At 34.8% G+C, this 72,089-nt stretch overlaps 2 protein-coding genes across 2 annotated transcripts; both read left to right on the forward strand.

Annotated features, from left to right (window-relative positions):
- The first annotated feature begins 9,355 nt into the window (after nt 1-9,355).
- LOC141541565 (cytochrome P450 2J4-like) lies at nt 9,356-34,664 on the forward strand. The gene is made up of 9 exons (XM_074265794.1): nt 9,356-9,649; nt 12,461-12,623; nt 17,257-17,406; nt 19,405-19,565; nt 21,325-21,501; nt 24,521-24,656; nt 25,960-26,147; nt 31,947-32,085; nt 33,378-34,664. The coding sequence occupies exons 1-9, from the start codon at nt 9,437-9,439 to the stop codon at nt 33,557-33,559; spliced, it is 1,509 nt and encodes a 502-aa protein (XP_074121895.1). The 5' UTR covers nt 9,356-9,436; the 3' UTR covers nt 33,560-34,664.
- An 8,514-nt stretch (nt 34,665-43,178) lies between these two features.
- On the forward strand, nt 43,179-62,545 carry LOC141541566 (cytochrome P450 2J4-like). The gene is made up of 9 exons (XM_074265795.1): nt 43,179-43,484; nt 46,316-46,478; nt 50,750-50,899; nt 51,173-51,333; nt 53,152-53,328; nt 58,451-58,586; nt 59,835-60,022; nt 61,144-61,282; nt 62,171-62,545. The coding sequence occupies exons 1-9, from the start codon at nt 43,293-43,295 to the stop codon at nt 62,350-62,352; spliced, it is 1,488 nt and encodes a 495-aa protein (XP_074121896.1). The 5' UTR covers nt 43,179-43,292; the 3' UTR covers nt 62,353-62,545.
- The last annotated feature ends 9,544 nt before the right edge of the window (nt 62,546-72,089 follow it).

The raw sequence follows: 72,089 nt of genomic DNA on the forward strand, positions 1-72,089 counted from the left end.
TAATACAACAAGACTTAAGATCCTTCGAGTTTATTAAGATTATTAGAAATATGGATTTTCAAATATTATTTATCTGTTCTTTTTCTGGATGCAGATGGTTTCTTTGTGTGCCCTTTAAAGTTAATTTGTTTTTATAGTAGTCAAAATAATTCATTTGCTCAAAGTCATTCTTTAAAAAAATGTATTGGAGACACCAAGAATCAGTCAAGCAAAACCAAAAAATGAAACAATGGGAAAAAAAGTCAAATACCTTCTTGGGAAAACAACAGACCTGGAAAAGAGATCTAGGAGAGACAATCTGATAATTATTGGACTCCCTGAAAAATATGATAAAAAGAGCCTGGACGCTGTATCCAGGAAATTATCAAAGAGAACTTCCTAGAAGTTATAGAAACAGAGGATAAAATAGACATTGAAAGAATTCATTGTTCACCTACTGAAAGGGACCCAAAATTAAAATTCTAAGAAATACAGTGGCTAATTCCAGAACTATCAAACCAAAGAAGAAATATTACAAACTGCCAGAAAAAAATCAATTCAAATATAGAGGAGACACAATAAGGATTACACAGGATCTAGCAGTGTCCACATTAAAGGATCAAAGGGCCTGGAATCTGATATTCCAAAAAGCTAAAGAACTTGGTATGCAGCTAAAAATAACTTACCCAGCCAAAATGAGCATTTTTTTCCAGGGAAGAAGATGGACATTCAATGAAATAAGTGAATTTCATTCTATTTCTGATGAAAAACATGGAACTAAACACAAAGTTTGATCTCCAAATATAGAACTCAAGAGGTTCCTAAAAAGGTAAAAAGAAATCTTGGGAACTACATTTCTGCTTATAAAGATATATAAAGAACAAAATACACATGCATAATTTGTTCTAGAAACTAGAAGAGGAAAGTAAATTGTACCAGAAAAAGGGTAAAGTGGGGGTATTACATCTCATGAAGAGGCAAAAGTAACCTATTATATCTGAGAGAAAGAATGGAGGGGATGAACATAGTGTGTATCATATTCTCGTCAGAATTGGCTTAAAGAGAAAAAATATTAGACATATTTGATTTATGGTGAAACTCCTTCCATTTCATTGAAAAGTAGGAGGGGAAAAGTGAAAAGGGAAGGTATAAGCTAAGTGGAAGGGGATACAGAAATTGTGAGGAAAGGGGTAAAATGGGGGGAGGAACTCTAAGATGGGGGGAGGATACTAAAAAGGAAGAGCTGTGAGAAGCAAGTGGTGCTCACAAGTTTAATATTGGGGAGGGAATTAAGGGGGAAGGAAAGGATAAAAGCATAAGCAGGGGTTAACAAGATGTCAAGTAATACAGAATTAGTCATTTAACAGAATTAGTCAATTATAAAAGTGAATGGGGTAAACTCCCCTATATAGAGGAAGCAGTTAGCAGATTGGATTAAAAGCCAGAATCCTACAATATGTTGTTTACAGAAAACATACCTGAAACAGGGTGATACATACAGAATAAATATTACAAGCTGCTAGAAAAAATCAATTCAAATATAGAGGAGACAGGATAAGCATTACCCAGGATCTAGCAGTGTCCACATTAAAGGATTGAAAGGTTGGAGCAGTATCTACTATGCTTCAGGTAAAGCCAGAAAAGCAGGGGTAGCTATCCTCATCTCAGATCAAGCAAAAGCAAAAATTTATCTAATTAAAAGAGATAAGGAAGGGCACTATATCTTGCTAAAGGGTAGCATAGATAATGAAGCAATATCGATATTAAACATATATGCACAAAGTCTAAATTCTTAAAAGAGAAATTAAGAGAGCAGCAAGAAGAAATAGACAGCAACACTATAATAGTGGGAGATCTCAACCTTGCATTCTCAGAATTAAATAAATCAAACCACAACATAAATAAGAAAGAAGTCAAAGAGGTAAATAGAATACTAGAAAAGTTAGATATGATAGATCTTTGGAGAAAACTAAATGGAGACAGAAAGGAGTATACTTTCTTCTCAGCAGTTCATGAAACCTATACAAAGATTGACTATGTATTAGGACATAAAAACCTCAAACTCAAATGCAGTAAGGCAAAAATAGTAGATGGATCCTTTTCAGACCATGATGCAATGAAAATTACATTCAATAAAAAGCCAGGGGGAAAATAGACCAAAAAATAATTGGAAACAAAATAATCTCATACTAAATAATGATTGGGTAAAACAGCAAATCATAGACATAATTAATAACTTCACCCTAGAACATGACAACAATGAGACATCATACCAAAATGTGTGGGATGCAACCAAAGTGGTAATAAGGGGAAATTTTATATCTCTAGAGGCCTACTTGCATAAAATAGAGAAAGAGAAGGTAAATGAATTGGGCTTGCAACGAAAAATCCTAGAAAAGGAACAAATTAAAAACTCCCAGACAAACACTAAACTTGAAATTCTAAAAATAAAAGGAGAGATTAAATTTGAAATTAAAAAAAAAACTATTGAATTAATTAATAAAATGAAGAGTTGGTTTTATTTTTTAAAAAAAATAGACAAACCCTTAGTAAATCTGATTTTAAAAAGGAAAGAGGAAAATCATATTGTTAGTCTTAAAAATGAAAGTGAGACTAGATGGATTTACATGTGAATTCTACCAAACCTTTAAAGAACAATTAACTCCAATACTATATAAACTATTGGGAAAAAATAGGGAATGAAGGATTCCTGCCAAATTCCTTTTATGATACAGACATGGTCAGATTTATAAAAATAAAGTCATAGATGGTGGGGAGAAGCCAGAAAGTGGCCTGAGCTGTCTCCAGTTTCCCTCAGCAACAACTTTAAATCAAGCCTCTAAGCAGATTCTTCAGTGATAGAATCCACAAAGTGACAGAATGAAACATTTTCCACCTTAAGTTAGGTTGTAAGGACTTCAGAACAGAACTTATTTGAGAAAAAGGGGAGCATAACCCAGAAAAAACAATGTCTGAGCAAAGCAGCAGGAGGGTGTTAGCCACAGCACAGACCACCAACTGAGTCTGTCTCAACAGGACAGTAGCACAGCACTCTGGTGGTGGAGTCTCCAGTCCTAGCCTAGGCCTAAAATTGACAACCCCGGAAAACAAAGAACAAGTAGTGTGTTTGGTTGAGCTACTTCACTGTAGTGAGCAAATGACCAAACACCTAAGGCCCCGGGGCAGTGTTCAAGTGATCCCCCACAAGAAGTCTAGGATAGTGATCCCTCCATGCCAGGAACACCAGCTGATCTGAGAAGATGAAAAATATGTAACAACAACAACAATAAGCAAGAAACAACAAAAATAATAATAACCTTGACAGCAGGAAGCTACTATGGGGACAGGGAAGGTCAAAGCACCAATTCAGAAAAGGACAAAATACCCTTATGAGTAACTTCAGAGGGGATATAAATTGGTCCCAAAGGAAAAAAAATGCTTCTTGGAAAAGCTCAAAAATGATTTTAAAATTCAAATAAAAAAGGAGAAGAAAAATCAGGGGGATGAGAGGTATAAAAAAGAGATTAAATACATTGGAAAGAAAGGACAAAAAATGAGAGATGAAAACAATTCCTTAAAAAAATAATAAAGCAAATGTAAAAATAAGTCACTGAAGAAAACAACTTCTTCAAAATTTAAAATGGAAAAAGGAAAAGATGGCACAAAATTTAACTGAAGAAAATCATACATTAAAAACTTAAACTAGGCAAATGGAAAATAATGACTCCATGAGATATTGAGAATAAACCAAACAAAAAAGAGATCTGAAAATGAAAACTCCAAGGAATATTTTAGCTTACTCTCAGAATTATCAGGTGAAGTAGAAATTGCAGTACTAGTCAAAAAGAAACAATTAAAAGAAAAAGGAATCATCCTATCCAGGATTTATTCTATTTTAAAGGATCAAAGGGCTTAGAATATACTGTTCTAGCACACAAAGAGATCATATATTACAACCAAGAATCAATTACCCAGAAAAACTGAGCATAAACTTCAGGAGGGATGGACATTCAATAAAAAAGGGACTTTCAATCATTTTTGTTGAAAAGAACAGAAACAAAGAGAACATTTGATATTCAAATCCAAGACTCAAGAGAGGCATAAAAAGATAAATAGGAAAGAAAATTGCATTATTTAAAGGTTAAACTCTTTGCATCTCTACTTGGGGAAATACTATTTATAACTCTTCAGAAGTATGTTTTATTAGGGAAGTTAGAAGAAATATACATAGACAGAGGGTGTGAGTATAAGTTGATTTGATGTGATGATATAAAAAAAGAAATTAAGGAGTGGAAAAGGAATGTATTGGGAGAAGCAGAAAGAGAAGCTAAAATAGGGGACGAGAAAGGAATGGGATGAGCATTGTTTGAAACTTACTGTATTTGGCTCAAAGAGGGAATAACATATATACTCAGGCATAGAAATGTATCTAACCTTATAGAAAAGGAGAGGAAAGTGGAATGAAAAGAAAGAAAGTGGATAGAAGGGAATAAAAAAATAGTGGGGAAAAGGGGAAAAAGAAAGAGGATTAATGATACAAGAGAGCTTAAAATTAGGGAATCTGTGGTCAGATGCAAAACACTGAAAAGTAGGGACATGATGAAATAGAGGAAAAAATACAAATGGGGGAGAAAATCAGATTAGGGATATACATAATAATAATAATTTTAATGGGAAGAGGATAAATTCTCCCATAAAATGGAAATTCTGCAACACATTGTTTATAAGCAACCCATATGAAACCCAGAGCTTCACAAAGAGTAAAGGTAAAAGCCTGGAGAAAAATATATATTTGTTTCAGGTGAAGCAATAAAAATCAGAGGTAACAATCCTAATCTCAGAAAAAGAAAAAGAAAAAGAAAAAAGTAGACCTCATTAAAAGAGTTTGGGAAGAAAACTACATCTTGCTAGTAGAAGATGTCACTGATAATGAAGTAATTTCAGTATTAAACATACATGCACCAACTGGTATAACATCCAAATTCTCAGATGAAAAGTTAAGTCAATTGCAAGAAGAAATAAAAAAATATATATTATAGTGGGAAACTCAACCTCCCTCTCTCAGAATTAGATAAATCAAAGCATAAAATGTACAAAAAATAACTAAAGCAGGAGAATAGAATTTTAGAAAAATTAGATACAACAGACTTCTGGAGAAAATTGTAAGAGGATAAAAAGAAATATAGCATTTCCTCATAAGTACATGGAATGTCCACAAAAACTGACCATGTATTAGGTCATAAAAACCTTTCAATAAAATGCACAAATAGGGAACTAGTCAATGCATCAATTTCACATCAAGATGCAATAAAAATTGCATGTATTAAAGAACCATGGAAAAATAGACTAAAAGCTAGTTGAAAATCAAACAATCTAATCCTAAAGAATGGGTCAAACAGTAACTCCTAGAAAGAAAATATAATTTCTTTAAAGAGAATGAAAATAATGAGATAATGTGCCAAAACTTATGCCAAAGCAGTTCTTAATGGAAATGATCTCTCAATTCCTATATGAATAAAATAGAAATAGGGAGATCATTGACTTGGGTAAGGTACGCAAAAAGCTAAAAAAAGAACAAGTTTTAAATCCCAATTAAATATAAATCTAGAAATTCTGAAAATCATAAGCAAGATTAATAAAATTAAAAATAAGAAAATTATGGAATGAATGACAAAAAGATGGGCATTCAATGAAACTGGGGGATTCCATATATTTCTGATGAAAAGACCAGAGCTAAACAAAATTTGACCTCCAAATATGGGACTCAAGAGAAGCATGAAAAGGTAAAAAGAACTTTTGAGAACTGTAATTCTTTTATGAGTATACATAGAGAGTGTATGGAGTGTACGTATAATTTGATTTTACTGTCATATAATAAAAAAGGAATTATACCAGAAAAAGGGGAAACTGGAGGCAAAACAAAAGAAACTACATCTCACAAAGAGGCAAAGGAAAATTATTACATTTGAGGGAAAGAAAGGAGGGGAAGAAAATTGTGTGAATATTATTCTCATCAGATTTGGCTCAAAATGAAAATGTTAGACATTTTTGGTTTACAGATAAACTTGTCTTACCTTATTGGAAACTGGAAGGGGAAAGGTGAAAAGGGAAGGAGTAGGCTAAATAGAAGGGAAAACAGAAATTGTAGGGAAGAGGTATAAGAAAGAGGAAGGGACTCTAAAAGGGGAGGGCTTCTAAAGGGGGAGGGCTGCTTGAGACAATTAGTGCTCATATGTTAAATACTGGGGAGGATGGAAAGCTGAAAAAAGAAGAGAAAAGAATAATCTAGGGATAATAAGATGGCAAGAAATATAGAATAACTAGGTTAATAATAGGGTGAACTTTCCCATAAAATAGAAACAGATAGCAGACAGGAATACAAGCCAGAATCCTACAATATGTATTTTACAAGAACCACATTTAAAGCGTAGTGATACATACAGAGTAAAAGTAAAAGGCTGGAGCAGAATCTATTATGCTTAAAGTGAAGTTAAAAAAACAAGATAGATAAACCTTTAGTAAATTTGATTTAAAAAAGGAAAGAGGAAAATCAAATTGTTAGTCTTAAGAATGAAAAGGGAGACCTTTCCACCAATGAAGAGTAAATTAGAGCAATAATTAGGAGTTACTTTGTCCAACTTTATGCCAATTAATTTGATAACCTAAGTTTAATGGAGGAATACCTACAAAAATATAGATTGCCCAGATTAATAGATAAAGTAAATTAAAGTAAATAGATGAAGTAAAGTAAAATAAAAAAGAAGTAGAACAAGTTATTAATCAACTCCCTAAGAAATAAATCCCCAGATGGATTTACATGTGAATTCAACCAAACATTTAAAGAACAATTAAATTCAATACTATATAAACTATTTGAAAAAATAGGGAATGAAGGATTCCTATCAAATTCCTTTTATGACACAGACATGATACTGATACTTTAACTAGATAGGATGAAAACAGAGAAAAATATTATAGACCAATCTCCCTAATGAATATTGATGCAAACATTTGAAATAAAATATTAGCAAAGAGATTACAGAAAATCATACCCAGAATAATACACTATGATTAAGTGGGATTTATACCAGGAATGCAGGGCTGGTTCAATATTAGGAAAACTATTACCATAATTGACTATATCAATAACCAAATTAACAAAAAGCATATGATCATCTCAATAGATGCAGAAAATGCATTTCATAAAATCTAATATCCAGTCCTATTAAAAACACTAGAGAGGATAGGAATAAATGGACTTTTACTTAAAATAGTTAGGAGCATCTATTTAAAACCATCAGCAAGCATCATATGTAATAAGGATAAATTGGAACCATTCACAATAAAATCAGGAGAAAACCAAGGTCACCCATTATCCCCATTACTATTCAATACTGTATTAGAAATGCTAATTTTACTGGGCTTATATCCCAAAGACATATTAAAGAAGGGAAATGTATGTGCAAAAATTTTTGTGGCAGCCCTTTTCATAGTGGCTGGAAACTGGAAACTGAGTGGATGCCCATCAATTGGAGAATGGCTGAGTAAATTGTGTTATATGAATGTTATATAATATTATTGTTCTGTAAGAAATGACCAGCAGAATAAATTCAGAGAGGCCTGGAGAGACTTATAGGAACTGATGCTGAGTGAAGTGAGCAGAACCAGGAGATCATTACACACTTCTACAACAGTGTTATATGAGGATCAGTTCTGATGGAAGTGGCTACCTTCAACAAAGAAAGGATCCAAATTAGTTCCAATTGATCTGTAATGAACAGAACCAGCTATACCCAGCAAAAAAAACACTGGGAAATGAGTGTGGACCATAACATAACATTTACATTCTTTCTGTTGTTTGCTTGAATTTTTGTTTTTCTTCCCAGGTTATTTTTACCTTCTTTCTAAATCCAATTTTTCTTGTGCAGCAAGACAACTGTATAAATATGTATACATATACAAATATATAGAAATGTGTATACATATATTGTATTTAACATGTATGGGACTACCTGTCATCTAGGGGAGGGAGTGGAGAGAAGGAGGGGAAAAGTTGGGACAGAAGTTTTTGCAAGAGTCAATATTGAAAAAATTACCTATGCATATGTTTTTGGATATGGATTTCCCTTTCTAATGTAAATTTTCACTCTGAAACTTCCCAAATATTAGATTTTGAGGCCAGGACCAGGCCATTCCCTGCCTCATTTCTTGCCTGGCCTTAATCACTGATTGGGAACTGAGACTTTATAGAGGCTTTAGATTAAAAAGGTCAAGGTCTCTCATGCATGATCTATATCTTGCCACTGAATCCAGATGACTAAGGAGGAGAAAGTGAGAACAATAACTTTGGATCACACTCTTAAATCCAATGCACTTAGATGTCATGGCATTATGTGATCTCATGGTCCTCTTAGAGAACAAACAGCAAAGCAGGAGAAAGAAGAGGAAAAGGAGAGGAAGTGGAGGAAAAGAAGGAATACAAAGAGGAGTAGGAAAAGAAAGAGGAGGATAAGGAGGAGGAGAATACTGAATTTTTCAGTTAATTGAATTGATGTTTTAATCTAATTATTATCCATTATTCTACATATATTAGAATTTTATTTTAATTATTTTTGTTTATTCCACATACATTAGAATTTTATTCAATTTATTACACTTATATTGACATTTTAATCTATCCCTTCCAATCTGTTGGAATTTCAATCTAATTTATTCTAATGCTATCCAATTTTTATCATTATTATCTATTATCTATAATTATCTCAATTTATTCCAAATCTATTGGAATTTTATTCTAATTATTCCAATAAAGTTGAAAATATTTTCTCTAAATCAACTTCACAGAACCATTTAAATTTAATCCCATACCACTCAGGGTGCCTGAATCCTAGGTTTAGACACCCCGAAATTAGTTCCCAAGCCCATTTGAAGGCAGCTTGCAATAGGAAATAGAGTGCTGACTGGATCACCTGAGCAAGGTTCCACTGAAGGCTCTGAACCTCAGAAGGAGCAATGGGGCTTTGTCAGTTTCCTGTCCTCTCTGGCTCTCAGCTTGCAGCTTTCCACAATGAAGGCTGAGGTTCTGGGTCCCTTCTTGCCTCAAAGCTCTGGCTCTGTGATTTGGGGCTCACTGGGTGCATTTGTCTGTGTATGGAACCTCCTCAATCCTCTCTGACCAGATTGTCTCTCTGGTTCCCAGCTGACAAGCTGGTATTTTCTTCCTGTAGAGTGGGTGGTGTTTGTTCTCAGGGGCAGGACCTGGGAGAGGGCAGAGGGCTGGGGCACAGAGCAGAGGCTGGGGCTCTCCCTAGCTGGCCAATAAAATTAGCCCTGGCAACAGCTCCACAGAGATAAATACAACTTGAGTTAGGAAAACTACTTCCAGTGGCCCCATATCAGGAAGAGAAGAGGGAGGAGGAGTTTGGCTCCTCTGACTTTCTTGCCAGAGCTAGGAAAAATGCAGCTCTCTGTGAGAAACATGATCCTTTCTCTTTGGGAAGGAGCCCCCATACAGAACCTACTTCTTCTCTCTGCCATCATCCTGACCCTGACACACTATCTGCAGAGAAGAAGAAAGCATCTAAACTACCCCCCTGGCCCTCCAGGGCTGCCCATATTGGGCAACTTCCTCCAGATGGACTTCCAAAAACCCCAAGTCACCATGCAAAAGGTAAAGAACGAGATGGGAGTGGAGAATCCACTGGGTGTGAGGGGATCACATGAACTGGGATATATGTTGCATAATATGCTGGAGTGAGCAGCAACAAGCCTGGGTATTCATTTCTACTCTGACTTTCCCTGGGAAGAATTCTTTTACAATGGAAATAATGTCTGGTTTGGGGCTTAGAGGGTAAGGTTCTCAGCCTCCTTCTGACCTGTGAGACCTGAAGAAACTTCTTACATGTGGAGTGTGTCCTTGTGGAGCTCCCTTTTGTACGTTGTCAGGTTTACATGCTTTCTGAGATAACTCTGACTCAATTTCTGTGAATCTAAGTCAATGAGATAATGATTCTAAAGTCCTTTGTACACTGATGGACACCCATTAAGCATTAGATAAATGTCAGCTGTTATTATTACTATTACATATAAAGGGATAAGTGAACTCCTTGAGAGACTGTTACTTTTTGTTTGTTTTTGTTTTTGTTTTGCATCTCAGAATTTAGCACAGTACCTGTTACATAGTAAGCATGTAATAAATGTTCATTATTAGACAGACTGGCAGAAATTGCACAGGCAGCCTCTGAAGTCTCTTTAGATTATAGAATCAGAGGTACTTAATCTGGGACCATTGAATTTAAGTTAGAAATAAGTTTTGATCCCTGTACTTTAATATAATGATTTCCTTTATAATCCTACACCTTTTATTAATACACATTTAAAAACTTCCTTCTGAGGAAGACCATATTATTCAATATACTAATGAAGGGACAATAACATTAATAACAAGAAGAAGAAGAACAATACACGCACACGCACACACACACACACACACACACACACACACACACACACACACACATTTATAAGTTAAGAATCTGGAGTCACAATTCTTATCTTCAGACTTTGTACCAGTCTTTGTTGTTCACTTGACTTGTTGGTCAATTATGGCTATTAACATTATGCTGCCGACATGTTTCAATTAATTTGACCAAACACTAGCAATGATTTTCTAGACCTGCCATCACAATGCTGAGTAGAATTATGTACACTCTTCTCATCTTCTATATAAAAAATTGTTTCACTTTTTTTGTATCCTGGACCCCTCTGGCAGTCAATCTGGGGAAACCCATGGACACTCCCTCAAAGTCATGGTTTTAAATGCATAAAATTGGAGTATATAGGAAAGTAATTATAATGAAATTTAAAGAAAATAAACCAAGTTGCTAAGACTCAAATATTTTTAGAGAAAATTTACTTGTAAAACTGGGTTTTTTTATATTTAGTTTGATTAAAGCACACTTATTTACATTTATTCCTTTGAATTCCACCTTAATGTATTGAGCCAACCATAGCCCATTGAAATTATTTTGGTCAACTACATCTCCCAACTACCCTTCCAAATTTAGGGTTTGACTGCAAATTAGATGAGCACTCCATCTCTGCTTTTATTAGAGTAATTAATAAAATTTTAGACAGCCAGGACCAAGAACAGATCCAGGTATAACACAACAGAGATCTCCTAACTGAACTTTTATGATTCCCATGTTGATACTTGGTCTCAATGTAGTATCTCCTGCTGCCTCCCAGGTGAAATTGAAGTTTGCACATTTATAGAGAATATTCTGTGCATTATCTCATATGATACTCAATATACACCTCAGAGATAGATACTAGATAAGTAGAAACAATATCTTGGAAAAGATTCACTAACTGGTTCCGGGTAGGGGTCAAATGGAGAATCTATACTCAGATCTTACTAGATTTCAGGTCCTATACCCTTATCACATCCCATCACTCACCTCATTTTCTTTTTTTTTTTTCTTTTTTGAATTCTAAATATCCCTGACTCCTGAAAATAGTCATCATATGCTATAAAATTAAGGACTTTCACTGACTAAGGTCCTTGAAGTAGAAGAGAATTATTTTGGGCACTATCAAGAAATAATACCTTCGGATTAGGGGGTGACAGCCTCTGAGTGTCTGTTACCTGAGTCCCATCTTACTAAGTTCAAAGAAGCTCATGGCCATGTTGGCAGCAGAATTGATTGGTTTTTATCTCTCTCAGAGATCATTTATTGAATTTTGAGTGGGCTTTGTTTGATGTCAGGGAAGTAAAGATCTAATCAGTCAATTAGCAATCATTTCATAAATACCTGATATGTATCAGGTACTATCCTAGGTGCTGGAGATTAAGAAAACAAAAATGAAACTGTCTCTGTCTTCTGGGACTTGACATTCTACCCATTGCAATGAACATACAAAGGGTTCAATTGTTGACCTTGAAGATTTTCCTGTGTACTAAACTCTGAATTTTTCTGTGTCATATATTCTAAGTCCACCATGCTTCTTTAAATATAATAGTGAATGGAATGTGTCCTTTTTTGCCCTGAATCTTTTGGAATTCAATGGTCCCATCAAAGCTCAGCTTCAGCAGGCCATCTTCTGCTGAAAGCCTTCCTGCTACCAACCTAGCTGCTAGTCTCCCCAAAATCACTTAGAATTTCCTTTTTTATATTTAGTATTGACTTAAATATATACAGATCATTTTCTTCCAATATAAATTTTTCAAGGCAAGTGACTTTCTATCTTTGTGACTATCTTATCAGCTTATCAGGACCTAGCATAGCAATTGAGATACAGTTGGATGATTCGGTGTTTGTTAGGGTGAGCTGAACTTAATTGAGTAAAACTGGATCAGACTGAATTGAGTAGACACCAATGGAATTGTTTCACACATGTTAGAATATCATCTAATAACAATATTTTTAAAAATTAACCTGAAAGGCAATGGAAGTTTTCACCCAAAATAATACTGTTTCAGTTTGTCAAGAAATACGGAAATATTTTGTACATGAATGTGGTCAGAGAAAGCTTTATAATAGTAACTGGATTGCCAATGATCAAGGAGGTCCTGGTCAACCAAGGCGATGTGTTTATTGCTCGATCCCAAATCCCTATCCACCTTCAAATCTTCAAGTCATTTGGTGAGTGCTCTGAATTAGTTGGTAAGCTGTTTCAATCGGCATTTCTTAATCAATAATGATATAGATCATGTTTTCATATAAGTTGTGATGTCTTCAATGGAAAACTGCCTACTTACTTTTTTTGACCATGACATTGGTGAAATCAACAAGGGCCATTTGAGATGCCTTGGGCCATTCCAAATAGATCTAATCATTCAGATTAGAATTTGGGCTCCTCAAAAAAGCAGGGGTTGCCATCCTGATCTCAGATCAAGCAAAAGCAGAAATTGTTCTAATTAAAAGAGATAAGGAAGGAAACTATATCCTACTAAAAGGTAGCATAGACAATGAAGCCATATAAATACTAAACATATATGCACCAAGTGGTATAGCATTAACTTCCTAAAGGAAAAGTTAAGAGAGTTGCAAGAAGAAACAGACAGCAAAACTATAATAGTGGGAGATCTCAACCTAGCACTCTCAGAATTAGACAAATCAAACCACAAAACAAATAAGAAAAAAAATTAAAAAGGTAAATAGAACATTAGACAAATTAGGGATGATAGACCTTTGGAGAAAACTGAATGGTGACAGAAAGGAGTATACTTTCTTCTCAGCAGTTCATGGAACGTATACAAAAATTGACCATATATTAGAACATAAAGATCTCAAAATTAAATGTAAGAAGGCAGAAACAGTAAATGCCTTCTTCTCAGATCACAATGCAATAAAAAACTACATTCAATAGGAAGTTAGGGGTAAATAGATCAAAAAGTAATTGGAAATTGAACAATATCATCTTAAAGAATGACTGGGTGAAACAGCAAATTACAGAAACAATTAATAATTTCACCCAAGATAATGACAACAATGAGACATCATACCAAAATTTGTGGGATGCAGCTAAAGCAGTAATAAGGGGAAATTTTATATCTTTAGAGGTTTATTTGAGCAAAATAGAGAAAGAGAAGATTAATGAATTGGAACTGCAACTTAAAAAGCTAGAAAAAGACCAAATTAAAAACCCCCAACCAAAAGATAAACTTGAAATACTAAAATTAAAAGGAGAAATCAATAACATTGAAAGTAAAAAAAAAACTATTGAATTAATAAATAAAACCAAGAGTTGGTTTTATGAAAAAGCCAATAAAATAGATAAACCATTGGTAAATCTGATCAGAAAAAGGAAAGAGGAAAATCAAATTGTTAGTCTTACAAATGAAAAGAGGGATCTTTCTCCCAATGAAGAGGAAATTAGAGAAATAATAAGGAGTTACTTTGCCCAACTTTATGCCAATAAATTTGATAACTTAAGTAAATGGATGACTACCTCCAAAAATATAGGCTTCCTAGATTAACAGAGGAGGAGATAAATTGCTTAACTAGTCCCATTTCAGAAAAAGAAATAGAACAAGCTATTAATCAACTCCCCAGGAAAAAATCCCCAGTACTAGATGGATTTATATGTGAATTCTACCAAACATTTAAAGAACAACTAGCCCCAATGTTATACAAACTATTTGAAAAAATAGGGGATGAAGGAGTCCTGCCAAACTCTTTTTATGACACAGACATGGTACTGATAGATAAACCAGGTAGATTAAAAACTGAGAAAAACTATAGACCAATTTCCTTAATGAATATTGATGCTAAAATCTTAAATAAGATATTAGCAAAATAGACTTCAGAAAATTATCCCCAGGATAATACACTATGATCAAATAGGATTTATACCAGGAATGCAGGGCTGGTTTAATATTAGGAAAACTATTAGTATATTTGACCATATAAATAATCAAATTAATAAAAAACATATGATCATCTCAATAGATGCAGAAAAAGCATTTGATAAAATCCAACATCCATTCCTACTAAAAATGCTTGAGAGTATAGGAATAAATGGACTATTCCTTAGAATAATCAGGAGCATATATTTTCGACCATTAGTAAGCATAATATGCAATAGAGATAAACTGGAACCTTTCCCAGTAAGATCAGGAGTGAAACAAGGTTTCCCACTATCACTATTACTATTCAATATTGTATTAGAAATGCTAGCCTCGGCAATAAGAGTCGAGAAAGAGATTAAAGGAATAATAAATAGTAGGTAATGAGGAAATCAAACTGTCACTCTTTGCAGATGATATGATGGTATACTGAGAAAACCCCAGAGATTCTAATAAAAAGTTATTAGAAATAATTCACAACGTTAGAAAAGTTGCTGGGTACAAAATAAATCCACATAAATCCTCAGCATTTTTATACATCATCAATAAATTGCAACAGCAAGAGATACAAAGAGAAATTCCATTCCAAACAAATGTCAAAAGCATAAAATATTTGGGAATCCATCTACCAAAGAAAAGTCAGGAATTATATGAACAAAATTACAGGGCACTTACCACAAAAATAAAGTCAGATTTAAATAATTGGAAAGACACCCAGTGCTTGTGGACAGGCCAAGCGAATATAATAAAGATGACAATACTCCCCAAACTAATCTATTTATTTAGTGCTATACCAATCAGACTCCCAAGAAACTATTTTAGTGACCTAGAAAAAATAACAACAAAGTTCATATGGAAGAATAAAAGGTCGAGAATTTCAAGGGAATTAATGAAAAAAAAAAGTCAGATGAAGGTGGTCTAGGTATACCTGATCTAAAGCTATATCATATAGCAGCAGTCACCCAAACCATTTGGTATTGGCTAAGAAACAGACCGGTCGATCAGTAGAACAGATTAGGTACAAAGGACAAAAAAGGGTACAACTATAGCAATCTAGTGTAATACCAACATTAGGGTTAATAATTCATTATTTGGAAAAAAAACTGTTGGGAAAACTGGAAATTAGTATGCCAGAAATATGGATCCACACTTAACACCATATACCAAGATAAGATCAAAATGGGTCCATGATTTAGGCATAAAGAATGAGATCATAAATAGATTAAAGGAACAGAGTCTAGTCTACCTCTCAGACCTGTGGACAAGGAAGGAATTTATGACTAGAGAAGAACTAGAGATCATTATTGATCACAAAATAGAAGATTTTGATTATATCAAACTAAAAAGTTTCTGTACAAACAATACTAATGCAAACAAGATTAGAAGGGAAGTAATAAATTGGGAAAATATTTTTATAGTTAAAGGTTCTGATAAAGGTCTCATTTCCAAAATATATAGAGAATTGATCCTAATTTATAAGAAATCAAACCATTCTCCAATTGATAAATGATCAAAGGATATGAACAGACAATTTCAGATAATGAAATTGAAACTATATCTACTCATATGAAAGAGTGTTCCAAATCTCTACTGATCAGAGAAATGCAAATTAAGACAACTCTGAGATACCACTACACACCTGTCAGATTGGCTAAGATGACAGGAACAAATAATGATGAATGTTGGAGGGGATGTGGGAAAACTGGGACACTGATACATTGTTGGTGGAGTTGTGAAAGAATCCGTCCATTCTGGAGAGCAATCTGGAACTATGCCCAAAAGGTTATCAAACTGTGCATACCCTTTGATCCAGCAGTGCTGTTATTGGGCTTATATCCCAAAGAAATACTAAAGAGGGGAAAGGGACCTGTATGTGCCAAAATGGTTGTGTCAGCTCTTTTCATTGTGACTAGAAACTGGAAGATGAATGGATGTCCATTAATTGGAGAATGGTTGGGTAATTTATGGTATATGAAGGTTATGGAATATTATTGCTCTGTAAGAAATGACCAGTAGGATGAATTCAGAAAGGCTTGGAAAGGCTTGCATGAACTGATGCTGAGTTAAATGAGCAGAACCAGAAGATCACAATACACTTCAACAACAATATTGTATGAAGATGTATTCTGATGGAAGTGGTTATCTTCAACATAAAGAAGATCTAACTCACTTCCAGCTGATCAATGATGGACAGAAACAACTATACCCAGAGAAGGAACACTGGGAATTGAATGTAAAATATTAGCACTACTGTCTATCTACCCAGGTTACTTATACCTTTGGAATCCAATACTTAATGTACAGCAAGAAAATTGGATTTACACACATATATTGTATCTAGGTTATACTGTAATACATGTAAAATTTATGGGATTGCCTGCCATCGGGGGGAGGAAGTGGAGGGAGGGAGGGGAAAATTTGGAAAATGAATACAAGGGAAAATGTTATAAAAAAAATTACTCATGCATATATACTGTCAAAAAAAATTATCATTATACAATTAATTAAAAAAAAAAAAAGGATTTGAGCTCCTTCCACTGTGCACATCTGTCCAAAGCAAAAAATCATCCAGTAGCCAATCATCTCTGAGGACATAAGAAGCTTATGTTTATGTCTCCAAGGCTACATACAGACTGTTGGACCTCAGAGGCATAGCTCCTCTGTTTTGTCTTTAGAAATTTCAGGTATTTCCAAGTACTCCACAGTAAAAGTTTAAGTGGCATTTTCCTAATTAGCCTAAACTCTTTAGGAACAGGAACTAACTTATCATTATTTTATATATCAAGGAGAGTGTTTGGCATATAATAGGTGTCTGTTCAGTTTTTTAAGTGTTTGTTCAGTTGAATTTCATAGTGGGGAAAATAACATCAGTAAAATTACAGATCTTTTTAAATAGTGATATAAATTATTATTAAAATTATTTTTAGGCTTAATCATGTCTAATGGCCAACTATGGAAACAGCAACGAAGATTTGCCTTAATGACTCTAAGGAACTTTGGTTTGGGAAAGAAGACCCTGGAAGATCGGATACGAATGGAGGCCAAGTGTCTCATTGAGGCTATCAGGGAAGAAAAAGGTGAGCGCTGGTTAGACAGAGATGTTTTCAATTTCTTGTGATTTCCATTTGGCCAGATGAACATTAAAGATAATATGTACTTATGGATGGGAGAAGCAGGGGAGGAAAGGTCATCCCTAGAGTAGAGACAGGCAAAATATTACCCTCAATTTCCCAAGGAATGTTTTCAAAGATCCAAAATTGTTCTTTAGGGAAAAATAAGTCCATAAGCCAAGAAAACAAGCCTTGATGGTTCATTCTCTTGAATTCCATTATAATAATTTTCTTCCATTAAAACTAAGACTCTACATGTTTCAGTTTTTCAAATATCACACATGGAGTTGTCTTGGTTGGCCCCTACACAAACATGGACACACAATCCTGCCTCTATTTTCTCCTGCTGTCCTCTAACTCTGTTTCTTCCAAATCATTCTTCTACCTATGTACTTATTGAATCAACTATTTTCATTTCTTGGTATGTCCTCTTGCATTCTCTTTTTTCTTTTCTCTTTTGCTTTTCTCTCTTCTTCCTTGCTCTTTAGAATATATAAATATACATTCTCAAATACATATTGCTGTCTTCATTTTCAAAAATTTTGATTATATTTAATCATTATTTTCTTCTTTTTTCTTCTTTGACTAAGAAAAAAACAAAATGCTAGTAACAAAAACTATCCAAACAAAATAAATTCTTACATTGGTCATGCTCAGAAACATGTCTTATCATGTAATCTAAACCTATCAGGAGGTGGGTAGCTGGAGCATCATTGATCTTCTTGAGTTTTGGTTGGTATTTCATTGATGCAAGGTTTTAAATCTATCCATGTTATCTTTCTTTGCACAAGATTCTTAGTGTAGACATTCATTCTCCTATTCTCTCTCCTCTTTCTATGCTTCTTTTTTTCTTTTCTGCCTCCTCCCATTCTCATCTATTTCCCCTTTCTCCTCATCTTCTACATACTCTTATTATCATAGATTAAGAGTAACTACTTAAGCTTGGAGACCATAAATCCAAATATCTTCCCCTTTCTTCATACCAATAAACTGAGGAGTGTAACAATTAAGTGACTTTCCCAAGATAAATCAATTAATAAATATTTATTGAGGGCCTACTACTGTATTCTAGACATTATGCTAAATCCTGAGGATATAATGAAAGGAATAAGAGAGTACTTGTTCTCATTGATTTCCTAGTCTAGGAGGACAACAACATGCAAACAACTATGTACAGACATAATAAAGACAGGAGAAACTGGAAAGAATCAATAATAGGAAGGCACCAGAATCACAATAAAGTTACCCAATTAACAAATATCAAGCTAGGGTTAGAGTTAGGACTAGAATTTGAACAAATGTTTGAGGTTGGCCAGGTCTTCCTGTATCCAGGTCCACTTACACATTACTTTATATTGCCTCCCTTCCTTATTTTCATTCTTTTCACTTTTCTTTTAATTTCAGTATCTCTGGGTATAACTCTACTACTCCTATACATACAAATAGCCCACAAGGATATATATAATCATGGGTATTGATATATCTACACATATTTATGGACACAGATGCATGTGTGTTCTCCTAATCATTACTCAGAATAACACAACTTTTTGGATTTATACACCACATATCAGCTATATAGTTCTATTTCTGATATATAGAACACAGAGAACAGAAATGCTCTCAGGAGTCACCTAGTCCAAGCTCTTCATTTTACTTAATTACAAATGGAGACAAAGACAATAAAGTATCTTGTTCAAAGACAAATAGGTAACCCAATGTGAAACAAAATATGCCAATCAAATTTCAAGTCTTGACAGAAACATTAATAAGTGGACATATTTTTCACCCTCTCACATCAATTTAAGCAGTAGCTAGTTATGGACTAACATACTAAAGTAGATGTGTACTGGGAAGTGGACAGTGAAGGTGAAAAAAGTATTGAAAAGAAAAAAGTTAAGAATTCTGCTGGATTCCTTTAAAGGTCAAGGATGAAATCTTTCTCCATTCTATTCTGGTCAACAGCACAGCCTTTTGACCCCCACTATGTGATCAACAATGCTGTTTCTAACATCATCTGCTCTGTAACTTTTGGGAATCGTTTTGAGTACCACGATTCACAATTTCGGGAGCTCCTGAAGACTGTGGATGATGTCATGAAGCTTTTGGTCAGGTGGGAGTGCCAGGTAATAGAGCATCTCCTTCTGGGAATGGATGAATCAATTTCAACTGTCTCCATGGCAAAAAGAAACCAGAATGACTATGTGATTTTGGCAGGAGCTGAGTCAGTTTATATGACTTTCTCTAAACAGTAAAAGGGCTTGAGAGTGGGAGAGGAAAGAAACAAGATCTTTATAAGCAGTGACATGAAAGAACATGCCTGGGGAACCTGTGCTTTTCCAGAACACTGTGATCTCCAGATAATAAGAAACCAATTTCTGAATAGTTTTATATATTTTCTAAATATAGATATTTACCAAGATTATCAATTTACAAACATTTACTAAGCATTTATTGTGATCCAAGTATTGTGCTAGGTGATGAGATTGCACTAATTAAAAATGAAACAGCCCCTGACTTCAGGTGCTTGGCATTCTGTTAGAAGAGGCAATATGCCCTCAAATGGGTATGTATGTAACCAAATAAATATAATGGTAAGTGCAGTATTAGAAGCCAGGATGACTAGTAAAGACTTAATGGAAAAGTTGTCTCTTGAGCAAAGTTTGAGAGAAATTACTTTTTACAAAAGAGAAAGAGAAAAAGATAGATATAGAAACAGAAACAGAGAGAGATAGCAAAGATGGAGGGAGGGAGATTTAGAGATGGAGACAAGATACAGAAATAGCTAGAGAAAGAAAATGAGAAACGGAGAAGGGACAGAAGAAAGACAGATAATTTAACTGTTTTCTGTTATGGTTTGTAAATAACATTAAAAATAGTAGTTCTTACCTCAATGCCTTTGCACTAACTGGCCTTGTTGTCTGGTATGCTCTCCCTTCTAATCTGTAATTGCTGACTTTCTTCAAGAATGAGCTCCAGTTTCACCTGCTACTGCAGGATGGCTTTCCCAGTGCATCTAGCTGTTAGTGCCTTTCCCTCACAAAATACTTTTCAACAACTCTGCATACATCTTAGATGTCCCTAATTATTTCCATAGTGTCTATCCCATTGCAAGGGGAACTACATGGAGAACTAGAACTGGAATTTCTTCCTCTTCCTTTGGATGCTCAGGACTCTATTTTATTGGCATATAGTTAATGCTTAATAAATGCTTGTTGATTAATTGATTTCTTTAGATCTTCTTCTCAACAATCCTTTGAGATAGTTGCTATTAGTATCCCCATTTTAGAGATAAGATAACTGAGACTAAGGTAAGTTAATGTTTTGCCCACCACTAATAAATGTCTGAGACAGAATTCTAACTCAGGTGTTTCTGATTCTTATTCCAGAATTACATCTACTCTTCCTCCTAGTTGGTCAGTGACTCATGTGTCACTAGTTCATGATTTCCCTTAACTACTCAAATGTTGGATTATGAAAGAAAATGAAGGAAAAGTATAAATGCCATTGGCTCTCATCTGCCTAAGTGAAACAAAATGTAATTTAGGAGAAGCGAATTATGTGGGGCTAACTGGGAATGATGGGCTCAAGTGATGGCAATTTCTCTAGAATGCATGTCTCCACTCCTTTGCAGCTGTGGAGCCTGCTTAGATTGGTGTCATCTCAAAAGTTATTTTGATGAGTCAAAACATGGTCAAGGGCTTGGTGCTTCCCAGTTGCACAGCAGCTTGAGTGTTAAAATTAACTACAGTATGACATGAGAGATAGTAGTTACAGGGAGGGTGAATTCAGAAGCACACATTTCATGACCCAACAAAAGGTAAAATCTATGGACTGACCTAAGATCATTCAGCCATCTTACCCTGTTCTTTTTATATTATTTAGCTCTTCAATATATTTCCTTCTGTAATAAAATTCCTGCCAGGACTTCATCAGAAGCTCTTCAGAAAATTTAAAAAGCTAGAATCTTTTGTAGAAGATGTGATCAAACAACACAAGGAAAACTTGAATCCAGAGGAGCCTCAGGATTTCATTGATGCTTACCTGAAGGAGCTGTCCAAGGTAATGTAGACATCATAGAAAGTGGGCATTTTGTATAGAAAACAAAAAAATGTGCAGAATTGGGAAAGGGGAGTTGTTAAATTTTTCAAAATCTTGTATTTCTCTCATAATATAAATTTCTTTCCTCACAGACAATCCTAGGAGGTAGAGTATAAGTGATGGAGCTTACTAGTAAGAGCTCTTCATTTCTATTTAGGATTGGAAGAGACAATAATGCTCACTGAGTTACATACCCTAATTTAAGATAGGGGGAAACCAAGGGATAGAGATGTTAATTGACTTGGTCCAGTTACAAAGTTGTTGGGAATTGGAAACTGTATTTGAACCAGATTTTTCTGTTTCCAAGTCCAGTGTCCTTTTCATTAAAAGCTATTCTGATTGCAATTAAGTTTTATTCCTTATATTTCATCCCCAAGATTTTATTTCTCTGTACCTCACTTTTTTTCACTTATAAATTAAAATAAAATTCCCCTATCCTAATCCTATCCAGAATTATTGTGTGCACATACTTTGTAAATTTTGTGAACTATAAAAATAAATTTAATTATCAACCTTATGTAGACAACCAAAAATATATTCACTTTTGAGAATGTGTTTAACAGTCAAACATATGGTCAATATTACAACCCATATCACTCCTGATTACTGTAGAATAAAATTTAAAATGTAATTTAGAAATGTTTAACCAAATAAATAAAAATGCATTAGAACATAGATAATTTAAGTCAATATGGAACTCCAGGGATCTTTATGAATGGTCTGATGACCCTATTTCTTTTTGAGTTTGATACCAGAGGGGTTCCTTCCTAATTTAAAAATTTTTGTGATTATGTCATCTTTATCAAAAAGTACTGGACCTCTACATGAATTATAGATCCTTTATTCATCATCCAAGTTTTATTAGGAAAAAAATTATTTTTCTAAGTTTCAGTATCTCCATTTGAAAAATTGGTCAATATTATTGGCATATCTGCTTCACAAGATAATGGAGAAACAAGCCAACAAATTGTAAAGCATTTTATACTATTTTTACTCAATAAAATAATTACCAGAAGGTAAACTATATATCTATAATAATAATAATAATAATAATAATAATAATAATAATAATAATACAAAGAAATGGCAACAATTCTGCTACTTAGATACATATGGTATGTAGCAACATTTGCAAAATGTTGTTTTTTTTTTCCCTCTCCCAGGCAGTGCCATGAGATAGCTAGCACAGGTATTATCTCCATTGCACAGATGGAGAAACTAAAAACAAAAGAGACTAAAGGATTTGTCCAATAATTATGCAGAGTGGACATATGAAACCTGTTCTTTTGACATGCTCTAACTGCAGAGCATGAAATATGTATATATGAACATAGAATGAAAAAAAGAGATTGTCACGTCAATTACTTTGAAAATGGTTAAAGCATTGGATTTGGAATCAGGAACACCAGAGCTCAAATCTGATCTCAAAATACTAGCCTTGTGATACAGGAAAAGTTACTCAATCTGAGTTTGCCTCAATTTCCTCAAAAGTAAAATGAGTATAATAACTCCTGTCTCACAGGGTTATTGTGAAACTGAAGATAAAAATACATTTTTCTTTAAATTTACTTATTTTTTTAAAAAATTCTCCTCCAGTTAAATTCTAAAAAAATTTGTTTTACATTTTTAAAAAGATTTTTGAGCTCATTTATCCCCTTTATCCCCTTCCACATTAAGAAACCACATATGAAGTTATGTAAAACATTTCCATAAAAGTCAAATTGTGAAAAAAAAAACATAGATCTCTCACCCTAATGAAATTTTAAAATAAGTTAAAAATTAAATTAAAAAAAAGAGAGAAATATAGAATTCTTCAATCTGTTTTCAAAACAAATCATTTCCTTCTTGGATAAGGATATAATTTTTCAACATAAGTCCATCAAAATAGTTGTGGATTATTGTATTACTGAGAAATATAAAGTCAATTATAGCTGGTCATCCCTGAACATTGCTATTACTCTTTATATAGCATATTTCACTTTGTTCATCAAGGACTTTCTAGTTTGATTGTTTTTCCTGAGTTCATCATGCTCATTATTTCCCAGAAAATAAAATTATTCCATCACAAATGCATGCCACAATTTATTTATTCATTCCATAATTGATGGGCATCCCCTCAACTTTTTATTGTTTTTTGTCCTGAGAAGAAAGCTGCTATGATTTTTTTTCTTTATATAGCTCATTTTCCTTCCTCACCCCGTTTTTTTCTAAATCTCCTTTAGTACTCATTGTATCAGCAAAACTGTGAGATGATCTACTATGATTGACTTAGCTCTTCAAAGCAATACAATGATTATAGATAAGTTAAAAAGACTCATAATGAAAAATGCTATTCACATTCATAAAAAAAATCTGACAAAATCAGAATGTAGATAGAAGCATTCAATTTTCCCTTTAGGTTTTTTTTTTCACTTTCCCCTTTCATTCTGTTCCTTCTTTCACAACATGATTAACATAGAAATATGTTTAACATGAATGCAAAAAAAAAAAAAAAAAAACATGAATGCAGAACCTATATCAAATTGTGCAACATCTTAACAAAAATAGAAGGATGGAGAAAATTTGGAACACACAAATTTATATTTTAAAAGTGTTAACTTTTTGGATTTTTTTTTTGCCTAGGAGAGTATGGAGAAAGAGAAGAACAGAGGAAAAAAAAAAGGTTTTGCAAGGGTGAACATTGAAAACTATCTTTGCATGCATTTTGAAAAATAAAAAGCTATTATTAAAAATTTAAAATTCACATTTAAAATGTTAAAATTGTTTGTAGCTATAATTGTAAAAATATTATTTTTTAAAAAGCTAAGACCTCTCATTCTCAGAAACAGGGATTGTATTCTTGGGGGTAAAAGGAAAGCCCAAAATCTTTCACCTTGACTTTGACCCATGGTTCCATTGATCCTGACAGCTCTCCATGCTTGGTGAAAGCCATGATTATTTTGTGAATTAACCAACTACTCCATATCTTTTTTAATTTAAGGATAGCATCCATTCTAGTTTTAATGAAAAAAATTTAGTCTACTGCACCCTGGACCTCTTCTTTGCTGGAACAGAGACAACTTCGACCACACTAAGGTGGGCACTGCTGTACATGGCCCTTTATCCAGAGATCCAAGGTACAGTGATGGCACCAAGCTATGCAACCCTGTAAAATTCTGTTCAAAAGAGTTCCCATTTACAGAAAGCTTCAAAATTTGCCAAGCATGTTACCTCATCTTCCTTCAATTCTCATTGGAATAAAGCAGTGATTGCCAATTTCCTCTTTATATAGAACCCTTTCGAATTCAATTTTTTTTTTCAAGTTGCTATATGATATGATATGCTAGCTGTAGCCTAGGATAATAGAAAGTATAGAATTTGGAGTCAGGATGATATAAATTTAAATATTGTCTCAAAAATGTCCCTACCATGTGACTGAACAAATTACATATCTTCTCTCAATCTCTGTGTTTTCATCTATAAACTAGGGACAATAATAGTTCCTGTCTTATATGGTTGTTCCCAGAATAAAAGAAGTTGATAAACATTAAAAGTTTTGTAAACCTAAAAGTGTTACATAAATACCAGATATTATTTTATTACTTTTCTTATAGTGTATAATAACTACTTTTTTTAATGAAACAGTAAGTGATAACAAAAAGTAACAGTATGTGATAACAAAAAGTAACATTTTAAAATTTATTTTTATTCTATTAAATATGATGAATTATCATAAATTTCAAATTAGAAATACTTAATTGAAGGATATATTATTGATTCAATCTACAGAAGGTGATAAGGTCTTTAGATTAAGTGTTGGAAGGCATCTTAGAGCCCATAAAGTCCAATCCCTCATTTTAAAGAATTGAAAAACAAGACTGAGAGAAATTAAGTGATTTAAAGACTTTAAAGGAAGTCTAGGGAGATCTGATCATTTTAGACTTAGAGCAAATGAGACCTCAAATGGTTCTTATTCATGGATCTCCAATGGTCCCTGATAAAGCCAAAATTTGAATCCAGGTCTCCTGTTTCCAACTCCAGAATATTTTCCATGACGTCACATTCCTATATATCTTCTGACCCTGCAAATGTTTTTATTTATCTTTAATCAATGGAGTCTTCAAGCTACAATGATTGGCAAGTTCAGTGAAGGGTCAAGTCAAACTTTTACAAAACCAAGCATATGATCAGGAAAAAAAAATGAATGAAAAGGGAAAGAAAGTCTTGAATTCACATCTACCTAGATATGAGAGATTGAGCAAGTCCCTCGATTTCTGCCTTAGTTTTATCTTAAAAAAGGGGATAATTATATCAGGATCCTTCTGGCATATTTGTGATGATCAAATAAGATAATTATTTGTCAATATTTTGCAAACATTAAAGCACTCTATGAATGGGAAATAATCTTTGGATCTCAAAAATCCTGCCTCTACTTTCCAGGCAAAATACAAGAAGAGATTGACAGGGTGATTGGTCAATCTCGACAGCCCACAATGGCTGATAAGGAGAATATGCCCTACACTAATGCAGCTGTTCATGAAGTTCAAAGAATGGGAGATATTATTCCTTTCAATGTACCCAGGATGGCTGCAGTTGATACCACAGTGGCAGGATACCATGTGCCTAAGGTAAATGGCTTTTTGGTTTTCCCCTCATGAACTTAAAGAGATTATGTTTCCACTTACTTCTAATGCTCTGTTATTGACTAACCATTTGTCTTGCTCTGTGAGCTCCTTTCACAATAACAGCTCTTTCTAAACCAGGTTATCTAAACACACACAAGTGTGTCTTTATAGTCAAGATACAAGGAAGCTGGTGGTTCTGATCCAACAAAACCCAGTGGATAGAGAAGTAGAGTCAGGAATACCTAAATTGAAATTCAGCCTCAGATGCTTACTGTGTAACTCTTAACAAGTCACTTTACCTGCTAGCCTCAGTTTCATCATCTGTAAATATGAAAGGATTCTAGCCCTAAAATCTATAATGCTAAAATTTATCCAGCCTGTATCAAAAATTTTGAGTAGGATCCCTTAATACATAACATAAGTCTTACACAGTATCTGTTATTTTTAACCATCATTTCTGACAGGACTGCTGAAGAATTTTACTGATTTAGGGCACATTGCTATTTGTGAAACTTACTCATTTACAATCTGATGCAAAATATGGTCCCACATGGGGCAGAGTGGAAGAGGTCAGCTGGAAGACAAATTACCTGGTGATGATGGCATCAAAATTGCCCCAAAAAGGCAATACAGAATAAGGCAGTTTGGGATCATTTCCTCCTTCCACTAGCTGAATGAACTTAAAAGAGTCTGCCTTTCCATGTATTGATTTACTCATCTGTAAAAATGAAAAGGATGGTCCCAATAGCCTCTACAATCTCTTCTAATCTGAAAGTTATGACTCTGAGAGGCAGAAGCAAGATGGCAGAGAGCAGACATGGCTTTCTGTGATTTTCTCTGACCTCTCAAACCAATAGTATATTAAGGCTCTAAGTTTGTTTTGGAGTGACAGAACCCACAAATATTTGAAGTACAACAAATTTCCAAAAGAAGAAACTTTGGAAGAATTTTAGAACATGTCTGTTTTAATCAAGCAGGGGAAGAGGCTTCCAAACACAGATCACAACACACTAAATCAGGCCACTGCTGCATCCCTACTTCAGGGAATCTACTACAAAGGTTTTAGGCTACTCTGTCCTGGTTTAAACACATATTTTTAGCAGATTCACTGCAAAACACCCAAAAGTCAATACAAAAGGCAAATTGAGAGCCTCTGAGATTAAGAAGATTGTGGGACCAGATGTGCTTACCCAGCTCCAAAAGCCAATCAGCAGAACAGCCCCAGGTCAAACTAAAGTGGCTATCACTCCTTTATCTTAAGAGCAAACTTCAACCTTAGAATAATGAATAAAAAGCAAAAACAACTCTGGCCACAGACAAATTTTATGCTGAAAGAGAATAGACTTCAAATTCTGAGGATCCAAAAGGCAAGCCAATTCCAGATGAAGTCCCAAAGGTTGATATGTGTTGGTCTTCATCAAAGATGAATGCAAAGAAATATCTTAAAAGAGAGTTAGAATAAAAATGGGAAAAGAAAATAAGATCTTTGCTAGGGGGTGTGGAAAAGGAAAACCAGAAATTATTTGAAGAAAAATCCTTTAAAAATAGACTCAATGAATAAGTACATAACTCCTTATAAAATAGATAAGAAAAAAAGTACATAACTCCTTATAAAATAGATAAGAAAAAAAGAAACCATTCACTGAAAAACAAAACCTGTGAAATGGGAAAAAAAATCAATGAATACTTTATTATACTTCATATAAAAGTTCAAAATAGCAAAAGTTTGCTGAATGTAAAAGGAGATAAAATAGTTGACTAAAGAAAATAATCCACTAAAAATTAAAAATTGAATAAAGGGAATGAATTGATGAGGCTTCAATTATCAGTGAAACAAAACCAAAAAAAAAGAAAAAAATAGAGGAAAATGTAAAATATCTCTTTGAAAAAACAACTGACCTGGAAAATAGATTTCAGATAAATAATCTAAGAATTATTTATCTTCCTGAAAACCATGAAGAAAAAATAGTCTAGATATCATCTTTCAAGAAATCATCAAGTAAAACTTCCTGTATGTACTAGAAGAAGAGAGTAAAATAGCCATTGAAAGAACTCACTGATCACCTTCTGAAAGAGATCCCCAAAAGAAAACTGCAATGAACATCATAGCTAAATTTAAAAATTATCAAATCAAGAAGAAAATATTGCAAGAAGCCAGAAGGAAATAATTCAAATATCAAGGAAGCAAAATTAGGATTATCCAGATCCTAACAGCTTCCACTATAAAAAATCTAAGGCTATGGAATCTGATGTTCTGAAAAGTAAAGGAACTTGGATTGCAGCTTCAGCTGAAGTAAAAAAAAAAAAAAAAAAAAAAAAAAAAAAAAAAAAAAAGCAGAGGTAGCAACTTTTATCTCAGATAAAGCAAAAGAAAAAATAGATCTAATTAAAAGAGATAGGAAGGAAACTACATCCTGCTTAAAGGTACCATAGATAATGAAGTAATATCAATACTAAACATATATGAATCAACTGGTATGGCACCAGATACCTTGTGGAGAAGCTAAGAGAATTTCAAGAAGAATTAGATAGAAAAATATACTAGTGAGGTAATCTCAACCTTTTTCTCTCAGAACTAGACAAATTGAACCACAAAATAAAAAAAGAAATAATTTAAAGTAGTAAATAGAATCCTAGAGAAGTTAGGGATGATAGAACTTTAGAGAAAACTGAATGAAGACACAAAGATCTTTTTCTCAGTAGTACATGCTACCTATATATAAAAAAATAACATGTATTAGGACATGAAAATCTCAAAATCAAATGAAGAAAGGCAGAAATGGTAAATACATCTTTCGCAGATTATAATGCAATAAAATTTACATGTAATAAAAAGCCAGGCCAAAATAGGCAAAAACTTAATTGGAAAGTAAATAATCTAATCCTTAAGGAGTGGGTGAAACAACAAATCATAGATACAATCAATAATTTCATTTAAGAGAATGACAGTAATGAGACAACATACCAAAATTTGTGAGATGCAGGCAATGCAGTTATTAGGGGAAATTTTATGTCTCTAGATATTTACTTGCATAAAATAGAAAAAAAAGAAGATCAATGAATAGGTTTTGCAATTTAAAAATCTAGAAAAGGAACAAATTAACCCCCCCAATTAAACACCAAATTTGAAAACAAAAACAAAACGGGAGATTAATAAAATTGAAAGTAAGAACACTATTGAATTAATTTAAAAACTGAGTAAGTTTTATGAAAAAAATTAAAAAGGTAAACCTCTAGTTAATTTGATTGGAAAAAAGGAAACAAGAAAATCAAATTGCTTGTCACAAAAATGAAAACTGAAAATTTTACAATGAAGAGGAAATTAGAACAATAATTAGGAGTTATTTTGCCCAAGTATATGTCAATAAATATGACAATCTAAGGGAAATGAAGTAATACCTTCAAAAATAAAGAATACCCAGATTAACAGAAGAGGAATAAACTACTTAAATAGTCCCTTTTAGAAAATAAAATAGAACAAGCTATTAATCAACTCCTAGGAAAAAAAATCTCCAGGACCAGATAGACTTCTATGTGAATTCTAGCAAACACTTATGAGAACAAAATTAATTTCAATATTATACAACTATATGGAAAAAATGAGGAAAGAAGGGATCATACAAAATTCCTTTTATGACACAGAAATGGTGCTGATACCTAAACCAGGAAGGATGAAAACAGAGAAAGAAAATTATACTTCAATTTCCCTAATGAATATTGATGCAAAAGTCTTAAATAAAATATTAGCAGAAAGATTACAGAAAGTCACCCCTAGGATAATACACCATGACCAAGTAAAAATTGTACCAGGAATGCAAGGTCAAATATTAGGAACTCTATTGGCATAATTGAGTACATCAATAACCAACTAAGAAAAATCATATTATTATCTCAGTACATGCAGAAAATCATTTGATAAAATCCAGCATCCATTCCTATTAAAAACACTAGAGAGTATAGGAATAAATTGAATTATCTTTAAAATGATCAGTAGCTTCTATTTAAAACCATCTGCAAGTATCATATGTAATGGGGTCAAATTAGAATCATTCCAAATAAGAAAAAGGATGAAACAAGGTTGGCCAATATCACCATTACTATTCAATATCATATTAGAAATGTTAGCTTTGACATTAAGAGAAGAAGATGATGATAATAGAATTAAAGTAGGTAATAAGAAAACCAAATTATCACTCTTCGCAGGTAATATGAAGGTATACTTAGAGAAGCCTAGAGAATCAACTAAAAAAACTACTAGAAACAATTCACAACTTTAGCAATGTTGTAGAATACAAAATAAATCATCAGAAATTTTATAAGTCACCAATAAAATGCAAAAGCAAGAGATAACAAAGAGAAATTCCATTCAAAATAACTGACAATAATATAAAATATTTTGGGGAGTCTATTTGTCAAAGCAGAATCAGGAACTATATAAACAAAACTACAAAACAATTTCCAAAAACATAAAGTCAGATCTTATCAATTGGAAAAATGTCAAATGCTCATGGGTAGGCCAAGTGAATATAATAAAAATGACAATACTACCTAAATCAATCTACTTACTCAGGCCATAACAATCAAACTCCCAAGAAATTATTTCCCAGACCTAAAAATAATAAGAACAAAGTTCACTTGAAAGAACAAAATGTCAAGAATTTCAAGGACATTAATGAAAACCATGCAAATGAAGGTGATGTAGCTGTACCAAACCTAAAATTATATTATAAATCAGTGAACATCAAAATCATTTGGTACTGGCTAAAAAAAATAGTTTGGTTAACCAGTGGAATAGATAAGATTTACAGGACAACAATTTCAATGAATATCATAATCTTGTGTTTGACAAATCATCAAACCCCAGCTTTTGGGAGAAAAATATTTTTTTTCAATATTTAACAAAAACTGCTAAGAAAACTGAAAAATAGTGTGGTAGAAACTAGGCATTGACCCACACCTAACACTGTATACCAAGATAATGTCAAAATGGGTTCATGATCTAGACATAAAGAATGATATTATAAGCAAATTACAAAAACATAGAATAGTTTACCTCTCAAATCTATGGAGGAGAAAGGAATTAGTGACCAAAGAAGAACTGAAAATCATTATTGATCACAAAATAGATAATTTTGATTTTATTAAGTAAAAAAAAAGTATATAAACAAAACTAATGCAGATAAAATTAGAAGGAAAGGAATACACTGGGAAAACATTTTTACATTTAAGAGTTCTGATAAAGGCCTCATTTCTGAAACATAGAGAATTGACTCAAATTTATTATTCTTCAAGCCACTCTCCAATAGACAAATAATCAAAGGATATGAACAGACAATTTTCAGATGAAGAAATGAAAACTATTTCTAGTCATATGAAAAGGTAGTTCCAATGGCCTCTACAATCCTTTCCAGTCCTAAAGTTATGACTCTGTAATATTGGGGTTCTTAACTTGGAGTCCATGAGCTCAATTTTTTTGTTCATATTGTTATGCTTGTATTTCAAGACAATTAATTTCCTTAATGATCCTATGTATTCTATTTGATTCATTTAAAACAATTATTCTGAAAAAAGGGTAATAGGATTGCCAGCCTTCCAAAGGGTCTGTGATCCCAAACAGGTTGGCAGTCCTGCCCTAAGAAATCTGGAGTTCTATAACAGGCTTGGTCATTAAAAAGCCATGTGGCTTCAGAATGTTCTAGGCTCCCTCTGACTTTCAATTCCCTCTTCTGTAAAATGAGAGGGTGGACCAGGTTCTTTCTTTCTCAAAATACCTTGAAATCAATTCTTTTCTTTTGTTTCCAGGGGACCATGTTGTCGACCAACTTGACTGCCTTGCACAGGGACCCTAAGGAGTGGGCAACCCCAGAAACTTTCAACCCAGAACATTTTCTGGAGAATGGCCAATTTAAGAAAAGAGAGTCTTTTCTGCCTTTCTCAATTGGTGAGCCACACTTAGTACAGAGAGGGCCCTAGGCCTTGGGGCAGCAACTATTTAACATGAAGAAACTTCAAATTCCACTTCCTGAAACCCACATCATGTGACTGCATATACTAGTAATAGTAATTGTCTGTTTTTGTCAAAATAACAATACTAGGAGTAGGAGAAGGAGCAGAAGGAAGAGGAAGAAAAGGAAGGGAGGGAGAAGGAAGAGTAAGACAAAGAGGGGGGCAAGAAGAGGAGCAATCACATTAGTACCTAGCACTTATATAGTCTTTAAGGTTTGCAAAGTCCTTTACCTCTTTATCCTGCAAAGTGCATGCTATTATTGTCCCCATTTTACATATGAGGAAGCTGAGACTGAGAGCAGTTAAGTCTCTTGCTCACACAGTTTCTTAGTATCAGGGCTAGAATTTTAACTGAGGGCTTCCTGACTCCAGGTCCAATAGTTTCCACTGAACCCATCTGGCTTAAATTCAGAGCAGGAACCGTTCTTTCTTAAGGCTACACAGAAGCCAGTTCTTAAGACTCAGAACTAGAAGGACGCTTGAGGACTACATCATCCAACTCCTTCATTTCACATTTGATCAAAATTTGGCCTATTCAGGTTAAGTGACATGTCCAGTGCCATCTCAGTGAAAAACATCTCAGTGGGATGTGAATCCAGGTCATCTGCCCACAGTATGAAGTGTAAGGGGGTTAAACTCTTGAGTTAATGCACTGAAGGCGGATAACCAAGCACTTGGGGCTGATTGCCGATTGGAAAATACTCTACGGGAATGTGTTTAGAAAATGGTCCTTCCCACTATCCTGTGCTGGCCCAATTGTTTGGTGTATATAAAGAATTGTAGGAGGGACTAGCGGCTGGAGTAAGATTAGCCAGAGCCACTTCTGGGTGGGAGACAAAGAGGTGAGGTTGCAGAGATCCTGCATGTCCATTCCCTTCACTTCTACCACTAAAGACCAAGGAATTTTGCTTATCCTGCCGCCAGCTGATTCTAAGGTGTCCAGGGTGCTAACAAGGTCATTACAATGAAGTATTTCACCAGTACTAAATTTTTGAGGTTGGCTGTGAGATGGCGTGGTGGACATGGTGCCTAAAATGCAGCAAGGAAGGCTTGGGTCCAGATTCCACCTCTGACAATTATCAGCATTGTGATTGTGAACTAGTTACTGGACTTAAGGCAAATCCCAATGCTAGGATTCATGCCCAGGCCCTCGAGATCCCCAATCTCAATCCCTGCCTGTGCCAAGTATTAGTGGATTTACTCCTTTCTGATCTCCTTGCTTTTCAGGAAAGAGAGCCTGCCTGGGAGAACAGCTGGCTCGGGCTGAGCTCTTCCTCTTCTTCACCAGCCTGCTCCAGAAGTTCACATTCCAGCCTCCACCAAACACCCAATTGAGCCTAGATGCCCAATATGGTACCACCATGTCTCCTCTCCCCTACAAAATCTGTGCCATTCCTCGAGAAATATAGACCAAACAATGCCAGGGGGTGATTTTCCAAGAGGCACAAGGAAAATCTTGAACCATCCTCATACTCCCTGGTAGGGACACAGAGAGAAGTCAAGGAGGGAAAAAGATGAGAGAGACCAAGAAAGGGTATCTGTTGCTCAGTATGAACATTTTTCACTCAGAAAAAGGAGAGGCGTGAACACCAGCAAAAGGATAGCATAGAATACTTACTAGATTGGAAGTCTAAGGGCTTGGGGGTCACATCTCAATCCTGTCACCTATGAGCTGGGTAATTTCAGGTCATATCCTTGAAGCTCTGCCTCTTTTTTAAGATCTAAACTGAGAAGGAGGAAGATCTCTAATGTCTCTTCCAGTTCGAAATTGACAACCCTATGATGCTCTGAAAAGAGAACCAGTGCTATTCTTTCCCTAACTCAAGCAGTGGGGCCAAACTTTGGTTATTTATTCCTCTCTCTTTCTCTCTTGTGCTTATAACTCATACAGTGGATGTGATTTTAGGGAAGGCTTCAGAAACTTTAAATCCTATGGTTATTAGGATGAGCCTAAGAGATCCTTGGCAAATATTATTTTCTTTATGTCTTTGGATCTATAGCATCCAGTCCAGTGCCTAGCATAGAGAAGGAGCTCATTAATAATGATCATTGTTTTAATCTCTAAAAAACTTCCTTTCACATTCATAATTCCTTTAACTTTCACATTATGGAATATTATCCCATTTGTTGATGAACTGGGTTTCTCATTCTTGTTAAAAGCCATATTATTGATGATATATCATAAGCATTCTGCTATTAATTATACTCACATTAATTTAAGAATGCACCCATCTTTGTTTTGCTCATGTTTCTCTTGATTTCCTTGTTCTTAAGAGAGATGTTTACAGAAAAAAAGATTTCCATGTTGATAATCAAAATCTAAACACAAAATGTAAATGCCAATGTTTATTGGTGAGATAATTAATCCTCATTTATTATTTGTGTTATCTTTTCTAATGTTCCTCATTAAACTATTAAAAATGCTGAGTGAATCTATAAGGAGGTCTTTGTACCTTGTACCATGGAGCCATCTTGTTGGAAAATTGCTAGCCATGGCCAATAAATTAATTCTACTTGTAATTCTTCTATTTCATTTTCTCTTATTTGCACATTTTAATCATGACCACAGCAGCCTTATAATGTAAGTGGGATTAAGCTCAGTTTACAAGAAGGGAAAACTGTGGAGTATGGGCTATCTCCCTGAAGGGCTTCAGGGTCAGCCAGATTCAGGATAAGTCAAAGTCCTTAGTCTTTGGGGGAGAAGTGGAAGATGCAGGCAAGCAGAATCCTGGATTCCGGAGGCCAGAGTCACAAACTTCACTCCTTTTCATCCTTCAGTCAAGTGCCTCTGGCCTCCCTCCCTCCATCCTCCAATCCTTGCCTATGGTTATCTTAAGACCAAACATTCAGCAAGCAACAGCAGTGAGAAGAACCATTTATCCAGATATATGCTAATAGAGTAATTGTCTCACATTGAATAGGTAATTAGCCTTAAGTGCTCAGATGTCTGATTCAAGCTTACCTTTTTGGAGTTTCAGCCCTCTATAGAAAATGAAAAAGAGTTTTCTAAAAAAAGTTTGATTTTTTTAATTCCTAGAAAAAGATATAATGATAACAATCTCTGCCTGTCTTTAAGATAGAAAAAAAACAATCCTAGTCCAAATTTATTTCATATTTCTCTGAATATTTTTAATTAAGTTCAATTCTATAAACATTGATTAAGCACTCACTATATATCCATATATATAGATAAGTAGTCAGAGTAAGAAATAGAAAACAGGCTATGGTGTTAGTTGTCTTTGTCACTCATTAAGCAGTACTCTATGAAGTGAAGTCTATAATACTTGAGGGCTGCTCTGCATGATCATTTGGGGCAAGGAAAGAAAATACTTTCATCTAAGTCTATTTTTACTTTAATTTAAGAATCTAATCCAGTTTTCCCTAATATTCAATTGGTAAGTTGATATTAAGTGGTAACTTCCTTCTTTGGTACTCAAGACTTGCTTAGGGAAAAGGAAGTTGACAATCAAGATATCACAGGTTCATTGGCTTTCAGTATTATTAAGTTCCTCAACAACTTTCTATGTGTCTTATTATATGATAGTGTGCTAAATGCTGAATATAACATTCAGTCAACAGCATTTATTGAAAACCTGCTATGCCCTAGGTATTATGATATGCCCTAGTAAATGTGTTTCCTGCCCTCAAAAACCTTGCTTTCTAAAAAAGTAATCAACATGGTAACAGGCAAGTATCTATAAGTTATATACAAGGTAAATGGGATGTCATCTGTGAAAGATGCTGGAAGCAAGGGACTGAGAGTGCTGAAGCAGAAAAGGCCTTCTTATGAAAGATGTGATTTAAACTGATTTTTGAAGGAAGTCAAAAAACTGAGCCATAGAGAAAATGCATTTCTGACTGAGAAACAGCTAGAATAAAGGTTAGAATGTGGATACAACTTGTGTTGTGTGTGTACACTTGTGTGTGATATAATGAAGTGAATTTATGGATGACCTTATCTAGTATTCACTTAACTGATCCTCACCCAAAAGCTTTTTTGCCAAGAAACCACAGATTATAGTTCACTAATATTGTGATTTACCACCAGAAAATTGCCAATTGAATATTTTAGTAGAACCCTTTCACCAGCTCATGTTATACAACAAGATCCTTCCAATTTATTAAGATTATTAGAAATATGGATTTTCAAATATTATTTATCTGTTCTTTTTCTGGTTGCAGATGATTTCTTTCTTTGTATGCCCTTTAACAATAATTTACTTTTTATAGTAGTCAAAATAAATCATTTGCTAAAAGTTATTCTTATAAAAAAAAGTATTGCTGTTATTTTATATTAAGGTCTCTTGGTTCTGCTCATCATGTTCTTCATTTTTTGTGAAAACCTTTTCATGTTTTCTAAAATCTTTCAGCTCATCATTTCTTATAGCACAGTAGTAATCCATCACAATCACATACAACAACCTTTTTAGCATTCCCCAATTGAAAGGTATCTCAGAAATTTGTATTTCTGCAAAGAGAGCCTTCAAATATTTTTGAACATGTATCTAACAATTTTACATACACATATATCTATTTGTGTCTAATAATGGACATCTCTAGAGCACAGGAAAGGGGAGAAATAAAGAAAAACATTTTTCATGATAACTTTGTAGATTTTCAGTTTTTTGTACAAGAATATTTTATTATACTTTTATGAAAATGTTTGCTCTATTCCATAATCTAAAAATAAAATATAATTTAAAATGGAATAAGGTATATTATATCAAGAACTCTTAAGCCAAGTTACAAGGGTACATTTTGGGGTGCATATAAGGTTTTGCATGAGGTACTGGCTGAGAAGGCTGGAATTTAGTTTGATACAAAGGCCTGGGCATCTCAGACAGGATGTAGGCAGGTATGATGGAGAAGTTTCTGTCACAGAGGGATTTATCCAGAATTTTCTGGTTAGAGAGAGGCCAAACAGGGCTAGAAATTATGATGTTTGAGTATATGGAAAGGAAACCAAGGCTAGTTGTTAAAAAAAAAACAAAAAAAAACTTGTAAAGTTCTAATCTTGTTCAGCTTTTTTTTTGTTTTTTGTTTTTTCCAGTTATACTAACTAGACATTAATTAAAGGGAACTCTTTAAGTAAAAGTGGAAACTAGATACTTTTGTTCTGAGTTGGGGAAAGCCTGGGCAGCAGAGTAAGGCACTAGATAAAATGAGCAAAGAAATGTGTTTTATTTTTATGATGATTCTTGATGTCACATTTTTGGGTAAGTAATTGAGTAAGTCTAGATTACATGATGTAAGTGCCAGAAAAAGTAACATTTATGTCTCAATTTTTATTTCTAGTCATACAGACTGTATGTTCTCTTGTATTCTGTGTTTAAGATTAAAAAGATCATTAAATATATATCTTTCTCTCATTTAATTATGGCCAAAATTAAGAGATAGAGAGATAAGGAAGGACTTCCCCTAATTTATAAGATTTTGAAGATTTCAAAGTAGAAATTATTTGATAGAATTTGAAAATTTGTATCAATATTCAGCTGGAAGAAAAAATGATCAAGGCTATCAAGAAAACTAATGAAAATAATCTGAAGAATGGTGGTCTCATCATGCTAGATCCTAAACTGTATTACAAAGCAGTAATTATAAAAACAATCTGGTTTTGGATAAGAAATAGAGTGATATATGACTAGAATAGATTAGTTACAAATTGCATTATAATAAATGACCATTGTTATCTACTATATCTTAAACCCAATAATTTAAGCTTTGGAACAAAAACTCATTATTTGATTTTTTAAAAATATGCTGAGAAAATTGGTAAATAATAGGCACAAACTAGATATAAATAACATCTTGCACCACATACTATGATAATACGTACATGACTTACACATAAAGGGTGATACCATAAAGAAATTAGTAGAGCATGGAATAGTTTATTTGCTAAATGTGTGGATACTTAAAAAAGGATGACAGAAAATAGAGAGAGCATTACAAAATGTAAAATATCTAAATCTAATGATATAATATTAAAAACTTTTATACAAACAAAATCAATACAATGAAAATGAAAAGGAAAGTAGAAAACTGAGAAAAGATTTCTCATAAATCTGATTTTCTGATAAAGATTTCACTTATCAAATGTATACAGAACTTGGTCAGATTTATAAAAATAAAGTCATAGATTGTGGGGAGAAGCCAAAAAGTTGCCTGAGCTGTCTCCAGTTTCCCTCAGCACCAATTTTAAATCAAGACTCTGAGAAGATTCTTTGCTGATAGAATCCTCAATGTGACAGAATGAAATGTTTTTCATCTTAAGTTAGGTTAGAAGAACTTCAGAAAAGATCTAACTGGAGAAAAAGGGGAGCATAACTCAGCAAAACCAATGCCTGAGCAAAGCAGCAGTAGAGTATTAGCCACAGCACAGACCAGCAACTGAGTCTGCCTCAACAGGATAGTAGCACAGCAGTCTGATGGTGGAGTCTCCAGTCCTAGCCTAGGCAGAAAATTGACAACCCCGGAAAACAAAGAGCAAATGGTGTGTTTGGTTGAGCTACTTCACTGTAGGTGTAGGGCACCTAGGGCCCCAGTGCTCAAATCCAGTGATCCCATAAAGAAGTCTAGGAGAGTGTCCCCTCCATGCCAGGAACACTGGCCCATCTGAGAAGATGAAAAATATGTAACAACAACAACAATAAGCAAGAAACTAATAATAATAATAATAATAATAATAATAATCTTGACAATATGAAGCTACTATGGGGAAAGGGAATGTCAAAACACCAGTTCAGAAAAGGACTAAATACCCTTATGAGTAACGTCAGAGGGGATATGAATTGGTCTCAAAGACAAAAAGGCTTCTTGGAAAAGCTCAAAAATGATTTTAAAATTCAAATAAGAGAGGAGAAGAAAATTGGGGAGTGAGAAGTATAAAAAAGAGATTCAATAGGTTGGAAAGAAAGAACAAAAATTGACAGATGAAAACAAGTCCTTAAAAAATAATTGAGTAAATGCAAAAATAAATTACTGAAGAAAACAACTTTTCAAAATTTAAAATGGAAAAAGGAAAAGATGGCACAAAATTTAACTGAAAAAATCATATATTAAAAACTTAAATTGGGCAAATGGAAAATAATTACTCTATGAGATATTGAGAATGAACCAAAACAAAACAAAACAAAAAAGAGATCTGAAAATGAAAACTCCAAGGAATATTTTAACTTCCTTTAGGATTATCAGGTCAAGGAGAAACTGCAGTAAGCAGTCAAAAAGAAACAATTAAAACAAGGAGTCATCCTATGCAGAATTTATTCTATCTTAAAGGATCAGAGGGCTTAGAATATTCTGTTCTAGCACACAAAGAGATCATATATTACAATCAAGAATCAATTACCCAGAAAAACTAACCATAAACTTCAGGTGGGATAGGTATTCAATGAAATAAAGGACTTTCAATAAGTTTTGTTGAAAAGAACAGAATCAAAGAGAACATTTAATGTTCAAAGCCAAGACTCAAGAGAAGCATAAAAAGGTAAATAGAAAGAAAATTGCATTATTTAAAGGTTAAACTCTTTTCATCTCTACATGGGGAAATAATATTTATAACTCTTCAGAATTACATCTTATTAGGGAAGTTAGAAGAAATATACACAGATAGAGAGTGTGGGTATTAGTTGATTTGATGTGATAATATAAAAAAGAAATTAAGGAGTGGAAAAGGAATGTACTGGGAGAAGTGGAAAGAGAAGGTAAAATGGGGGAAAAGAAGTGAGTGGGATGAGCACTGTTTGAAACAATCTCACTGTATTTGTCTCGAAAAGGGAATAGCATATACACTCAGGTATAGAAATTTATCTAACCTTATAGAGAAGGAGGAGGGGAAAGTGGAGTGAAAAGAAAAACAGTGGGTAGAAGGGAATGGAAAAAAATAGTAGGGGAAAGGGGAAAAAGAAGGAGGAGGAATGATGCAAGACAGCTTAGATTTAGGGAATTTGTGGTCAGATGCAAAACAAAACACTGCAGAGTAGGGACAGAATGAAATAGAGGGAAAATATAAATGGGAGAAAAATCAATTTAGGGACATGCACAGTTAGTAATCCTAACTGTAATTGGAATGGGATAAATTCTCCTATAAAATGGAAATCCTGCAACACTTTGTTTATAAGAAACCCACTTGAAACCCAGAGTTTCACAAAGAGTAAAGGTAAAAGATTGGAGCAAAATATATATTTCTTTCAGGTGAAGCAACAAAAATCAGGGATAACAATACTGATCTATTGAGTTTGGGAAGAAAACTACATCTTGCTAAAAGATGTCATAGATAATGAGGTCATTTCAGTATTAAAGATACATGCATGCAAATTCTCAGATGAAAAGTTAAGTCAATTACAGGACGGAATAAAAAGAATCCTATTATAGTGGGAAAATTCAACCTCCCTCTCTCAGAATTGGATAAATCTAAGCATAAAATATACATGAAATCAGTAAAGCAGGTGAATAGAATTTTAGAAAAAAATAGATATGACAGACTTCTGGAGAAAATTGAATATGGATAAAAAGAAATATATCTTTTCCTCAGCAGTACATGGAATGTCCACAAAAACTGATCATGTATTAGGTCATAAAAACCTTTCAATAAAATGCAAAAATGGGGAACTATAAATGCATCAATTTCACATCAAAACGCAATAAAATGTGCATGTATTAAAGAAATAGACTAAAAGCTAGTTGAAAATCAAACAATCTAATCCTAAAGAATGGGTCAAATAGTAAATCCTAGAAAGAGAATATAATCTCTTTAAAGAGAATGAAAATAATGAGATAATGTACCAAAACTTATGCCAACCCAGTTCTTAATGGAAATTTTCTCTAAATTCCTATATGAATAAAATAGAAAAAAAGAGAGATCAATGACTTGGGAATGCTACTCAAAAACCTAAAAAAAAAGAACACGTTTTAAATCCCCAATTAAATACCAACTTAGAAATTCTGAAAATCATAGGCAAGATTAATAAAATTAAAAATAAGAAAATTATGGAATGAATGATAAATAAAATTAAGAAGATGGGCATTCAATCAAACAGGTGAATTCCATTTATTTCTGATGAAAAGACCAGAGCTAAACAAAATTTGACCTCCAAATATAGAACTCAAGAGAAGCATAAGAGGGTAAAAAGAACTTTTGAGAACTGTATTTCTGTTATGGCTATACCTAGTGCATGTATAATTTGATTTTACTGTTATAAAACTAGAACTAGGAACTAGAGGTGGAAAAGGTATTGTACCAGAAAAAGGGGAAATTGGAGTCAAAATGAAGGAAACTACATCTCACAAAAAGGCAAAAGAAAACTATTACATTTGAGGGAAAGAAGGGAAGTGATTAAAATTGTGTGAATCTTACTCTCATCAGATTTGGCTCAAAATGAAATTGTTAGACATATTTGGTTTACAAAGAAACTTCTCTTACCTAATTGAAAACTGAGAGGGGAAAGGTGAAAAGGGAATGGATAGGCTAAATAGAAGGGACAATAGAAATAGTAGAGGACAGGTATAAGAAAGAGGGAGGGACTCTAAAAGGGGAGAGATTCTAAAGGGGGAACACTACTTGAGGCAAGTAGAGTTCATAAATTAAATACTGGGGAGGATGGAAAGGGGAAAAGGAAAGAGAAAACAATAATCTAGGTATAATAAGATGGCAGGAAATACAGAATTAGTAGTTTTAACTGCAAATATGAATGGGGTGAACTCACCCATAAAGCAAAAGCAGATAGCAGACTGGATTAAAAAACAGAATCCTACAATAGGTTTTTTACAAGAACCACATTTAAAGCAGAGTAATACATACAGAGTAAAAGTAAAAGTCTGTAGAAGAATCTATTATGCTTCAGATGAAGTAAAAAAAAAAAAAATCAGGGGTAGCCATCCTGACTTCAGATCAAGCAAAAGCAAAAACTCATCTAATTAAAAGAGATAAAGGAAGGAAACTATACCTTGCTAAAGAGTACCATGGATAAGGAAGTAATATCAATACTAAATATATATGCACCAAGTGGTATAGCATGGAAATTCCTAAAGGAGAATTTAAGAGAGCTGCAAGAAGAAATAGACAGCAAAACTATCATAATAGGAGATCTCAATCTTGCTCTCTCAGGACTAGATAAATCAAATCATAAAATAAGTAATAAAGAAGTTAAAGAAGTAAATAGAATACTAGAAAAGTTAGGTATGATAGCTCTTTGGTGAAAATTGAATGGAGAGAGAAAGGAGTATACTTTCTTCTGAGCAGTTCATGAAACCTATACAAAAATTGGCCATATATTAGGACATAAAGACCTCAAAATCAAATGCAGAAAGACAGAAATCCTAAATGCATTTTTTTCAGATCACGATGCAATAAAATTTACCTTCAATAAAAAGCCAGGGGAAAGTAGACTGAAAAGTAATTGGAAACTAAACAATCTCATCCTAAAGAATGAATGGGTGAAACAGCAAATCATAGACACAATTAATAATTTCATCCAAGAGAATGACAACAATGAGATAACATACCAAAATTTGTGAGACACAGCCAAAGTAGTAATAAGTGGAAATTTTATATCTCTAGATGCTTACTTGCATAAAATAGAGAAAGAGAGCAATGAATTGGGCTTGAAACTAAAAAAAGGTAGAAAAAGAGCAAATTAACCACCCCAATGAAATATCAAACTTGAAATTCTAAAAATAAGAGGAGATAATAAAATTGAAAGTAAAAAAAAATATTGAATTAATAAAAAAATTAAGAGTTGGTTTTATGAAAAAACAAGATAGATAAGCCTTTAGTAAATTTGATTAGAAAAAGGACAGAGGAAAATCAAATTGTTAGTCATAATGAAATGGGAGAACTTCCCCAGGTCTCTCTCGCCGGGTTGTCTCTTTGGTTCCCAGCTCTTCCTTTTTAGTGGATGGTGTTTGTTCTCAGAGGCAGGCCCTGACAGAGGGCAGAGGACTAGGGCACAGAGCAGAGGCTGGCATTCTTCCTGGCTGACCAATAAAATTAGCCCTGGCAGCAGCTCCACAGAGACAAACATAGCTTGAGTTGAGAACACTACTTCTAGTGGCCCTGTATCAGGAAGAATAAGAGGGAGGAGGAATTGGGCTTTTCTGGCCTGCCTGCCAGAGCTGGGAAAGATACAGCTCTCTATAAGAAACATGATTTCTTCTCTTTGGGAAGGAGTCCCCTTACAGAACCTCCTTCTCCTTTTTGCCATCGTCCTGATCCTGACACATTATCTACAGAACAGGAGGAAACATCTAAACTATCCCCCTGGCCCTCCAGCACTGCCCATATTAGGCAACTTCCTCCAGATGGACTTCAAAACCCCCCAAATCACCCTCCAAAAGGTAAAGAATGAGATGGGAGGGGAAAATCTGATGGCTATGAGGGGGGTGCACAGGAACTGGGGCATGTGCTGGGTAATGTGCTGGAGGAGACAGAAAATAAGTCTGGATGTCCATTTCTGCTCTGGTCCTACCTGAGAAACAGCCTCTTACAATGGAAAGTATGTCTGGTTTGGGGCTTAGAAGGCCAGGTTCAGAGCTTCCTTCTGACGTGTGGAACCTGAAGAAACTCTTCACATGTTGGGTATGTCCTTGTAAAGTTTCCTTTTGTAGGGTCAGGATTAGATGCTTGGTGAGATCCCTTCTGACTCAATTTCTGTGAATCTAATCCAAAGAAATAATAATTCTTAAAGTCATTTGTACACTGAGGGGCACCCAGAAAGCATTAGATAAATGTCAGCTTTTATTATTACTATTAAAATAAAGGGATAGGTGAGTGCCTTGAAAGACTGTCTTTCACTTTTATTTTTTATTGAAGGGTTTAGCACAATACCTGGTATATAGTAAGCACTTAATAAATGTTCATTATTAAACGGACTGGCAGAAATTACACAGGCAGCCTCTGAGGTGTCTTTCGATATCAGAAGCAGAATACTTAACTTGAGGCCATTGGATTTTAGCTTAAAATATTTTGTAATCCCTGTACTTTAATATAATGATTTCCTTTATAATCCTATAACTTTTATTCAATGCATTTCAAAACTTTCTTCTGAGAAGAGCCCATAGGATTCAGCAAATTAACAAAGGGACAACATCAGTGACAATAACAAGAACAATAACACATACACACACACACACTCACACATACACACACACATTTATGAAGAGTTAATAACCTGGAGTCCACAATTCTGATCTTCAAACTTTGGACAAGACACGTCAGTCTATGATGTTCACTTGACTTCTTGGTCAATAATGGGTGTAAACATTATGCTGCCAACACTTTTCAATTAATTTCACCAAACACTAACAATAATTTTCATAACCTGACATATTACAATGCTGAGTATTGTCAGATATAGGCTATTCAACTCCTATATAAAGATTGTTTCACCTTTGTCTGTGTCCTGCACTCCTCTGGCAGTCAATCTGGGGAAACCCATGCACATTCCCTCAAAATCATGGTTTTAAATGCATAAAAGATACTGTTTAGGAAGCTAATTATTATGAAATTCAGGGATTGATATTTAAAGAAAAGAAAACCAAGGTGCTAAGATCCAGATATTTTTCAGAGAAAATGTACTTGTTAAAATTGATTTTGTACTTTTAGTATGAATAAGGCACACTTTTTTACATTTATCCCTTTGAATTCCACCTTAATGTATTGCACCCATTTTGGGGGTCATTATTTTGGTCAACTCCATCACCCAGCTATTCTTCCCAATATACTGTTGGCTGCAAAATAGATGGGCACCCCATCTATGCCTTTATTAGAGTCATTAATAAAATGTTAAGACAGCCAAGGTCAAGAACAGATCCAGGTATAACCCAGTGGAGATCTCTTACTTGAACCTTTATGATTCCTATGTTGATGCCTGGTCTTTATATAGTATATCCTGCTGCCTCCTGGATGAGATTGATATTACTTTTACACATTTATGGAGAATATTTTGTGAATTATCCCATTTTATCCTCAACAAACTCCTTCAAGACAGATACTACATAAGCAGAAACAAATCAAATGTAGGATCTGTACTCAGATCTCACTAGATTTCAGGTTCTATGCCCTTATCACATCCTACCCCTCACCTCATTCTTTTTTTTTTTTTACTTTTTGAATTCTAAATATCCCTGCCTCCTGAAAATATTCATCATATGCTATCAAATTAAAATACTTCACTGTCTAAAGTCCTTGAAGCAGAAGAGAAATATTTTGGGGGCACAATTAAGCTGTAATATCTTCAAATAAGGGGGTGACAGCCTCTAAGTGTTACCTGAATCTGATCTGGCTAAGTTCAAAGAAACTCATGATCATGTTGGCAGCAGAATTGATTGATTTTTTCCTTATCTCTCTCAGAGACAATTTTTGAGTTTTGAAAGGGCTTTGATTGGTGCCAATAGGGGAAGGATCTAATCAGTCAAATAATAAGCATTTCATAAATGCCTGATATGTATCAGATATTATCCTAGGTGCAGGAGATTAAGAAAACAAAAATGAAACTGTCTCTGCCTTCTGGGAGTTTACATTCTACCCATTCCAATGAACATACTAAGGGTTCAGTTGTTAACCTAAGTTTGTCCCACATATTAAACTCTGAATTTTCTTTGTCATATATTCCAAGTCCAGCATGCTGCCTGGAATGTAGCAATGAATTCACAACTTGGAATATATTCCCTCTTTTCCTGATACTTTTGGAATTCACTGTTCCCATCAAAGCTCAGCTTAAGTGGGCCATCTCCTACAGAAAGCCTTCCTGAAATCCTTCTAGCTGCTAATGTCCCTCCAAATCACATAGAATTTTCTTTGTGTGTATTTGTTATTGACATATATATATATATAGATATACATATATATGTATATATATGTGTACATATATGTACATATATACATATAGATAGATAGTTCATTTTCTTCATATACCAGTTCCTCAAGGCAAGATACTGTTTGGTATTTGTGACTATCTGCACAGCTTCTAGCACAGCACTTGGGATATGGTTGGATGATTCAACGTTTGTTAGAATGAGCTGAACTTGAGTGTAACTGGATCAGACTGAATTGAATAGACTCCACTGGAATAGTTTCACACATGCAAGAATGTCATTTAATAACAATACTTACAAAAAATAACCTGCAATGTGATGCAAGTATTCAACTAAAAATGATTCTTTTTCAGTTTGTCAGGAAATATGGAAATATATTTTGTACTCATGTGGGCAGTCAAAGCTTTATAATAGTAACTGGATTGCCACTGATCAAGGAGGTCTTGGTCAACCAAGGGGAAGTGTTTATTGATCGACCCAAATTTCCTATCCATCTTCATTTTTTTACATCATCTGGTGAGTTCTTTGAATTATAATAAATATTTTTTCATGTCTGGGATTCTTTGAAAGATATTTTGACTCCTGTTTATCATTCCTGAAGAATTTCAAACTATATATGTCTTGTGGCTAGAATTATGACAAAAGCAGGATTTTGAAATTTCCTTCCTTCATATATCAGAGTAGAGGAAGAGGAATAATAGCAGTAAAAGAGAGGGGGAGAATAATGGAGAAGCTATTCAAATTCATCCTGTAGAAGAATCAGTTCAAGAAGTTTGGAGTGTTTAACTTAAGGACAAGAAGACTCAGAAAGGGGTGAAGGGAGGTATGATTATTGTCTTCAAGTCCTTTTAGCAAAAAGGTATTAACTTATTATCATTGGTCCTAGAACCAGAGGCAAAAGGAGAGACTTTCAGTGAGCTACAACTTGGCTTCATGTAAAATGAAAACTCCAAGTAGCTAAATGTCGGAATTATCAAATCAAGGGGAAAAACTGCAAGCAGCCAGAAGGAAACAATTAAAATATCAAGGAGTCACAATCGTGATTATCCAAGACCTAACATTTTCCACTTTAAAGGATCAAAGGGCATGGAATCTGATATTCTGAAAGGCAAATGAATTGGACAGCAGCCTAGAATCAATTATCCAGCAAAATTAGGCATTATCAGTCAGAGAAGAACATAGACATTCAATAAAACAGGCGAATTTCACTTATTTCTGATAAAAAGAACAAAGTTGAATAGAAAATTTGATTTTCAAATGCAGAACTCAAGAAAAGCATGAAAATGTAAAAGAAAAAAACTTCTTTTTAAAAGTTAAAAAGTTTATATTATTTTTTTTCCTTTTTGATCTGATTTTTCTAGTGCAGCAAAATAATTGTATAAATATGTATACATATATTGGATTTAACATATATTTAACATGTTTAACATATATTTAATGATTAAAATCTAGGGAAGGGTATGGGGGAAGAAAGGGAAATTTAAAACAAGGTTTTGTAAGGCTCAATGTTGAAAGGAAAATGATATGTTTAACTTTTGAGACCTGTATCTCTGTCATAGGTATATTTAGAAACTGTAATGATTTGGTTTTATTGTGATAATATAAAAAAGAAAGTAGAGGAGGAAAAGGAATTCTTCTGGAATAAGAGGAAAATAGACTTAAAATGGGGTAAATTATATTTTATAAACAGGCAAAAAAAGACATTACAACTGAAGGAAAGAAGAGAGGGATATAAGCATTGTGTGAATCTTACTCTCATCAGATTTAGCTCAAAGAGAGAATATCAGATACACTTAGCTTCACAGAGAAGCTTCCCTTACCTTGTAGGGAAGTAGGAAGGAAAGGCAGGAAAAGGTAAAAGGGAGAACCAAAGTAGATGGGGAAAGGGATGAGAAAGGGGAAGAGGTAGTAAAAGGGGAGAGCTGTTTAAAGGAAGACGTGGTCAGAAACAAAATATTGGGGAGGAGGGAAAAGGAGAAAGGAAAAAGAAAGACAACTGGGAAAAAACAAGAAGGCAGGAAATACAGATTTAGTACTTTTAACTATAAATATGAATGGGATGAATTCTCCCATAAAATGAAAGTGGATTTCAGACTGGATTAAAAGCCAGAATCCTACAATTTGTTATTCACAAGAAACATATTTAAAGCAGTATAAAAGGTAAAGTAAAGATAAAAGGCTGGAACAGAATCTAATATGCTTCAGATGAAGTTAAAAAAAAAAAAGACAGGGGTAGCAATTCTGATCTGAGATCAAGCAAAAGCAAAAATACATCTAATTAATGATATAAAGAAGGAAACTACATCCTACTAAAAGGTACCATAGATAATGAAAAAATATTAATACTAAGCATATATGTAGTAAGCGGTATAGCATCCAAATCCCTAGAGGAGAAGAGAGCCAAAATAAGAATTAATTAGCAAAACTATACTAGTGAAGGATCTCAAGTTTGCCCCCTTGAACTAGAAAAAATGAATTACAAAATAAATAAGAAAGAAGTTAAGGAGGTAAATAGAATCCTAGAAAAGTTAGATATGATAGACGTTTGGAAAAAATAAATAGAGACAAAAAAACATATACTTTTTTCTTGGCAATACATGGAACCTATAAGAATTTATCATGTATTAAGGAATAAAAACCTCAGAATCAAATGCAGAAAGGCTGAAATAGTAAATACATTTTTAAGATCATGATGCAATAAAAATTACATGTAACAAAAGGCCAATTTTTTGGGGAAAATATACCAAAAAACATACCAAAATATACTAAATATACCAAAAATTAATTGGAAACTAAATAATCTAAGCTTAAAGAATGAGTGGGTGAAACAACAAATCATAGACACTGTTAGGATTACAAGGTGAGAATTGTTTAGACAACCTGAGTTCTCACCTTGTAATCCTAACAAGACACAATTGATAATTTCATCGAAGAGAATGACAATAATGAGATAACATACCAAAATTCATGGGATGCAGTCAAAGCAGTTCTTAGGGAAAGTTTTATGTCTCTAGATGTCTACTTGCATAAACTAGAGAAAGAGAAGAACAATGAATTGGGCTTGCAACTAAAAAGCTAGAAAGGGAACAAATTAAAGATCCCAATTAAATACCATATTTATAATTCTGAAAATAAAAAAGGGAGATTAATAAAATAAAAGTAAGAAAACTACTGAATTTGTAGACAAAAGTAAGAAAGGATTTTACAAAAAAAAGCAAAAAATAACTTTAGTTAATTTGAATAGAAAAAGAAAGAAGAAAATGATTTGTTAGAATCAAAAATAAAAAAAAATGAAAAGGGAGAACTTTTCAGCAATGAAGAGGAAACTAAAACAACAATTAGGCGTTATTGTGCCTAACTATATACAAATAAATTTTATAATCTAAATGAAATGGATGAAAACTTAGGGGAAAATATAGATTGCCCAGATTTTATGTTGTTGTTTGCATCTTGTTTTCTATCTCATTTTTTTCCTTTTTGACCTGATTTTTCTAGTGCAGCAAAATAATTGTATAAATATGCATACATATATTGGATTTAACATATATTTAATATGTTTAACATATATTTAATGATTAACATCTAGGGAAGGGCATGGGGGAAGAAATTTAAAACAAGGTTTTGCAAGGCACAATGTTGAAAAATTATCCATGCATATGTGTTGAAAATAAAAATATTTAATAAAAAAGGAAGAAGTGCACAGTCAGATGATACAGTAGATAGAGCATTCGGTCAAGAAGTCTTTAATTCAAATCTAGCATCAGACACTTATTACCTCTATAATCCTAGAAAAGTCAATTGTAAAATGGAGTTAATAATAGAATCTGCTTCAAAGGGTTGTTGTGAGGCTCCAAAGAGAAAATATTTGCAAAATGCTTAGCATAATACCTAGCATATAGTTGGTGCTAAATAAATATTTATTTCTACCTTCCCATTTTTCCCTTATGTGAGCGAAATAGTTAGAAAAAAAGTTAATCTCTCCCTTATCATTAAAGAGCAACTTATTTCATAACAATTTTATCCCTTGACACCTTCCAAACATTCTATGCCTTTGTCCCCAAGTTCTTCATAGAAAAGGTACTTCCTAAGTATGGATTATAACAATGTCCTTCTATAACCTTCCATTCTTAGGTATAGAGAAATGGGGTTAATTGTTTAATACCATACTGTCATCAAAATAAAGACCCTTATTTGTTCCACATGATATCAACCATAGACGATACAATGAGCCTCCTTGTAACATATCCAGTAACCATAGGGCAAGGTATCACTGCCCTGCTTGGCCTATAACATTGGCGAAGTCAAAAAGAGCCATTTGATATGACTTGTGTCATTCCAATTGGATTTTGCCATTCAGATTAGGAGTTGTAGCTCTACTCCACATCTGTCCAAAGCAGAAAATCATCCAGGAGCCAATCATCTCTGAGTGAAGAAATAAGAAGCTTCTATTTATGTACTCCAAGATATATAGTCTACTTATAGACCCTCAGATCTCTGACCCATAATATGTCTGTTTTGTCTTTATAACTTCTAGGCATTTCTATGTGCTTTACAGTGGAAACTTAAGTGTAATTTTCCTAATAAGTATGTACATTTTGGGGGGAACAGGAACTGCTTATTCCTTATTTTGTATATCCAGTACAGTGTCTGGTATATAAAAGTATCTTTCTGGTTTTCTAAGTGCTTGTTCAGTTGAATTCCATTGTTGGTAGGGGAAATAACCACATTTGTAAAATGACACAGCTTTTGAAATAGTGACATAAATTATTATTAATATAATTATTTAGGCTTAATCATGTCTAATGGCCAAGTGTGGAAACAGCAAAGAAGATTTGCCTTAATGACTCTAAGGAACTTTGGTTTGGGAAAGAAGACCCTGGAAGATCGGATACGGATGGAAGCCATGTATCTCATTGAGGCCATCAGGGAAGAAAAAGGTGAGCACTGGTCAGGCAGAGATGTTTTCAATTTCTTGTGATTTTCCATTTGGCCAGATGAACATTAAAGAGAATCTGTACTTGTGGATGGGAGAAGCAGGGAAAGAAAGGTCAAACCTAGAGTAGAGACAGGCAAAATATTTTCCCTCAAGTCCCCAACATTGTTCTCTAGGGGGAAATGAGACCATAAGCCAAATAAGAACTACATTGGATTCCTTTAAAGCTCAAGGGTGAAATGAAAAGTACCTTTTTCCTTTTTATTCTGCTCAACAGGACAGCCCTTTGATCCCCACTTTGCGATCAACAATGCTGTTTCTAACATCATCTGCTCCATAACTTTTGGGCATCGTTTTGAGTATCATGATTCACAATTTCGGGAGTTGCTGAAGACTGTGGAAAATATCATGAAGCTTTTGGCTAGGTGGGAATGTCAGGTAATAGGGAATCTCCTTCTGGGAATGGCTGAATCAATTTCAACTGTCCATGGACTTCCTCCATAGGAAAAGAAATGTGAATGACTGTGAGAGGTTAGCAGGAGTTGAATCAGTTTCTATTTGACTTCCTCTAAGCAGTAAAAGGACCTGAGAGTGGGAGGGGAAGGAAACAAGATTTTCATAAGCAGTGACATGAAAGAATATGCCTGGGGGACCCATGCTTTTCCAGAACACTGTGATCTCCAGATAATGAAAAACAAATTTCTATATAGTTTTGAGTCTTCTTAAGATCTTTACCAAGATATCAATTTACAAACATTTATTAACTATTTATGTGTACCAAGTACTCTGCTAGGTTATGGAGATATAAGGATAAAAATGAAACAGCCCCTGACATAGGGTAGTTTGCATTCTGTTGGAGGAGGCGACATGCCCTCAAATATGTTTATATGCAATAAAGAAATAAATATAATGGGGCAAGTTTTTTGAGGGGAGAGATTATATTAGTAGTCAGGAAGACCAGTAAAGTTGCCTTTTGAGCAAAGTTTGAGTGAAATCAGGAATTTTATCCTCACTTCTGCAAAAATGAGATAAATACAGAAACAGAGACAGACACAGAGACAGAAAGAAATAGAGAAGGTGGAGGGAAGTAGGAAGGAAAGGAGGTTCAGAGATAAAGGATACAGAAACAGCTAAACTTAAGAAGACAATGAGAGAAGAGACACAATCAGAGAGACATAATTTAACTGCTTACCTTTAAGGTTTGTAAACAGCAATACAAATATTAGTTCTTACCTCAATGCCTTTGCACTAATTGTCCTTGTTGTTTGGAATGCTCTCCCTTCTGACCTCTAGTTCTTCACTTTCTTCAAGAATGAGCTCCAGTTTTACCTCCTGCTGCAGGCTGGCTTTTCCTGTCCCTCAAACTGTTAGTGCCTTCTCCTCTCAGAATGTTTTTCAACAACTCTGCATACATCGTATATGTCCCTAGTTATTTCTATAGTGTCTATCCCATTACAAGGTGAACTACCTGGAGAATAGGAACTAGAATTTATTCCTCTTCTTTTGGATGCCCAGGACTCTCTACAGTCTTGGCATATAATTAATGCTTAATGCTTGTTGATTGACTTCTTTAGTTCCTTTCAACAACCCTTTGAGTTAGTTGCCATTAGTGTCCCCATTTAATGGATAAGATAACTGAGGCTAAGGTAAGTTAATGTCTTGCCCACAGCTAATAAATGTCTGAGGCAGCATTCTAACTCAGGTCTTCCTGAATGTTACCCCAGAATTACATCTACTCTTCTTTCTAATTGTTCAGTAACTCATGTGTCACCAGTTCATATTTAAGCAAAATCATTCCTCAAGTTTTGGACTATGACAGAAAATGAAGGAAAAAAGTGAATACCATTGGCTCTCATTTACCTAAGTGAAACAAAATGTAATTCAGAAGCAGGAAATTCTGTGGGGCTAACAGGGAAAGATTAGCTCAAGTGATGGTAATTTCTCTAGACTGCATCTCTCCACTTGTTCTTTGCAGCTGTGAAGACTTCCTAGATTGGTGACATCTTGAGTGAGTTATTTTCATGCATCAGGATATGGCCAAGAGCCTGGTGCTTAGATAGTTGGACAGCAGCTTGAGTGTTTAAAGAATGACAGCATGAAATGAGACATAGGAAGGGTGGATTCAGGAGGAGACATTTCATGACCCTAAAATCTGTCAAAAAACCAGGGTCTGATTTAAGAAGAAGATGAAGAGGTAGCATAGTCAAACAGGAAATGACACTCAGCCACCCTACCTGTCCTTTTTATATTACTTAGCTCTTCAATATAATTCCTTCAATAATGAAATTCCTGCCAGGACCTCACCAGAAGCTCTTCAGAGAAAGCGCAAAGCTAAAGTCTTTTGTAGGAGATGTGATTGAGCAACACAAGCAAAACCTGAATGAAGAGGAGCCCCAGGACTTCATTGAAGCTTACTTGAAGGAGCTGTCCAAGGTAATAGAGACATCTCCAGAAATGGGTAGTTGTGTATTTAAAAGCAAAAAGAGCAGAATTGGGGAGGGGGGAGTGTGTTAAAATTTTCAAAACTGTAGATTTCTATCATAGCATAAATATCTTTACTCAGTGACAACCCTGGAAGGTAAAGAATATGAGAGATAGCGCTTACTAGTGGAGAGCTCATGTAAGGGTATCATGAAAAGAGAGTCAACAGATTGGAAAAGGAAGCACAAAAATTAACTGAAGGAAACTTCTTAAAAAGTAGAATTGGCCAAATAGAAAAGGAGGTACAAAAGCTAACAAAAGAAAATAATTTTTTAAAAAGTAGAAGTGGGCAAGTGGATGTTAATGACTCTATGAGATATCAAGAATCAGTCAAAATTAAAAGAATGGAAAATAAAGGAGAATGTAAAATACTTTATAGGGAAAAAAATAACAACTAACATGGAAAATAGATCAAATAGGAATAAGGAATTCTGGAAAGATGGTAGAGTAAAGTAGAAATTTCCAGATACCACAGATTTATTCCACAATAAAAAAAGATAGAAAATAGCCACAATATAAATATAAAGCAGCAAATATAAAGGATTAAGGGGTAAAATAATTGTCACCATCAAATATTTGAAGGAGAAGATTCTAGGGGCTGATGTTTGGTCTGAGTGAAGTAGAGTCACCTCTAGGCTGACTCTACTGAGCCATCAAATTATAAACCCTGAGAAAAGCAGACAAAGCCTCAAGAAATCTTACCTCTTCTTTTGCATCATTCACAGACTTAAGAAAGTTTATTTCAGCAACTCTTATCTCCTAACCTCAGGACTTTCACCTCACAAACTTTCATCTAAAAAACAGCAGACAGCTGAATAAGAGAAGAATGCTGATTTGATGTGATCAACTTAGCTGTGGGTGAGAAGGAATGAACATAGTTGAATATGAATACTCGGTAAGAGTACTACAAGGAAGAAGAACATTCTTGAGAGAGAAGGGGAGAAAAAAAAGAGTCCTTGAGGTTGAGCTCCTGGGCAAATTTCCAAAAACAAAAACAAACAAACAAACAAACAAATAAACAAAAAAACCAACAACAACTGTATGGAGGACTTGAAGCTTAGGGTTCTATTATTCAAAATTCTAGATTAAAACTTTATCATAATAATATTAGGCTGCTAAAAATAAAATGAAAGGAAGATATAAGAGTAAGAAAAGGAAAAAGAACCCAACCATTTATAGCTATTTTTGTGTAAAAGTAGATCTGGATTCGTATTCAACAAAATATATTATGTTTTTTAAAGCCAATCCTACCCCCCAAATGATAATATCAAATGGTCACAAGCCAAAAAAAAAAATCCCATAATCTTGGAAGAAAACAAAAAAGGAATTCAAAAAATAAAATGAGAGAATGGGGAAAATTAGAAAAAAAAATAAAAATTATCCAAAAAATTCAAAAAAAGAAAGTTAATAAAGTAGAAAAGGAGACACAAAACTTAAGGGAAAAATAATTCCTTGAAAACAAATATTAAGTCAGTGAACATTAATGATATTAGAAGACATTGAAATATAACAGAACTAGAAAAAATAGAAGAGAATCTGAAACACCTTATTAGAAAAACAACTGATGGGGAGAAAGAGATTGAGGGGAGACAAAATAATTATTATTTTATATTAATAATTATTCTGGCTGAAATCTCCTCCTTTATGTGGCAATAGGAAGCTATCCTCAAGGATGCCTTTATTTATCATCTCTATAAAAGTAAAAGGAATAAATAGTCCTGTTCAATCACAGAGGATGTGGGCAAGATTCTTGTCAGAATCCTCTTCATAAGCTGATCCTTCTCCTGGAAAATGGTCATCTTACCTGAGAGCCAGTGTGATTTCACAAGGGGTCAAGGAACAGTTAATAGGGTGTGTGCTGCCCAACAAATCCAGGAGGAATTCCAGGAGCAGAACAGAAGTTTGTTTGTATTTCCAGATCTGATCAAAACCTTTAATTCGGTAAGTCTGAATGCTTATGGTAATAAGTCAAAATTTGGTTACCCAGATAAGTTTATCAGTATTGTAAGTCAATGAAAGCATACTTGGACCAGATTTTGGATAATGGACAATAGTATCAAGTTTTCCCACTGTGTTTCCTCCCATGCTTTTTATCATGATGTTTTCTATCATGACAACCATCTTCAATGAGAATGAAAATGGAATCAAAGCCATCTATGAAACTGATGAAAAATATAACTTGAAAAGACTACAAACCAAAATTAAAATAGAAAGTATGTTGGAATGTGATCTTTTTGTCTGAAGATTACAGTGCACTCATTGAATACTATGAGAGGCAACAAAGTATGGCCTAATATTTAGCATTGTTTGGGAGGCTATGTGTTAGGATTACTAGGTGAGAACTCAGATTGTCTGGACAGTGACAAGGTGAGAATTCAGGTTGTCTGGACAATTACAAGATGAGAACTCAGGTTGACTTGATAGAAGGAGCAAGCTCATTGGCTGAAGTGTTTCTTCCCAGAAGCCCTTGCATTATCCCACGCCCATTCTCTGGGAGGATAAAAGAGGCAACAGTGGGCCTGGAAAGCAGTCTGCCTGGAGAAGGATAAGAGCTGGAGGAGATTCAGAGTCAGGATTCAAGGAGAAGTCTCTGCATTACATCAGGCCTGATGGGGCTCTCTGCAGGAAGAGAAGTCACTTCTCTGGACAAGAGTTAACAGCACTGCCTGGAGACAACGGTTCTCTACAGGAAGAAGAATCTGTCTGAAAGATTTGAGTAGACACAGCAGATCTCTTCCCAGAGAGCGATCTGGCAGCTTCTGGAGACAACAGCTCGCTACAGCTATGAAGCAAAATGTGGGCCAGAAAAGGTTTGACTATCAGATGGAAAGTCATTGTGCTAAGCTCATTGTTGTAAGCTTGTAAAATCTGGACCATATACTAGTACATTGCCAGAAACCTGAACAGCTTCCATTTGCATTGTCTTAGAAAGATTCTGAAGATCACTTGGCAGAATAAGATACCAAATTTTGATCTCCTTTTTCAAAATCTTTTTCAAGAATTCATACTATATTGCAGACAGAACAACTCCATTGGGCTTGTCACACTGTTCAAATGCCAATCATAGGCTTGCCAAAATTTCTATTTTATGGAGAAATGACACAGAGAATACTCATGTGGTGATTAGAAAAAGGAAAAAAAGACACTCTGAAAGGTCTCTTAAAAACTTTAGAATTGGTGCATTGTTAGGATTACAAGGTGAGAACTCAGGTTGTCTGGACAATTACAAGGTGAGAACTCAGGTTGACTTGAGAGTTCTCTGGCTCAGACCTTGGTTGGGGCCTTTAAAGGGAGTTTACACCTTAGGAATTCTAAGAGGAGCAAGTTCATTGATGGAAGTATTTCCCTATGCCCCATTGAGTTCTCACATGCCTATTTTCTGGGAGGATAAAAGAAGGGCAGCATTGGGTCTGAGAGAATCACTCTAGGATAGAGTTTTGACGCCAGGCGGGCTGAAAGGAGACCAGTCTGATTTGAGGAAGGACAAGAGTTGGAGGAGATTCAGAGCTCCCAAGAAACCTGCGCACAGAGGAAAAGATTTTACAGATCTCCTCCCAGAGAAGGATTATAATTGAGCAGACTACCGGTCCCTCACCTTGTCACTGTCCAGACAACCTGAGTTCTCACCTTGTAATCCTAACAGTGCATGACATGGGAGACACTAGTGCAGGACTGCCTAGCATGGAGTGCCTTCATCAGAGAAGAAACTAAATGAGCAAAGCAGAAGTGAAGTAGCTCAAAAAATGGGAGATGTGCACAATTAGAAAATTCACTAAAAATGTCTATAGGGACCATTTCTTCCCAACCTAGAGTAGAGCATTCCAAATTCATACTGGTCTTATCAGCCACAGGTGGACACACTATAACTTGGCTCTAAAATACTGATGTCATTTTGGTTTTCTTTGATAATCAAGGATAATAACCATCAATTTAGTAATTGTTAGTTATTATTAATAGTAATTGCATTCTTAAAACTGTTATCATTACTAAGGTAGTTTGAAAGAAAGGATGAGGCTGAATTGTATATTATGAAATGATTCAAAAGAACAAAATTGTGTAGGAAAATGCTAAAAAGGATAAATATTTCCTAAAAATGGAACAGGAAAGGAAGATCTAGTACAAAGGAAGCAGGTAGGAATGGAGAGTTGGTAATTCTGACACCTTACTCCCATCTGGATTAAAGATAAAATAACATACACATCTGAAAAGAAATGAAGTTCTAGAAAGATGAGAAAACTGGGGAATAGGATAAGGGAGAGACCTTTAGTATGTTAGGATATTAGAAGGTCAGGTTAATAGATCAATGAGGGGCTTTTAGAAAGGTGACGAAAATAGGAATGAGAGTAAGGGGAGAAGATAAAGGTTTCATATCATACTATATAGGATTGTAGCAGGAAGCTTTATAATGAAGAAATCAAACCAATCCACAGTCACTTGCCAATATATGAACATATATTAGAAATACCATGCCATGTTAGAAAATACATACTATTTTTCAAACAAATAAAACTAGATATAAAAATTTAGGAAACTTCAGTTGATTGTGTTTAAGTCAAGTCAACCATTTTTATTAAAATGGCAATTCTGGCTAACAGTGTATTTATTCAGAGCCATGCTAATCAAATGATCAAAAATATCATTTTATAGAGTCCAAAAATGGCAACTACATCCATCTAGAAGAACAAAAGTTCAACAGTAACAAGGGAGTTAATGAAAATTTCAAAGAATGGTGACCTATTTTTACCAGACTAAAAACTACATCAAGCATCTATCATCAAAACAATTTGGTATTCCTTGCTTGCATTTTTGTTTTCCTTCTCAGTTTTTTTTTTCTTTCTTTCTAGATCTGATTTTTCTTGTACAGCAAGATGAACCATATAGATGTGTGTGTATAAATATGTAAATTGTATTTAATTATAATTGGAAAATATTTTAAAAAATAAAAGCTTTCATTCTTAGAAACAGGGACTTTAATCTTCCATCTTGACCTTGACCAATGAGCCTGAAAGCGCTTCATGCTTGATAAAAGCCATGATTTTAATTAACCAACTAATCCATGCCCTTTTAATTTAAGGATAACATCCATTCTATTTTTAATGAAAAAAATTTAGTCTACTGCACCCTGGACCTGTTCTTTGCTGGATCAGAGACAACTTCGACCACCCTAAGGTGGGCACTGCTGTACATGGCCCTTTATCCAGAGATCCAAGGTACAGTGCTAGCACCGCCGCTGTAGAATTCTAACCAGAAGAGTTTGCATTTACAGAAAGCCTGAAAACTTGTCAAATATATTACATACATCATCTTCCTTCAATTATCATTAAAATCAAGCAGGGATTGCCATATTTTTCATATTATATGGACCCCCTTTTGACATCAAAAATTATTGTCCCCTATGATAGTAGTTGCAGCCTAGGGCAGAAGAGAGTATAAAATTTGGCATCAGGAAGATATAAATTCAAATTCTGTTTCAAACACTTCCCAACTATGTGACTCTAAGTAAATCACACAACTTCTTCCAGCTTCTCTGTCTTCATATTAAAATAGAAATAATAAAATTTTTCTCATATCCTTGTTCCCAGGATAAAGGAAGTTGATAAAGTTAAACATTTTGTAAACCTTAGTGTTATATAAATACCAGATATCATTTTATTATTTTTATTATAGTGCACCATAACTACTTTTTAAAATAAAACTGTATGTGATAACAAAAAATAACATTTTAAAAGGCATTAATCCTATTAAGTAATCATCATAGATTTCAAATTGGAAATACTTAAATGAAGGACACATTATTAATTCAATCTACAGCATGTCATAAAGTCTTTAAATTTGGTGAATGTAACTCATCTTAGAGACCATAAAGTCCAACTCCTCATTTTACATATGTAAAAACCAAGGCTGAGAGAGACTAAGTGATTTAAAGACCTTGGAGAAAGTCTAATCTGACCTGATCATTTTAGAGATAGAGAAAATGAGACCCCAAGAGATTCTTATTCATGGAGACACAAATAGTGAGTGGAAAAGCTGAAATTCCAGGTCTTCTGTTTCCAACTCCAGAAGGCTTTCCATGATGTCACATTCATGTATATCTTCCCAATCCCATAAACATTCGTCTTCTTTGATCAGTCCAGTCTCCAAGTTACAGGGATTGGCAAGTTCAGTGAAGTGTCAAGTCAAACTTTTACCCAACCATACATACGATTGTGTTTCTCCCATATAATCAGGGAAAAATGAATGAGATGAAAAGAAAGCCTTAAATTCACATCTATCTAGATATGAGAATCTCAGCAAGAAACTTTAGTTTCATCTAAAAAGATAGGGATAATATCAATATTTCTGAAATACTTGTGAGGATCAAATAAGATAATATTTGTCAAATGTTTTGCAAATGTTAAAGCACTCTATAAATGGGAAATAATATTTGGGTCTCAAACAACTTTCCCTCTTCTTTGCAGGCAAAATACAAGCTGAGATTGACAGGGTGATTGGCCAATCTCGGCAGCCCACCATGGCTGATAAGGAGAATATGCCCTACACTAATGCAGCTGTTCATGAAGTCCAAAGAATGGGAGATATTGTTCCTTTCAATGTACCCAGGATGGCTGTGGTTGATACCACAGTGGCAGGATACCATGTGCCCAAGGTAAATGGCTTTTTTCCCTCATGAACCTGAAGAGATTATGTGTCCACATGTTTCCATGTCCTATTATCATTGGCCCCTATCTTTGTCTAGCTCTCTGAGCTCCTTCCACAAGAACATCTCTTTGTAAACTAGGTTATCTAACCACACACTAGTGTATGTATAGTTAAGGCACAAGGAAGCTGGAGGTTCTGAACCATCAAAATCCAGTGCATAAAGAACTGGAGTCAGGAAATTCAGCCTTAGATGCTTACTGTGTAACTCGTCAAGTCACTTCACCTGCCAGTCTCAGTTTCTTCATCTGTAAATGAGGAGACTTCTGGCCCTAAAATCTCTAATGCTACATTTTATCCATCCTGTATCAAAAAGTTTGAATAGGATCTCTTATCACTAGTCCCAGAGGTCTTTCATGGCATATGATATTTATAACTATCATTTCTTACAGAACTTCTGAGGAAATTTACTGATTTAAGGCACATTGTTATTTGGGAAGCTTGCTTACAATCTGATTCATAATATGGTCCCAGATGGGGAAGAGGTCAGCTGGAACACAAATTACCTGGTGCTGATGGCATCAAACTTGCCCCCAAAGGCAATTTAGAAGACAGTTTGTGTTTATTTCCTCATGCCACTAGCTAGATGAACTTGAGTCTACCTTTCCATGTATTGGTTTACTCATCTATAAAAATGAAAAAGATGGTCCCAATGGCCTCTACAATCTCTTCCAGTCCTGAAGTTATGACTCTGTTAACGTTGTTGTTCTTAACTTGGGGTACATGAGCTTGATTTTTTGTTCAGATTGTTATGGTTGTATTTCAAGATAACTAATTTCCTTAGTGATCCTATGTATTCTAATTGATTCATTGAAAAAAAAAAGTTATTCTGAAAAACAAAAGGTAATAGGATTGGCAGCCTTCCAAAGTGTCTGTGATCCCAAACAGTCTGGGAGTCCCTGCCCTGAGAAGTTTGGAGTTCTACAACAGGCTTGGCCACTGAAACCATATGGCATCAGAATGTTCTATGCTCCTCTGGCTCTTAATTCTCTCTTCTGTAAAATGAGAGGGTGGATCAGGTCTCTTCCTCCTCAAAGTCCCTTGGAGTCAGTTCTTTTCTCTTGTTTCCAGGGGGCTACAATTATGACCAACTTGACTGCCTTGCACAGGGACCCCAAGGAGTGGGCTACCCCAGAAACCTTCAATCCGGAACATTTTCTGGAAAATGGACAATTTAAGAAAAGAGAGTCTTTTCTGCCTTTCTCAGTGGGTAAGCACACACAGTAGGGAGAGGGCCTCAGGCCAGGGGACACCAACTTTTTCACATGAAGAAAATTTGCAGACTCTACTTCCAGAAATCCACAGTCATGTGACTGCACATACTAGCAATAATCACTGTTGGCATTTAACAAAATAACAATAATAGTAGTAAGAGAAAGAGCAGAAGAAGGAAGAGGAAGGAAAGGAAGGGAGGGAGAAGGAAGAGGAAGAGGAGGAACAAAAGTAGTCACAGTAGTACCTAGTATTTATATAGTCTTTAAGGTTGGCAAAGTCCTTTACATCTTTACCCGGCAAAGTAAGTGCTGATTTATCCCCATTTTACCCATGAGGAAGCTGAGACTGAGAGGAGTTGGGTCTCTTGCCCAGGCTCACACAGCTTCTTAGTGTCAGGGATAGGATTTGAACAGTCTCCACTGAACACACCTGGCTTAAATTCAGAACAGGAACCATTCTTTTCCTAAGGCTGCACAGAAGCCTGTTCTTAGACGCAGAACTAGAAGGGTGCTTGAGGGCCATATCATCCACTCTTTCATTTCACAGTTGAGCAAATTTGAGCCTACCTGGTTAAGTAATGTGTCCAGTGCCATCTGAGTGAGAAGCATCCCAGGGGATCTGAACTCAGGTGCTCTGTCCACAGCATGAAGTGTTTCACCTGTTAAATTTCTGAGGTTGGCTGTGAGATGAACATGGTGCTTGAAATGCAACAAGGAAGGCTTGGGCCCAGATTCCTCCTTTGACCATTGTCAGCATTGTGATTGTAGGCTAGTTACTGGCCCTAAAGTTAATCCCAATGCCAGGATTCACGCTCAGGCCCTGGAGATCCCCAATCTCAACCCCCAGCCTATGCCAAGTTCTTTCTGATCTCCTTGCCTTTCAGGAAAGAGGGCCTGCCTGGGAGAACAGCTGGCTCGGGCTGAACTCTTCCTTTTCTTCACCAGCCTGCTCCAGAAGTTCACGTTCCAGCCTCCTCCAAATTCCCAGCTGAGCCTGGACTTCCAAATAAGTATGGCCGTCTCTCCTCTCCCCTACCAAATCTGTGCCATTCCTCGAGAGATGTAGGCCGGGGCAGGCCTATAGGGTGAACTCCTGGGCACACAGGAAAGAACCTGGAGCCATCCTCATTCTTTCTCCCCTTTGGAGTTGGGTGGGGAAAGGGAGAGAAGTCACAGAAAGAAAAAGATGAGAGAGACCAAGGGAGATTATCTGTGGCCCAGTGTGAACAGTCCCACTCAAAAAAGGGAGAGACATGAACACCAGCAAAAGGAAAGCAGAGTCCTTACTGGATTTGAAGATTTGAAGTTTATGGACTTGGGTTCACATCTCTTGTCACCTACTAGGTGAGTGATTTTCAAATCTAAAATGTGGAGGAGGAAGATCTACTTCTAAATCTACAACCCTGTGATGTTCTGAACAGAGAACCAAAGCTTTTCTTCCTCTGCCTCAATAGTGGGGCCTGATAGGGTTTTTGTTTGTTTGATTATTTGTTTGATTATTTCCTCTCTCCTGTGCTTATAATTCACACTGTCGTGATTTTAGGAAAGATTTCAAAAAGTTTAAATGAGTTATAGGAAGTGTCCTCAGGTTAATGATTATCGCCCTAAAAATTCCTTATAGATTGTAAACTCCTTGTGGACAAATTTTTCCATCCAGCCCAGTATCCAGCATAGACAAGGAACCCAATAAATATTGTTTCATATCTAAACCACTCACTCTTCATTGATTTTCACAGTGGGAAATATTAATCCATGAATTGATGATCTGGCTTCCTCATTCCTATTAAAAGCCTTCTTATAGATGATTAATCATAATCACTCAACTATTAATTATAGTCACAGAGGATTATGAATGCTCACACCTTAAGCTTTGCTATTCTTTTGATGTTCTATATTCCTATAAAGGTCCCCTGTTCTTTGCAGGAATGCTTACACAAGGTAAATTTTTATGCTGGCAAAGAAAATTTGTGTAACATTCCAATGTGAACCAATGTGATCATTTTTTCTCATTTATTATTTATATGTCTTTTTTAAATGTTCTTCCATTATACCTCTAAAAATGCTCTGTTAATTCACAATGAGGTCTTTGTACCAAATGAGTTGTTCTCACACCAATTTTGGGGGGAGGTCAAATTGTTAGCCTTTGCTAATAAACTAATTAGACTGGAACTCTTTTGTCTCAATTTCTCTTATTTGCAGATGTAAATATCATAACAGCAATCCTGTAAGATGAATAGGAGTGGGCCCAGTTTATAGGAGAAATGAAAAGTTTACTAAATTAAAAGGAAAAATGATTTTTTAAATGTATGTATACCAGAACTATATTCAAAGAGCTACCAAACTGTGCTTACTCTGATCCAGCAGTGTCTTTACTGACAAAGAGATCATTAAAAAAAGAAAAGTAACCCACAAGTTAAACAATGTTTGTGGCAGTCCTTTTTGTACTGGCAACTAAGTGGGATGCTCATCAGTCAGGGAATGGCTGAACGAGTTATGGTATATGAATGTTGTGGAATATTATTGTTCTATAAGAAATGATCAACAAGATGATTTCAGAGAATCCTAGAGAGATTTACAGGAACTGATGCTGAGTGAAGTGAGTAGAACCAAGAGAACATTGTACACAGCAATAGCAAGATTACATGATGATCAATTCTGATGCACGTGGCTCTTTTCAATAATGAGCTGATTCAGACAAGTCCCAATGGTCTTGTGATAGAGAGAGCCATTTTTAAAGAGAGAAGATTGTTGGGACTGAGTGTAGACCATCATATAATATTTTCACCTGTTTGTTGTTGTTTGCTTGCTTTTTATTTTCTTTCTCATTTTTTCCTTTTTAATCTGGTTTTTCTTGTGTAGCATGATCATTGTGAAAATATGTATAGAAGAACTGATATGCTTCACATATATTTGATTACTTGCTGTCTAAGGTGAGGGGTAGAGAGAAAAATTTGGAACAGAAGGTTTTGCAAGCTATCTTTACATGTATTTTGAGAATCAAAACTAAAAAATGCCTACTCTAGAAAAAGGAATAGGTATAAAAATCTTTGACAGTTTTTAGAAATAGTACCAACAATCCCAGTCCAAAGCAACTTCATATTTTTCTGAATACCTTTTCAATTCAATTCACGTTAGTTCAGTGAATTGAGTTCAATTCTACAATCACTAATTAAACATCTACCTACTATATTCTAGACACCACGAGAATTGTTGGGGCCAGAATATCAAAATCAGAAATGGAAAACAATCCATGGTTACCTACATCTTTCCCTAGACAGTAGTCTACAAAGTGAAGTCTATAACTCTTAAGCACTTCACTAGATAGTGATTTGGGACATAGAACTAAGATATTGGGACTTTCATTTATCTCTGTTTTTACCTATCTTTAAAAAAAACGGAATTAAATTTTCCAATATTTAATATATTAGTTGAATCTGAGCACCTACTATGTATATGAGCACTGACTACTGTACTAAGTGATTTTCAGGATTGTTAAAAGTGTCCTTGAAATTGTCTTTTTGAGAGGCTATATTATGCAGTAACACCAAACCCAGTGTATGCAGGAAGCCCTGAATATGTCAACCAGGAAGTCCCTCTGAGTTGACATAATCTGTTGTTTACGGGTTTCCTTGCAAATCACTATGGATGCAAGTCAGTGTGCACTGGACTGAGAAACTGCTTGTGTAGTTGGGACCCTTGTACATAAGCAGACCACCACATCTTTATGGTTTACCATAGAAGGGCAAAAGAAGGCTTCTTTTGCCATATAGTCATCAAGGACCAGTTCGATACAGTTATCATCATGTCCCTGCTTTTTCCTTTTATAACAAATTTATATAATCAGAGCAAGTGGCAAGAACAACATATCAGCACAATTATAGAAGATCTTACTGTTTTCAGTCTAAATGTGTAGCCATTCCATAACTTAAATAACTAAGTAAATGAATATTTGGGTTTGCCATATGACTACTAATGCTTATATTTTTACCAATAAATTATTATTTCAGAATTCCAAATTTAAATACTACTTAATTTAAAGTAATTCTGATGTTCAATTCAATTATTCAGTTCCATACACTAACACACCTTGCCCTCAGTAACAGCAAGGAGAGAGAAGAATTTTTATCATCACATAAAAACATAGGTTATAGAAGCATAACACTTTTTATAAGAAGATGGCCTATGATATATAACTGAATTTACATAAAAAATACCAGTGAACTTTATAACAAACTACTTGGCATGACACTTAAATAACCAGTTTCCAAACAGTGCAAATCAAATAAGTTATAATACATTTGTTCCTAGGATATATATATTATAATCAGGTATTGTATTAAATAATAAATTAAACAATAATCAATCACATAAATAATAATAATAAAATAAAAGGTTACTTTTCCATCAATGTAACACAAATATTTCATAAACTACCCTCCCTGAAAAAACCTGATTTTAAGAACCTTATTTTTATACAGAAATGTGTGTGTGTGTATATAGTAATGATTAAATCAAATACTCCTTTACTGAGTTGTTTAACATATAGAAAGGACTGTATTTCTAGGCTGAATAGCTCAGATCTTACACATATACATTTTATGTTCTGTCTTTAGTTTAATAGGTAATGATTTAATATTATATCCCCCCCCACAAACTCCTTTGTCCAACTGCTCCCATAACATTTAGAAATAATGAGCTATCTCTACACTTTTATGGTATCTTTCCCCCTCTCTAGCCATATGGCTTTGGGTAGAATTTTTTCTTTCTTCTTCATCCCTTTGTTGGACTCATAATTAGCAAAATTCTCTATGAATTATAAATTCTTTGAGTTTCTCCCGTCAAATCTAGTTGCAATGAACTGTCTCATGGACTAGCAATATTAACAGTAATGGATATAAAACAGTCAAGATAACAAGCTTTTATTAAAGCATCTGCTCTATCAGCAAACAAAATTCCTTCCCTCAAGGAACTTACATTCTAAAGGGAGAAATAGCATACTAACAACTATCTGCATAAAAGAGACATTCTAGGTAAATGGGAGGTAATCTCAGAGAGAAAGGCCCTGGCATCTGGGGAGGGAGAGTGCTGGGATGGGAAAAGGTCCCTGTACCGTGAGAATGATTAGAACTGACTCCTGAAGGAAGCTAGGGAAACTGAGAAGCAGAGAAAGGATATTTCTGGCATGAGAAATAGCCAGAACAAAAGTAAAAGTTGGGAGCTTGTGCCTACTTAAGTGACTTTATGGATGACCTTATGTAGTTTTCCCTTAATTGATCCTCACACAAAAACTTTCCTGCCAAGAAACCACAGAATGAAAATCACACTAATATGGGGGCTCACCAGAAAATAAAGTCTATTCTGCTAATAGAATCTTATCATCAGCCTACTTAATCCAACAAGACATCAAACATTTGAATTTTTCAACTTATTAGAATTATGGATCTTCAACCACTATTGATGAGAAAGATTACACACATTTAGGGTAACTAGAAGGTCTGGTGGAGAGTGCTGGGCCTAGAGTCAGAGAGATCTGAGTTCACTTAACCAGCTATGTAATCCTGGAAAGTCAATTTAGCTTCTCTTTGACTCAATTTCCTCATCTGTAAAATGTTTTAGAGAAGAAAATAGAAAGACACTCCACTATTTCTGCCCAGAAAAGACCAAATGGGGCCACAAAGAGTCAGCTATGTCTTCACGACTGAACAGCAACAAAAGCCTACATTTATATTATAGCTTGAGATACCAGCTAAAGATAGTATGAAGCCATTAAAATCCGCAGGTCATTTGAAAAGAAAGCACCTTTTTTTTGGTTAAAATGAAATTGGGAAATCACAAAGACAAAAACCCCTTTTATATTTGTACATTTAAAAAAAAACCCTTAGGAAATGGATTTTCTAATTTGTTTAAAACCTTCCCAAAGATTAGTTTCAGTGAGTTTCACAGCAATTTCCAATTATAGAAATAATGAGTTTCATAAAAAGACAGAAATTTATCAGCTGAACAAATCCCTCTATGACAGTAAAAAAATGAGAAACATGTGTAAGTAAAAATAATGTGAGAATTTTTTGTTTTGTTTTTTATTTGAACCTTGGTGAAGACTCTCAGTTATGGCACATATAAAAACCAAACATGAAAACAAAATTACTTTTTTTTGAAAATAATTATTTGCCATTACCTCACCCTGTTAAAAAATATGGCTTATATATTTTGTAATGCATATATTAGGACAGAAATATTTATTTATAAATATCAGACATGTGCTCAAAATATTTTGACTGTTGTTCAGTTGTTTCAAACCTGATTTTTTTTTGGCAAAGATTTGCCATTTTCTTTTCCAATTCATTTTACAGATAGGGAAATTGAGACAAATAGGGTTAAACTGACTTTCCCAGGATTACATGGCCAGTAAGTATCTGAGGCCATTTTCTTTTCCAATTATTTTACAGATGAAGAAACTGAAACAGAGTTAAAGTGTCTGAGGCCAGATTTGAACTTGTGAAGATGTCTTTCTGACCACAGACTCGGCATTCTATGCACTTATGGTACCACCAGAGAACATTAATAGAATGTAATTACTAAAAAATCATTTGGAGAACACTGATTTATGGGATTTTAAATTTTACACTGAAAGACATCTCAAAAGCCATCTAGTCTAATCTCATTTTCCAAAAAAAGATGACTGAGGTTCAATACAATTAAGTTATTTTCCCAGGGTAGCCCAAGAAAAGTGCAGACTCGGGAGTTATATCTCCTCCGACTACAAATCCAACAAGATGGCACCATGGATAGATTCCCAGTCTGAATAATATTCTTGGTATCTCTATAACCCCAAGAAATTAATTTAGCCTTCATCTTCCTCAGTTTCCTTATTTGTAAAATGGAGATAATGATAGCACCTATTTTCCAGGGATGTCAATCTTGTAAGGATCAAATAAGACACAATAGGCAAAGAGTTTTATAAACTTTAAAGTACTATTATGTTATAACTTCAATTATGTTTATTCTTGTGACCATGCTTTGGTGCTCTTTGGTTGGTTCAGTCTTTAAGAACTTTTCAGAGTGGAATCCAATGATTGTAGTATGCTCTCTTACTTATCACTGACTTATTGTAGAGCTTTTTTTTTTTATTGAGTTTAAGCTAAAAGCTACTTACTGAGCCCAAGATGTATCCTGGGAAGTCTTGGTCTCGTGTTTAGTATTTTCATAAAGTGAGCTTGATTATTTGTCCATCGTCAGTTCAATGACTATATTCACCTAATTGGTCATTCTGATGATTCTTTTTCATTGTGCCTGAAGTTTCCTTAAATGTTTTAAAGGAATGCCTTGACATACCAAGGACCACTTCTCCCTCCCTAATAGTATTACCAACAAATTAACAAATACCTTCCATCCTCCTACCTTTCTTTAATATAACCTTCCACAATACAAAAAAAAATGGTCTAACCTGAGTCTATTACCTTGGATAATCTGCCTATTGTCTCTAACACTGAGCTGGAGAAATCTAGAAATAAGAAACATATGATTGTACTGGCATAAAAATAAGTCTCCATATTCTCTCACATTTCAGGGCAATCAGAATACTAAGTGTAGACCAGAGGTCCAACCCACCCTGGGAACTTTTCCTTCATTTGATTAATTGCTCCATCCAGGTGGAACCCAGAAGTCATTAGCTGCTCTTCTTCTGGGAGTATCCAGTAGTTCCCCCTTACAAGTGTATAGGTTTTAAAGGCTTTAAAACACAAAATAATGTTATTTGTACACTAAAGAAAATGGGTAAACCTTGAAACTGAATCTATTAAAAACAAGAGATTTTCAACTCCTCTACCCTTTATGAGGAAATTAGGACAGTCTCAGAGTGAAGAAACTAAAGACTGGGAAAAGCTTCTGGATCCTTCTCTCCACTTTGCTCCCATATTCTGGGATCCAGTACTCCTTGATGCTCCCTATGCAAGAGCCCCCTCATTTCCTACCTCCAGACAATTTCACTGGCTGTCCCCCCAGACCTGGAACTCTTTCCTTTCTCATCTCTATCACCAGAATTCCAAACAAAAGTCCCACCTTCTGTCAGAAGTCTGCCCCAGTCTTAGTGCATTCCCTTTGAGATCTCCCCCAATCTATCCTGTATAAGTCTGGTGAATAAATAGATAGATACCTAGATAGATCTTGACAGACAGATTGTTGAAACAATAGCACTCCTTAAATCTGTGGTCTCAGGATTACTGCTATATCTTCCCTAAAGTCTAGAGGAAGAAATATGTAACTATATTATTATATTCCTAAAGCCAGGAGACTTTAGAGTCACTGACAAGACAGATTGTTAGAACAACAGCACTCTGGGATTTTTGGATTACTGCTATATTTCTCCTGGAAGTTGCATCCTGTCATTAGGACACCATTTTTCCCCTTTCAAGTAGATTCCATTTGCTGTTGGAGGAATCCTATATTCATCTCTAGAAAGCACTTTCTTTTCTGATCCAGCCAGAGGCACTGACGAGCTGTGTAAACCTGGACAAATCCTTTAACTCCCATTTGCCTCAATTTCCTCTGCAGCAAAAATAGATGATAATTGCACCTACCTCTCTGAGCTGCTGTGAGGATCCAGTGGGAGAATGTTTGTAAGCACAGTGCCTGGAATACAACAGGCACCTTATAAATGCTATGATGATGAAAGCAAGGGGATGCACCAGATGAGTTCTCAAGATTCCTTTCAATTCTGAGAATTATTTTAATTCTCTACCCAAAATAATTCATATAAATATTGTAGGCTGAGGTTTACAAAGGCCCTCCATAGCAATAATCACTAAGTAGTGTGAACTGTACTGGTCTCAACTCCCACGTGGCAAAAATTGAGGGACGATAATATTAAGTGATTTGCCCAATCGTACAAATACATAGCAAATGGTCAAGCTTGTACTTGTACCCAGGCCTCTGAACCAGATACAAGCACTCCTTCCATTGCACCAGGCTATTACTACACAGCTCCAGGATTCTATTTTAATCCCTACATCAACTCCTGGGATCTCAGAAAGGCACAGTAGTCCTGAGAGGGGGGTTATATAACATTAAGCCCTCAGAAACAGGGTTTGGAGGATACAGACAAGGTTACACTTCCTCCCCCTGGGTCTCAACCCTGGTTGCATCTAATCCAGAGAAGCCACCCAATTGGTTGTCAAGTCCATCTCACCCCACTCAGCTTCTGAAAGGAGAGGAGATAACCTCAGGCAGTGAGGGAAAATTCTGCCCTTCCTTGGCTCAGAAGGGGTTTGATTTAGTTCCTGATGTCCTATTTGTTCTGCTCTGAAAAGCTCAAAGCCTTTAATTATCCCCCTTCCACTCTCCTCCCCCATTTTTTGGACATGGAAGGGAAATTAAAGCAGGCAAGGAGAAGAGCTTCAGGCTCAGAGGTCAGTCTCCAGGGCTTTGGCTGTATCACTAATGGCTTCATATGCAGTTTATTCATTCAAGCAGTCTCTTCTGATCACCAGAAAATTCATTGTATTCTCCAAAGATAGAATTATAGAGACACAGAACCCCAGAGATCCCATATCCCCATCCCTGCCTGCCATGAGACTTAGTAAATGTTTGCTGAATGATATTAAAGGGTCTCCACAATTAGCCTTTAATAAACCCCCAAGATGCCTGAGAAGTGGTCATTCAGCTTCTGATTGCAGACCAGAAATTAAAAAAAAAAATAACACAGTACCAGGACATAGTAGGTGCTTAATAAATGTTTATTGCATTTAACCACTAGCTGAAGAAAATTTTTGTATCCACTGCCATACCTAATTTTTCTAGTTTCTTCTAAGTCTTCAGTGATGAGGAACTCACCACTTCCTAAAGTGGTTCCAATTTTTGATAGTTTAAATTGTTAGGAAGTATTGCCTCTAACTATAATTTGGAGATCCATTAGGATGAAGGGTCTTGAGATGTTTGAGGCCATGATGAAGAAATTCATGTTTACACTTGAGAAGGGGTATCAAACATATTCCCTTTGACTCCCAAGGCCAGAACCAGGAACAAAAAAAATGGAAAAAAGTTAAGGAAGCCAATTAAGGCTGAAAATCATTCCAAGACACGAGAGCTTTCCTAGCATGCAATGGGACTCCCCTTCTTGGAGACTGTCAAGCAAAGGCCGGTGATTCCATCTGTCAAATATCTTATAGCAGGAATCTCTTTTGGAAATGACTTGGACTAAATAAATAGCTGCTCAAATTATGAATTTCTGCAATTTCTGCCTGTTTTTCTACTCTTAACAGCTAGGGCTAATTCTTTTCACATGATAGCCTTTGAGATATTCACCAGGTTATCAAGAAACCTGATAAATTTTCAGCTCTATCAAAGGATCCTTACATAGCAAAGCATCAAATCACCTCATCCTCCTGGATGCCTTTATCAACATCCTTTCTAAAATGTCACATCCAGAACTGAGCCCAATACCCAAGACCTGATCAGTCTGAGCAAAGTCGGACAGTAGGACAGTCACACCCATTGTTCCGGACACAAGTTCTTGTTGCTGTCACCACTATCCTTAGAATAGGAGTTCTTAAAGAACTAGCATCTGTGAACTTCCATTTTCTTTTTATTTTGATGACTAAATTTCAATAAAATTGGTTTCTTTTGTATTAATGAAAGAATAAAAGAAAACAATTCTTATTCTGAGAAGAGATCCACCAGCTTCACCAGGCAGTTGGAATGGGTGTCACTGATGGGCCTCAGATAGGCTAAGCCCTAAGATAGATGCCATGATCAGGCTCTAAACTGCTTATTTCAGACAGTCAACAAAAGTTTATCCACTACACGCTG

Source organism: Sminthopsis crassicaudata, chromosome 4, assembly GCF_048593235.1.
Source record: "Sminthopsis crassicaudata isolate SCR6 chromosome 4, ASM4859323v1, whole genome shotgun sequence".
Lineage (NCBI taxonomy): Eukaryota > Metazoa > Chordata > Mammalia > Dasyuromorphia > Dasyuridae > Sminthopsis > Sminthopsis crassicaudata.

Bases quoted from the DNA above. Each gene is read 5' to 3' on its own strand.
- LOC141541566 (XM_074265795.1), top strand. From the start codon at position 43,293: ATGATTTCTTCTCTTTGGGAAGGAGTCCCCTTACAGAACCTCCTTCTC. The intron at 46,479-50,749 runs GTGAGTTCTTTG...ATAATTATTTAG, and splicing joins TCATTTTTTTACATCATCTG to GCTTAATCATGTCTAATGGC. The intron at 60,023-61,143 runs GTAAATGGCTTT...TCTTGTTTCCAG, and splicing joins CAGGATACCATGTGCCCAAG to GGGGCTACAATTATGACCAA.
- LOC141541565 (XM_074265794.1), top strand. From the start codon at position 9,437: ATGCAGCTCTCTGTGAGAAACATGATCCTTTCTCTTTGGGAAGGAGCC. The intron at 9,650-12,460 runs GTAAAGAACGAG...ATACTGTTTCAG, and splicing joins CCCAAGTCACCATGCAAAAG to TTTGTCAAGAAATACGGAAA. The intron at 17,407-19,404 runs GTGAGCGCTGGT...TCTGGTCAACAG, and splicing joins GGCTATCAGGGAAGAAAAAG to CACAGCCTTTTGACCCCCAC.